Genomic DNA, 71,725 nt, shown 5'->3' on the forward strand with positions numbered 1-71,725 from the left:
CTCGTCATCTGCATCAAAATCTACGGTACCAAAGACGGTACAGCAGGTAAGTAATAATCTAAACAACCCACAAGATAAAATACACTAAGCAACAACAATATGCATGAACATGATACCATATGCATGAGATCCGAAAATCTACATTTTCCACGCACACCAAAATTACATTTTGAACTAAAACATTTCCAATCCAATAAAATATTTGTCATTTTCTCAAAAAATGACCCATTAACCAAACCATCAGAGCACTGTAGAAGGGAATTGCAGGCGGAACTCCACCACCATCCCTACAGTACCTTTGACTCAAACTGTTCAATCAATTCATTTCAAACATACCCAAAATCATTTATCACATAAAAATTCAGTTTCCATTTCCAATACATGATCATGCATGCAACTATGCGAAAACTTAATTTTCATTTTTCAAACACGAACATGCATGCACTATGCAATGTATGACACGAAACCAATATCCAATACCCAACAAATTCCAACATCAACCAATTACACAAATATCTCCATCCTCCAATCCAACCAACTCTCAACTCCTCGGACTCAGTCCAGCACAACCAATCAAATTATAGAATATTTGTTAATTGTAAAATATATTTAAATATCAAAAAGTAGGTTAGAAAATACTTACAGCACTATAAAATAACTTTCAGAGGATCAATGAGTTGCAAAAGGTAACAGCAAAGCAACATCACAGTGCAAAATGCATTGTAGTCATGGGTCACAAAATACTCAAATCTGAACGAGATCAAACGAAAACTAGGATAGGGCTTAGGGGTGTTGGTGAAGCTAATGGAAGTGGTGGTTGGCCGTGGGTGGCGGCACAAACTGCGGTTGAAGGCCAAAAAGTTGAGAATGGAAAGTGGGTTGGTTGAGCTTCACCAGTGACGGATCGGAGCTAGGGTTGGGTGGGTTAAGTCAACAAGAGGCTGGTGATGAAGTGGTGAAGAAGTGGTGGCCGATGGTGGAACAACGACGGCGTAGGGAGAATTTTAGGTTGTGACTTGGTGGTACGCGTGGGGGTTAACAGTGGCACAGTTGGGGTTGAGAATGTAGGGGGAAGGTTGCAGGCCTGTGAGGAACGGTGAGATGCATGGTGGTGGGCTGGGATAGATGAAAGAAACGGTGTGGAGGGGGAGGGCTAGGTCACGCGGGCTGGGGGGGAAGCAAGGGAGGAAAAGAAGAAAAAGAGAGAGGAGAAAAGGAAAAGAGAAGAAAAAGAAAAAAAGAAAGGAAAAATGAAGGAAAAGAAATGAGTTACAGTCTTTTCCAACTCAAGATCTCAAATAGATTTTAAAATGGCAAGTTAAATATAATAATTTAAACATAGTGACTAAATAAAATAAAATAATAAAACCCAATAATAAACTACTTTAAAATAAAAAGCACAATAAAATAAATAAAAGTCAAATAAAAATACTACAACTCAATATTAATAAAATAAAATAGTTAAAGCCCAATAATAAATAATTTAAAATAAATAGTATTTTAAATGCAAAACAATAATTAATATTAAGAAAACACAAAAAAATAAATTTCACAACTTAAAAATAATCATAAAATAAATCCAGCGATAAATTCGATAATTTAAAACAAAAGAATTAATATTTTAAATCAATTAAAATAATTTTTCAATAAAAATATACTAAAATACGGGGTATCACATCTGTCTTGTAATTCTTTAGTTATTTGTTTGGATGTTTTAGTTTTTTTTATGCCTGAGTTTGGGTCTTATCGTGCATTTGTAACCCTTAAATGTTGGGTTGTAACCACGGTTTTTCTCCGCTACAAATGAGAACAGTCAATAAAATTGAAGTACAATCATCTTCTTAAAAAATAATAATAATAAATAAATAAATAAATAAAAACCGTCTCGCTATAAGCTTCTGTGGAGCCAGCAGGATTCCTTGAGAGGGCGTGATACGTCACTTGAATCAATGTCTTGAGGACCAAGTCTACACAAACTGATCCCTGGATTCCATTTCACTCCCATTTTTGTAAATTAGCTTTGCCTCGGAAGTAAGGAACGAGGCCATGCTCAGATGTGAACACTGCTAATCATATTGTCAAAGGGGTTTGTTAAATGTAACATTAATCATTTAACGATTCCTTTTGACAATATGACATACCGCAGTACTAAAAATAACCTCCTCCTGGAATCAACCACTTTGGCCACTTTTTCTCTTACCCCAGACGACCTACCCACCTCCAAGGACAAAAGGAGGGGGAGTCAAGGGGGCACACATGCTTTTACCTACTCTGTGTATTTTATGCCAATAAATTAAGGAAATTGCTTGACATGCTTAGCCGACTTTAGAAATTTCCCTGCCACTCAATTTCTTGGAAAGGTCAGTACGTATTGATGTAGCTCCACAGATATACAATTCGACTTTCCAGTATTTTCTTCAGGCAAAAGCTTTCAATTGTCTTGTGCTATTCAAAAGCTTATTGGATTTCTGGAAATAGCATCAATAATTTGACCGTCTATGTGTATGCATTATGCACGAAACCTTCATCCCTAAGCAGTCAGATTAAACATTACACATCATCAACTAACTAATTTTGCGAACTTGCTTATATAATTTGGCGGAGTTTTCGTCCACTCGAGCATGCATGAATGACTGGCTAAAAAATTCAAAGCAGGATCCGGATCCATTGTCAAAGTACCAGGATATCCACCCGCATGATTATTATTGCTTGGGTTCCCTTAACTAGTTCAAAAATATCATTTAACAATGAAACATTCAAGGCACCAAATGGCATTCAGTGAAAATGCTGCAGAATGGATGGTGAGGATATAATCCAAGGCTTCTCAAGTACATTCATTCACCGAAGCACTTAATCATGCTTAATTAGTGCTATTATACTAATTCAATCGTAAAACAGAGCTCAAGCTCATAAAAATAACTATAAAAATGAAAAGTTTCTTCGACATAAAAATTGCGAGCTCAACAATGTCCTCAACAGGACAACGTATGTACACCAGGGAAAGACCATTTACATACGTTGTAATTGAAAATCAATAGAGGCCCAAAAACTTCCACCAAAATCCTCCAACTACTCCCCAGATGGAGGCATTCGTAAGAGCCATTATGAAGCCCATTATGAATACATCGGGAAGGTCAGCGTAACCAGCTGTTGAAGAACAATAAAAATCTAATTAGACATCACACTGCAATAGATTTTAAAAGGACAAGAGAAATAATAATATTCAAATACAGAAGAATGAAAGAATATTGACATCTTCAAATAATTTATGATCATCAATCATAGCAATAATCAGAACAAAAATAAATGGAACAAGATCATTTATTTCACAAAGGTATCAAGCACAGTGAATGGTTTCACACGCTCATCACAATATTTCATTTTCAAATGAAGTGGAACAAGATCAAGGGCTATAAAAATAAATGGAGACTTCAACTCTCCCTGTCATTCTGGTTAATTGACATATACTAATTATTAGATGATAACTTGCATTAAACAGCACAAAGGCCTACTAGTCTACTACATACCCAAAGACCCACAAAGAGACTGAAAGAAGCATTGTACCAACCATCGCCCACTCATTTCTGGTGACAGGGCCCATGTGCTCCAAAAAGTTTATAATTTGTATGGTATGCATTTTGTCCTCTGTAGACAAAAGATCATATGATTCTTTTTTACTCATTAAGTTGTCTGTTTCATCGCTGATGGTCACATGGCCTCGTGCATTTGAGCTTCCATAGCTATGGTATACGTTAGTTTTATTTTTTAGAATGAATTGTGGTGGTTATGCTTTTCTGTTCATGTTCTCTTCATTTTTCTCCTGTCATGTTTCCCTGGTGATCAATTATGACCTTCCAAACAATCGTGAGATATACATTCATCGCATTGGTCGTTCTGGGTCGTTTTGGAAGAAAGGTACTATTATTATTGTTGTGTTGTGGATAAGCTTATATATTGATGCTGTTGCATGGCCTTTGTTTAAGAAGTTGATTTTATATAAATATATATATATATATATATATAAATATATGTATTGCTTTTCTGCTGCATGAAAGATTTCAATACACATCTTGTTGTCTCTAAGGTGCAAAACCCAACTCAGTAACAACATATTATTTGTGACTGCAAAATCATACAAATAGTTAAGATCATATTGATCAATTATGCAGAGGTAAAACAGAGCTCAAGCTAAATAAAAAAGAGAAAAAAAAAATGCAAATAATCTTTCTTAGTTAAAATATTTTTCATAAAAAATAACAGCAGTTTGGTGAACAATAATAATAATAATATGAACATAAAGCCTGTTCCTTTCCTTTTCCTCCAGTTCTCTTAAATAACTAACTCGCTTTATTGGTTTTCTACTACAATCTTGAAAGTCGATGATTTGTCGTACTTGCCTTCTTTCTGCACAAATTGATATTCGCATGAAGTGAACAAAGGCAATCCTGTCAATCTATCGAAGAAAACTCGGCTGCCTTCTTTCTTTTTCGCGGCCTCGGAAGCATCCATCCGGACATGTAGCAACAGATGACAGTAAGAACAAAACCACTTGCAGCTCCGACTCCAAACTGCCAGCCAAAGATTGTCATCTCTTTCTCTCTCGAAGAATGAATCGGAGTTTGTTCAGATTCACAAGTACAGCCCACACGACACAGCCCGTTGTTTTCGTCAAAGCTTCTATCTGGGAATGTATCGAACTGACCTCCTTTTGGGACTTCCCCACACAGCTGATTATATGATATATCAAAATTCGACAGAAAGCTGAGTTTTAATAGAGAATGAGGTATTTCTCCTGACAGTTTATTATGAGACAAATCCAAAATCTCCAAGTTTCTCATTGTTGATAAACTCCCTGGAATAGTTCCCGATAGATTATTCTCTTTCAGCATCAAAACATGCAACTCCTTCAGATCTCCAAAACATGGGCAGATTGGTCCCTCGAGCATGTTGTTGCTTAGGTCTAAAGTTGGTCGAAAGCTAGAAATCTGCTTATAGCCCAACCTTTGCCCACCTTGTCCACGAGTGTAGTAGTAAAGCTGAAAGGCTCTTGAGAAAGGCTCTTCTTCTAATGAGATGTTCCCGCTTCTGAGGCTCTTTAATTGTGTCAAGATCATTGGTATCTCCCCATTGAGAGAGTTATCTGACAAATCCAAGTAAAACAGGGACTCAAACTTTCCAAACCAGGATGGAATGCTTCCACCCAAACGATTCCACGATAAATCCAAGAGCTGCAACTTAGTGCAACTTCTCAACCATTGTGGGATTGAACCTCTAAGATTACATTTGGCAAGAACTAGACCCCTGAGGTTCTGGAATTGTAGATTCCAACTATCAGCCACTTCTTCGTCATAAAAGTTCAACGTAAGGAGCAGCGTACTTAGGTTCTTGCAGTGTTGCAGAATCTCAAGAGCTGAGGATATATTTTCAAGACTGTTGTTTGAGAGAGAGAGATATGCTAGAGCGTCAAGATTCTTGAAATTATTGGGAAGTTTACCATGTAGGTTGTTATGGGCAAGATTAAGAGCAGCCAATCTACGGCAGAAGGATAGACCATCAGGAATTGGACCGTGGAACAGATTAGAACCAAGATTGAGGAAGACCAGATTTTTCATTGCAGAACAATTGAGATTGATTGGACCACTTAGAGAGTTGTTGTTCAAGATGAGCATTTGAAGTGACGGCGAGTTCACAACAGAAATAGGCAAACGACCCATGAATTTATTTGAGGAGGCTGAGAACTGCTCAAGTCTTGTAAGGCTCCCAAAAGCATCTGGAAGAATTCCAGAAAACAAATTAGAGGAAATATCCAGTTTCTCAAGGTTGGAAAGGTTAGCAACTCCATTCTTCAGCGGCCCGGAGAAACTATTATCCTGAATATGCAGTTCACAAAGATTCTGCAGCTGGAAGACACCATCAGGCAAACTTCCTGATAAATAATTCCCATGAAAGGAGAGATGATGAAGAGAGGTACAATTTGCCAAATCTTTTGGAATTCCCCCAGTAAAATGGTTGTCAGAGAAGTTAAGCACTCGAATAGAAGAAGATGATGCACACATGCCTCCGTTGATAGGACCAACAAATTCATTAGAGCTTATGTCTATGATCTCTAAGTTTTGCAGTCTAAACAAATCATCAGGAAGTGAACCGCTTAGAAGATTATCAGAGAGGTTTAGAAATCTCAACTGATCAAGGTCTGCCAAGGATTCACAGATCTTCCCCGTGAGTTTTCTGCTAACAAGTTCCAAGCCAACTACCCTTCTGCCAGAACCAGTGGAACTATCACAAGTGACACCAGTCCAATTGCAGCAATCAGGAGAGACCACGCTGTTCCACCCAACAACCACCGATCCTAAGCAATTGGATAAACCAGTCAATGCTTTAAGGTCATTTGAATTGCATGCCAGGCTACTAGAGCTTGAGATCGAAACCTCGAAACGGAAGGCCAATAAAAAGAAGGACAGAAAGAAACGTCGGAAGCACATTGTATGCGAGTACAAAAGGAATATTTGGAGAGAGGAGAGGGGGGGAGTTAATCTAGAAGAGGATTTGAAAGCCCATTTTTCTTTTCTTCCTTTTTGGTCCAGTTCATCTCTTATCTTTCTTAGAATCCCATGAGCCATTAATGCTTCTTCAACTGGATTTCAGATGAAAATGACATGGAAGGGACCAGCAATAGGCGTAATGATTTACAATTACTTTACCTGCCGTGTAGATAGTAAATTGGGACGAAATGGATTGAAATAAAAAATAAAATTTGAATGATATATTATTTTTTAATATTATTATTATTTTAAAATTTTAAAAATTAAATTATTTATTATATTTTATGTAAAAATTTAATAAAATTATAATAATAAAATAAAATGAAACATTTTTATATCCGAGCGTATCTTACTTAATTGCGACTCGATTTTCAACAGTTTCAATATTTTTTACGTAGTCGCTCCTGATAGATAACATGCATTTGTGGAGCCAGCCAGGGGATACCGATTGGCAACTGATCCTGCCCGATATATACGGATGTAGTAGCACGAGAAAGCCGGCGTCAAGAGAGTTGAAAAAGCGACATAATTGAAAAAGCTTGGCAAAAAGTAGTCACCGTTTCTGTGTTCAGAGGAGCTCTGACCCTTCCCTTCTTTCAGGCCGTTTGATGGTCTAAATGGCAGTTTTAAATATTTTAAATTAAATAATTTTATCTCATTTTATATAATTATTATAATTTTTTTTAATATTTATATAAAATATAATAAATAATTTAATTTTTTTAAATTTTAAAATAAAATTTATATTAAAAATTTATATTATAAAAATATTTTATTTAACTTTTAACAAAATATTTCATCTCATTTGAACTGTGTAACTAATGAGAAGTCATCTTATTTAATTATTATAATTTTTTTAAAATTTTAAATAAAATATAATAAATAATATAATTTTTTTAAAATTTTAAAATAAAAATTATATTAAAAAATTATATTAGAATAATATTTTATTAAATTTTTAACTCTATTTATTTTAATAAAATATATTATTCTAACAAGATATTAAGGAGAGATTTAGATAGTAAATTGAGTTTAGATAAGATAAGAGTTAAAATAAAATAAAATATTATTAGAATATAAATTTTTTAATATTATTTTAGAAAAATTGAATTATTTTTTATATTTTATTTAAAAAATTAAAAATAATTATAATAATTAGATTAAAAAATTAAAAATTATTATGTTTAAATATTAAAATAAGATAAAATAACTTGAAAGAATTTAATATCCAAACCGACTTACCTACCGCTTTTGACAACATGATATACTGCGGTACTAAAATAATCCACTTTGCTCAGTTTTTCTCTACAACCGGTCCCCCGACTACCTACGAAGGAGTTGGGAGTCAAGCGGCCACACATGCTTTTACCTACTATCTGTATTTTTCAAGGAAAAAGTTAAAGGCAGGTGATTTCGTGTACCCCTGCACACGAAATCCACGTGGCTGCCAGCGGGTTAAATAAAACGGTAGTTATAGAATGCGCTAAATGAAGGAATTATGTTAAAAAGAAAGAAATAATATTTATAATTATAATTATGTACGTATCTAACAGTTTTTTTAAAAAAATTAAATTAATATAAAATTTATATAAAAAATTAATTTTTTAATCATAAATTTTATTATTTTTTAAAACGATTGTATGATATTTACACACCCTATAACTACACGTAAATTAAAAAAAAAACGGTGCGTACCAAACAAAATGGACTCCTAGGGGTGCAAAACGGTGCGTCTGGCAGTGCTTTCCGCTTCTCTTCGCTGTGCGAAATCGAACTGAACAATGAACATTCGCAGCTCCTCCTCTGGACTCCCAGACATGCGAAACGGTGCGTACGTCTAATTTATTGGACAGGGCGGTACGTATTATCTGAAGGAAAAAACTTTCAACTGTTTTTTTATTACTGGAAATAGCATCAAGTTGTCAAGATACCAGGATCGGATCCATTGTCAAGATACCAGGATATCCACTTGTGCATGCATACTACATGAATGACTGGCTGAAAAACTCAAAGCAGGATCGGATCCATTGTCAAGATACCAGGACATCCAGCCCCAAGATTATTGCTTGGGTTCCCTTAACTGGTTCAAAAATATCATTTGACAATGAAACATTCAAGCCACCAATTGGCATTCAGCGAAAATGCTGTAGAATGGGAGAGGATATATTCCAAGTCTTCTCAAGTACTATTCATTCACTGAAATTAAATAAAATATTATTATTATTGTTATGAGATTTGAAAAGGTTAAATTGAAACTTGAAAAAGTTAAATTATTTATTATATTTTGTATAAAAATTTAAAAAAATTGTAATAATAAGATGAGATGTTTAAAACAGAGCTCAAGCTCATAAAAATAACTACTAAAAATGAAAAGTTTCTTCGACATAAAAAGTGGGAGCTCAACAATGTCCTCAACAGGACAACATACACCAGATTTACTTATGTTGTAACTGAAAATCAATAGAGGCCCAAAAACTTCCACCAAAATCCTCCAACTACTACCCAGATGGCGGCATTTGTAAGAGCCATTATGAAGCCCATTTTGAATACGTCGGGAAGGTCAACGTAACCAGCTGTTCAAGAACAATAAAAATCTAATTAGACATCACACTGCAATAGATTTTAAAAGGACAAGAGAAATAATAATATTCAAATAAAGAAGAATGAAAGAATATTGACATCTTCAAATGATTTATGATCATCAATCATGGCAATAATCACAACAAAAACCTTCTATTTTCCATCACTAACGAACCGAATAGCAGAAAGTAAAACCCTCCAAAAGAAATGGTGGAAATGAGAAACGGAAACTATAGATCAGAACCATAAGTGAAATGAAATAAGACTAACCCTCGTCTAAAAGCAAGGATAAATGAATAATTTACACATGACTGTATAAAAGAGTCGCACCTCCATAGTATACAGCAGCCTGACCGCTGCTATAATGTGTTATAGCACCGAAAAGATTAGTGTTGTAAGCCAAAGCCAGAGCTGCCAACATGCCAGGAACCCCCGCTGCCAAGTGCATTGCAAGGAATGCAGAGTATAAAGCTCCAACATGACCTGTTTGACTTGCAAAGAGGTAGTGGATCAAGAAGTAAGATGCCTGAAGAATGCCAAATGCCGCTGACCAACTTAGAGAGAGAGACTGGAGGGACTTGGCCACACTATCAGACATCCAGGCGACGATACCAAGGTTTGTCAATTGTCCAGCCATACCCACTAGAACCGCAAACCAAGCCAAGGTATCCCATGCTGATTTTTCACTTAAGCAATCCTCCCAATTCAGGACTCCCAGCAAAAGGAGTATCGATAAGCCTATCATTGCACCTACAACACTTGCTATACCAAGAGCCTCTCTACAGACCAACAAAATAGTCGTTATTCAGAAGCCTAACAGGACAAAACAGATTTGAATAGAAACCACAACTTGCAAACATAATGAGTTGCGAACTGTGATCTAAAAAATATATTATATATAGCACATTCTATATATACACTAAGAAATAGAATGATTATTATTGGGAATATGATCACATTCAAACAAAAGCTCCAAAAATGGATCAAATATAGAACATATTTCCGTGCAGCATTAGGGAAATTGGTCGACACATTCCAAAAGATACTAGAGATTATTACTCATGTGATCAGAGGGCACTGTCATGTTGATTTAAGACAACCCACATTTCAACCTTTCACTTCTGATATTCTGAAACCAAACCATGGGAATCCCCAAATCGTTAAACAAAAATGTGCAGAATACGTAGCATATTTTTTTACTGCTATCGCTTGGAACTTTCTGAAAGGTATCAAGCACAGTGAATGGTTGCACACGCTCATCACAATATTTCATTTTCAAATGAAGTGGAACAGGATCAAGGGCTATAAAAATAAATGGAGACTTCAACTCTCCCTGTCATTCTGGTTAATTGATATATATTACTTATTAGATGATAACTTGCATTAAACAGCACAAAGGCCTACTACATACCCAAAGACCCACAAAGAGACTGCAAGAAGCATTGTACCAACCATCGCCCACTCATTTCTGGTGACAGGGCCCATGTGTTCCAGTTTCCTTGCAGCCATGGCAGGGGCATCTGGTGTATCTTTGGCTTCAGGAGGATATAGCTTGTATAAGATTAATGGAGTAGCTAGGAGACAGACAAGTGCTGGCAAACTAGCAGCCTTCAACCAAGAAATCCAGGGGCTTGTAATGACCACCCCTAGCTCCTCGGCTAATTTGAGGCAGAGCAGGTTTTGAGCTGCAGCAGTTAGGAAAAGAGCACTAGAGTTACAAGCAGACTGTCACACACACGTGAGTAATGCATTAGTCACCGAGTTGTCACATGATAACAAAACTACCATGAAGATGGAACGATACACATTCAAAAATCATAACGGAACAGAGCATAATATGCCTAAATGCTGAAAAAAAGAATTGCAGAAATCTTCCAATGCACCTCCATCTGTCCCAGGAAGACAGAGTAATTAAAAAATAGAGGTATCCGGTAAAGAGGAAATCTCATAATCAACCTTCTATAATGACATATATAAATATGAACATGCCTAAATGTTCCTTTATTCTCCAATTGATCTATTATCTAAAAAGCGTTTTCAAATATGAAAATAAATATTATCTATAGTAGCACTAAAATCATCATTTTTTTAGGCAATACAAAATAAATATTATCAATTTGAATGAACGTCATCTGATGAATACATGATATCACTAATAATGCAAACAAATGCGGGAATTTGTGTTTTCTATCTTCCAATATCGGTATCGATTAAGCAGCAGTAAAAAACAAAAAACGTACTACATTTATTGTGATCATTATCTATACAGTAACAGTATCCGTTCAACCTGAAATTGGGACTGAATGAGATAAGACCCGAGCTTTCTTGCCGAGGGATCCCCCGGTTTGCTCCCGGCTGAAAGCGACAATGACTTGATTATCGGCAAGAACACGCCACCAGCCCTCGCGGTGGTGCTCGGCATTGCCGGCGCGATAAGCACCTCGCTAATCGTCAAGCCGTATGACAACCCCAGGGTACTTTTCCCCAACCACTTGACGAAATAGGTGGCGATCCTATCCCCCAACCCGGTCTTCACGAAACCGCGGGCGAAGAAGAAGGAGATGACAATCAGCCAGATGACCTCGTTGGTGAACGCGGCGAAGGCGCTGGAGAAGGTCAGCGTTTTGGTGACGATGGAGGAGGTGAGGCCGAGGAAAGCCCAAGCGCCGACGGGCAATGGGCTCAAGACGAGGCCGGCGACGGTGGAGAGGAAGATGGAGAGTAATTGCCAGGCCTGGGGAGTGACTTGTGGGGGTTTGGGGACGAGAAAGCGGACAATGAGGCCAATAGAGATTGAGATTATGAACGGGATGGGTTTGGCACCTTGAGGAGGAGGAGGCGGAGATGGGTTTGTGGTTTTGGAGGAAGAGGAGGCGTGAATTGGTGATAGACGTGATTTAAGGAGGGAAGGCTTTGGGATAGGGGGAAAGGAAGAGGAGGAGAAGGTGGAGAAGGAGGAGGAGGAGGAATATCGGAGGGTAGGAAGGAAAGGTGGGGATTTGGAGATGGGGCGGGAGCGGTGGAGGAGGAACGAAGTGCGGGAGGGGAGAGAGAAGGAGGTGGAGATAGAATGCAGTGCGAAGCTCTCCATTTGTTTAGCCAAAAAGCAGAGAGCTTTGGTAGTGGCTGCGGGATGGGGGTGGAGAAGAGTGCACTGCAGAGCAGATTTGAGACACAGAGAGAGAGAGAGAGAACTTCCGAAAGGAGAGGTGGAAGACAACAGTATTACTGTTAGATACAATCAGTGTGCGTGCAGGTTTTGTGCGGAGGGAAATCAAATCTATGGGAGGACTGAAGACATATACAACAGTTAAAAAGAACAGAAACAGCAGAAACTTCCGTTTTATAAGGTGTTGTATTGGCTGTATATGAAACTGAAGGGTCAATAACATCTGAATTTGATAGGGGAATGGTATCTGTGTTTGGTTGGCCATGGTATATTTGGACTGACGTCAGCTATTTTGTGGGTGCCAACTCCCAAACCAAATCATAAAATTAAATAGATAAATGAGAAATTTCTTATATTCCTTTATATATATATATATGCTTGTTATATTATACCTATTAATATTATATATATATTATATGATTTTAACAAACTCATTCTATTTTTATTTTATTATAATGAATTGTCATTATTCATCAACTCTGAAATCTTTCTTTAAAAAATAACCTATGATTTTAATAGTTATAACAAAAATAATAATAATGCTACATACTATATTCTCTTTCCACTTTTATCACATTATTGAAAATACGACAATTTAATCACTTTCAAATAATCTTTTATATCAAAAAATAAAAAGTTGATAAAAAATATTATCTTATAATAGTAAAATGAAAGTGGGATCAGAATATGTCATTTAGAATTTGTTATTATTACAAGTGTCAAATTTTATATAGAGTTTTGTTGTATATAATCACTTTTATGTATTTTTTATGCATTTTATTAATGTAATTAGTTAAATCAGTTATTTTATATTAAAAAAAATGATATAGCTATTTATATTAGTGAAGCATAAATTTTTTATTTTATATAATGAGAAGAATACATAGCCCTATTCATAATATATACCTATGTGTATTACATACGTATATATAGCAAAAAAACTTTTTCAAAATGTGGCGCATCAACAAGTGATATTGAAATAACAAGTTTTAAAATAAAGATTAGCCGGGATAGGCGGAGGCAGGGAGGGATCCCTTTCAATGGCTAGAAAGGCCGATGAAGAGGTGGTCAAAGTGGAGGAAGTAGCGCCTTGGAGTCGCAATTTTTAAAGCCATAGATCTGACCCAAACCCAAAAGAATTAAGAAAGAGTGGGGCCATTTTCTCTGATTTCCACGCCCCTCTCATTTTTTAACTCCAGCCAAAATCACTACACCCACCGGTCACACAACCTATCTCTGTCACCCGCATGCTTCCTATTGGATGTCAATGTTTTGCAACAACTACGTGTTAAATTCTAACTACTAGTCCTGACCAATAAAATTTTAAAGAAATAATATTTACAGTCGTAATTATGCAAGCGCCGCGTAGTCTTTTTAAAAAAATTAAATTAATATAGAATTTACATAAAAAAAAAAATCATAACTTTTTAATCGAAAATTTTACTATTTTTCAAAGTAATTATACAACATCTACCCACTTCATGACTGTACGTAACCTTATTCATAATTTTAATACTATATTTCCATTTCTTTTAAAGTTATATCTGATATTTTGAAATGTTTATTGAGACTTGTGCCTGTTGGGGTTAAATCAGTACAAATGTTTTTTTGTTTATCCAAATCAAAATCAGTACAAATGTTAAGCCTACTAAAAGTTATCCTTTCATCGTATATTTTGTTTTTTTAATAGTAAAATTATCTTATCTTATTGACAATAAAAATATACTAATTACGAGTCAACAATTTTAAAGAGTTATATTATGTACACTCATTTTTATATATTTTTTATTTGATTAAAATAATTATTATATATTAAAAATAATATAACTAATCACATTTATAAAATATACAAAATATATAAATAAAAATAACTCTATAAAAAATTTATATTAAGAAAATGGTAATGATATCCTTCCAACTGGTTAACAACCAGTTTACAAGTAAGGTAATATAATTTTATCACTTTATCATTAATAAAAATATTTTTTATTATTATTATATTTTACATATTTTTTAAACATTTTTAACCATTAAAAAAAATTTTAAAATATATATAATTTTATTAAGAATCACTTCTTTAATTACAAAATCATAAAATAAATTTACATAATTTATTATCAATTCTTCTACAGGCAGTCGGGGAGCTGCAAACGAGATGCAGTCGGCTGACGTCAGCCGTTAAAAAAAAAAAAATGGCAGAAAAGTTCAAATGCGGGAAACTGTGATCACCAAAAGATTTTGGTTGGCGTGTTCTACAAGCTTCAAGCTTGGGCAAGCGAAAATGGAAGTCTGAGCAGGTTTCGGCTTGGATTTGCAGCTTGTTCGGGGCGTATTCTTCATGCATTCGGGGCGTCTCCTTCATGCTGCCGATTCGGGTCTCCTTCATCCAGCTGATTCCGAACCTTTTGGTTCATGCAGCTGATTCTGAGCAGGTTTTTGTTTTGTACAAAAGTGGCCTGAATTTTTTTTGGGTTTCATCTGGTTTAAAATGTTGAAAGAAGCACGCACCACAAGGGACTGAACCCAAGCGCCAGAGCCGTGGAATAAGTACGACCTCGAAGATTCAAGAGCAAGGATTGATCACCATCTCTTTTCCTTCGGCATTGTCGTTTGTAAAAAGAAACTTGGTAATCCCTTCGTGCTTCTTCTGCGTGTGGGTCTTCTGTAGCGTGTGTATATTTTTGATTTAGATTAATGGGAGAGATATGAATCTGTATGGGATGTGGGTCTTCGTGCTTCATACGCACGCCTGTCAAAACACTGAAAACTCAAATTTTAGCATTTTTATAATTTTGTTGGATCTGTGCATCTTACTCCCATTGTTACTGAGATTGCATTCGGACAGCCCAAGGTGGGTTATAGTCCATGCTAAAAGACCTCTTTTTGAAGCGGTGTGAAAAAGCTGGAAGTTGCCTTCAGGTTTAAACGTGTTTAGCTTTGTTAAGAAGTTGGAAGTTACCCTAAGCTTCAAATGTTTGAAGCTCTGTTCGTTAAAAACCTGGAAGTTTGCTTGAGCTTCAAACGTTTGAAGCATTGTTAAAAACCTGGAAGTTGCCGTAAGCTTCAAACGTTTGAAGCTTTGTGGAAAACCTTTAAGTTGCCTTAAGCTCTGTATCAAGCTTTGTTAAAAACCGAAGTTGCCTTAAGGTCTGTTTGATTTATTGTTAAAAAATTTTTATGATTTGCGTTAAGCTCTGTTTGATGGAGCGGGAGTCTCGAGTCTCCATTTGGTTGAGGTGTCCGTGATCGTGAAATAGAGGATGCATGCATGCAGACACAGACCTGTGAAGCTATAATCTCTACATTTTGTGTAATGCCAACAAAATCTCTGTGTCTAAACATTTATTTTTTACTAACAGATAATATGATGAGATTATAGCACTATGCTTGGTCTCAGTTGAAAGGCAAAGATATTATGATGAGAAATTGACCACGCATCATATGTTTATTTGTTTTGCGAATTGTTTTGGTTTATAGTCCTTCAAATATAGTTGTTATTATCTTTATAATAATAATAATAACAGTCTTTCAAATATATTTGTACTAAAGTTTTTAATAATAATAATAACAATTCTTCAAATATATTTGTTATTATTTTTATAATAATAACAATTCTTCAAATATATTATAATAATAACAGTCCTTCTAAACTAATAATATTATTTCAATGAGAACATTATAGGTGGTGGTGTTGGGCCAGAGTATGCTTTTGAATGCTTTGTTTTATCTCTTCATAAAGTTCAAATGCTTTTGAATGCATTTGTTTTATCTTTTTGTTGATGGGGCATATTCCTTGAATTACAAGAGGTTATTTGCTTATTTCCATGAAATGGTTGAATTATATGTTATTATTTCTCCAAGTTATTTGTTTTTTTGCTCCTTGATTAATATGAACTGGAAGACATATCTATGATACACTTTAGCGGAAATCTGCTTATTACACTTTATCCAAGTTATTTGCTTTTGATTTGCTCCTTGACTTTAAAGACTTTCTTGTATTGACTTTTCAGTGATCAGAATTTTTATTTGATAGCATGGGAATAGGGGATGAAAACCCATCTCTCTCAACACCATTCAGTGTAGATCCCTTGACCAAGGTATGTTATATGATTTTTATAGAATTTGTTACGTCAATAGCATGGTTGCTAATTGGGTACCGGTCTTTTTATGTTAGGCCATCCCAACCACTGCTCCAAACTTTCCAATTTACATGCACGGTTACTATGGAGCCCCACCTGCATGGTCACCGGCTATTATGCCATATCCAAATGCACACCAACTTCAAGCCAACATTCAGATGGTGATGATCGAAGTTTGTTCCCCCCCCCCCCCCCTCCTTTTAATAAATTTTAATTGCTTTTGTTTTCAACAGAATGATGGTTACCCTTTTCAGCATGGGTTGGGTCGTCCGAATCCTCTCATGGCTACAAGTTCCGGATCGGCCGAAAAATTTGGTAAAGGGGATACACCTAGTGAAAGTGCAGCGCCCTGTTTGTCATCTAGAGTTCAGTCTCAAGGTGAAGAGGATATGCCAGATTCATGGGAAACAAGCGATGGCAATGCCGGGTCACCCCAGGTAGACGAGCTGGGATGTGGTGATATGATTGAGGAGCCAAGAACAGGGATGGAGTTTAATTCTTTAGAGGAATTAAATGGCTATTATAAGTTATATGCTAAAAGATGTGGATTTGGATCCATGACACAAAGGAGTGAGAGGGATGACAAAGGGAGTGTCAGATATGTCACTCTTGGTTGTGCTCGTGGGGGAAAGGCTCGGAATAAAACGACGAACATGGGCAAACCACGGCCTACAGCTAAGACTGACTATAAGGCAAGGATTAATGCCTTAAAAGTTGATGAAAAGATGAAGTTGACCACAGTTAATAATACACACAATCACGGACTGAGCCCACAGAAATCGCGCTTCTTCCGTTGTAATCGTGAAGTAAGTGAGGTTGTAAAAAGAGTGCTAGATACTAATGACCTGGCTGGCATCCGAATGAACAAGAGCTTCGGGTCTCTTGTTGTTGGCGCGGGAGGGTTTGAGAACCTGCCATTTTCGGAAAAAGATTGTCGCAACTACATAGATAAGGCAAGACATCTGCGACTTGGATCAGGTGGTGCTGGAGCGCTACGAGACTATTTCTCTCGGATGCAGTACAAGAATCCCGGATTCTTTTACTTGATGGATTTAGATGATGATGGGAGGTTAAGGAATGTATTCTGGGCAGATCCACGCAGTAGGGCAGCATATCAAGATTTTGGTGATGTGGTAACATTTGACACTACGTACTTGACGAATAGGTACGGGATGCCCTTCGCACCATTTGTTGGTGTAAATCATCATGGACAGTCGATTCTATTGGGGGCAGGGTTAATTTCCAGTGAGGACACAGACACTTTTATTTGGTTATTCCAGACTTGGCTGCAGTGTATGGATGGATTAGCCCCGCCAGCTATTATTACTGAGCAGGACAGAGCAATGAAGAATGCAATCGCTGTTGTATTTCCAAAAACTCGGCATAGATTTTGCTTGTGGCATATACTTAAGAAAGTCCCTGAGAAGCTAGGCTCTCATTGTGCCTACAAAAGTGGCCTGAAAAGTCAGCTAATGAAATGTGTGTATGACACTCAAAATATTGAAGAATTTGAGAAATCCTGGGAGCAGTTAATTAGCACATACACGTTGCAAGAGAATGGCTGGTTGTAAAGTTTGTACTCTGAGCGCACGTATTGGGTACCGGTCTTCCTGAAGGAGTATTTTTGGGCTGGCATGAGTACCACACAACGGAGCGAGAGCATGAATGCATTTTTCGACGGGTATGTTCATGCGAAGACAAACTTGAAGGAGTTCGTCGACCAATATGACAATGTATTGAGAAAGAAAATCGAGAATGAAATCAGCGCGGACTTCCACTCCTTTAGCGTTACAATTCCATGCATATCTAGATCTCCTATAGAGAAGAGATTCCAAGAGTTGTACACGAATGCCAAATTTAGAGAAGTTCAGCAACAAGTTATGGGTGTGCTTGATATGAATCCATATCTACTTAGACGGGATGGTGTGAAGAAGACATATCTGGTAGAAGATGAAGTTCGTGTTGAGGAGTTCTGTAAAAATATTACATATTATGTGGACTTTAATGAGGAAAACTGCGAAGTTAAGTGTTCGTGTGGGTTATTTCAGATGAGGGGGATACTATGTAGGCATGTCTTGTCCATATTCAAATGTAATGGGATAAAATCTTTACCAGCGAGGTACATTTTAGATCGATGGAGGAAAGACATCAAACGGAGATACACTTTAATCCACAGTGCATATGACTCAGGGCATCAGCGAGAAGATACTAACAGATATTCAACTTTATTGAATATTTGTTATCAAATGATTACTCGTGCAGCGGGTTCAAAAGAGCATACTGAAGATGCGACAAAAAAGTTAAATGCAATGATTGAGTTATATGGCGACAACCAAGAACCCCCTTCAATGACCAAAATAGGGGAGGAGACAACCATCATTGGTAGTTCGAAGCAAGTTCTCAGTCCACAAGTTGTGCGAGGAAAAGGCAGACCCCCATCCCTGAGGAGAGCATCCAGGATGGAGCAACACATCCGGAAAGGAAAAGCGAAGACGAAGAAAGCAAATTTATTGGGCAAACGTAAAGAGGTATGAATTCTGAAATATAAAAATTATTTTTAATATTCAGTTATTATTTGAATTGATTTATTTATGCAAATAATGTGACTAGATCGATTTTTCTCTTGTTTTGTGTATATCAGAGAGATGGAGGATATACGCCAGCCTAGGACACATGTAGGAATTTATTTGGGCCAGCAGAGATAGATGGAAACATGCAGGTATACATACATATCTTTCTTAAGTAAAAAGGAGGAGTTTTACATATTAACATTAACCACTAATGGGTCAATTTATTTGGAGACTATTTGCCATACTTTTGTGTTTACATTTTGTACTAGACTATTCGAGTCAGCTCAACCTTTGACATTAGCGGAAATCAAAATATGGCTGGGAGTCAAGAAAGTGTAATATTTCTAAACTTTTGATATTTTATACGTTATGTTGATGTTAGCCTAAATATTTTATATTGTCATATTTAACAGGTACTGTTTGGGTTGGATGGATCACAACCTGTACTAGAAGGATTGGATGGATCAGAAGTGCAGAAATGATATGGTGGTTAATTGAAGGAGTTTGTAATGATTTTGGTGGAAATCTGTACAAATTTTGTATTAATTGGGGGTTGTAGTTAATTTTGTGGAAAGAATTGTATTGGTGGTTATATCCATTTCTACATTAATTGGTGGTAAGTGGATTATTTTGTGTAAAGATTCTCAGGGGGCTGGAACAAACTTTGTACAGATTTGGTAGAAAGTTAAAGACATATCCTGTGGAATTGGTGGTTGCAGGAATTTTGTGTAAATAACTAATTGGTGAAAAAAGTTTTGAAATGCCTTAAGTGTTCGACTAGTCTTGGTAGGATTTATGGGAAGTTGGTGGAGAATTTATTGGTTCTTTCTTTTTATTTGTGGTTATAAACTTTGTACAGGACAGGTGGACTCTTGTTTATGTATAGATATTGTGCCCTTTTCAGGTGGTGAAAGCTGTTGTAATTTGATTATGGACAGATGGTTATCGGATGAAAGTTTTCGTAATTTGAAGTAGGACAGGTCTCTTGTTGTTATGTAAATGCACGTAGGTGGACTCTTACTCGCTTCGGGTCTTACAGGGATCGAGCATATATATGCAACCAGTTTGAAAGGGTAGTCAATGCACATGTTCAGGAGACGCACGAGGACTTGATAGGAAACAGGAGGATTTTTTTAATTGTTTATAAAAACTGGTTTCAACACTTAAACCACATCCCGGGACATTACACTTGAAACTGCAGCGCCTGGGCCACTTAAACAAATAATAACAATTCAGTCCCTATAAATTAAAGGAACTAATAAAGAAATTAGATATCCAGATATTTACAACACTAGACTATACTTATGGCAATAAATAAAGCCAGTTACAACACTTAAAACAGTTCATAATTAGCACATAAACCACTACCAAGAAAAGAACAAACAGTAGAAACAAGTTCTCTAACTAATTACAACACTAAATTATACAAACAACACAACTAAATAACTTATAACAATTAAACTACAAATTCAACTAACATAAACCACTACCAGGTCAATAAATAACAACAAAAGACAAGTACAAAACCCAATACACCCGGGGTAGTGTGCGTGAACGGCTTAGGACAGATTCTCTCTCGAGTAGCATCAACTCCATTTGTTGGAGCTCCTCATTTCGCTCGGATAGCACCATCTCTCGCTTCTCGATGTCATCCAATATCTTACGGAGCTCATTTTGAATTTTTTCGACATCGCTGACTCTCTTCTCAAGCTCTTCCTCCTTCCTTAACAGTTTATTTTTTCTTTCTTCTAGATCTGCAGTGAATTCATTAAAGTCTGCCCACTTGAAGAATTTACAGTATGGTAATCCCTGATATTTACACACAAATACATAAAAAGAGTTAGAGCTTTGTTAATATGATGGCAATGTAAACTTGGCTGTAGTACAAATTAACTTCTTGTAATTACCTTTGTGTTGTACTTGGGACACCCTAAGAAGGGTCGTCCAGGATTAGCTTTAGTTTTTGAGTATCTCAATATTGCTTCAACCTCACAGAAGCACAAGGGAGGAGGCAAAGTACGTTTGCACCAGGATGAAGAAGACAGTGATGATGTAGTAGAGATTCTAGCATTAACCATAATCACAATGGAAACAAACACATCAAAAGACACACATAAACCATACATCTATGTTGTTTTCCCACTACTTCATCATGCTGAAGAAGTGTAGTAGAAATAAATGGTCAATCAAGCAATACAATTTTAGCAAAGTATCCTTCATGAATTCCCATTTACAACACTTAAATCATCTACACAGTTGAATAATCAAAGACCCAAGTTTACTTGTAATTACAGATTCACACTTAAAGCTTTTTTAGAATAATAGCTGCATATGGATGTCTTTCTACGTTAAATATGACTGTAACAAATATGTTGCTATGTTAAATCACTATTTATCTTAAAAACAATGACAACCAACTAGTATATATATTTGTTTATTTATGTAACTAACAGCCCAAGTACATTATTAGTATATATAGTATATACTATAGTATAGTAGTATATATACTACTATATATATAGTATATAGTATAGTTGTATATATACTACTATAAATAAGAACATTATTAGTTACATAACAATCAAAACAATCAAACCAAACAGCCCAAGTACATTCTTAAAATACCTAAAAAATGTTGATAAGGTTCCTCTGCTAAAACTGATCCTAAGCTCTGTTTTGAACTACTTTATGTCACTTTAGGTGTCCATCGATCCCAAATGTACTTCCTTATTACATTTTCAGTAAAATTGAGGCAAGAAAACAGTAACCATATGCAAATTAAGGAATTAAACAGCCCAAGTACATTCTTAACAGACCTAAAAAACATTGATAAGGTTCCTCTGCTGAAACTGATCCTAAGCATATGTTTTCAACTACCTTATGTAACTTTAGCAGTCCATCCATACTTCCTCATTACATTTTGGGGTCAAATTGATGCAAGAAAACAGTAACCAAGCTGAAGTCAATGTACTTGTCTATAAATAAGAACATTATCTTTCCCGACATAATTAGAGACTAGAAAAGTATAACAATGACAAATTAACAGACTAACAAAATAACGCATGAAAAAAATAGAATACTTGCCTTCCTTCTGGACTGGACAAGGGCGACACTCTTCCTTCTTCCTTGATGGCCATATTCTAGGATTAGAGCTTCGGGCTGAGGAGAAAATGGTTGGGTTAGGGTTACGGATTCGGGTTCAGGGGAAAAGGGCTGGGCTAGGGTTACGGATTCGGGTTGAGGGGAAAAGGGCTGGGCTAGGGTTACGGATTCGGGCTGAGGGGAAAAGGCCTGGGTTAGGGTTACGGATTTGGGTTGAGGGTTAGGGTTACGGAAACGTGTGGGTTAGGGTGGGTTAGGGTTAGGGTTACGGAAACGTGTGGGTTAGGGTGGGTTAGGGTTAGGGTTAGGGAATGGGAAATGGAAGGGATTCGGGGCAGGGAAATCGCATTCTCGAAACAATGGAAATCTGGGGATGAAGGGAAATGGAAGGGGATCTAGGGACAGAAAAACAGAGAGAGATGATCTTCAAATCACAAAGAAGGAGAAGAAAAGAGTCTTCGATGGACAGAAACACTTCAAGGAGGAAGGAATGGGCTTCGGGTCTTCGAGGTTCTTCTAAAATCGAAACATCGGGAAGGAAGGGGACGGACGAATGAAGGGGCTTCGGCTTCGTTGGACTTTCGAAACTTGAGGGAGCTTCAATGGAGAGGGAGCTTCAATGGAAGGGGCTAGCTGGAGAGGGAGCTTCGGGAAAGCAAGGAGACAAAACGATGGAGAGGGAGCTTCAGGTCTTCAGAAGGTAAAAGGTCAGAAAAAAAAGGTGGGAAACGAGCAAAATTAAAACGGCCCCGTTTTCATTAACGCCACCTCAGCACCGTTTGCACGCCGACTGCAGCTCCCCGACTGCAAGTAGACTTTTTTATTTATTATTATTATTTTAAATCCAAGCTGTGAGCTGGTTGTCAACAAGCGACAAGACTATCATTATTCTTAACGATACGGTGAACGATGGTGTGATATTATTGGTTGGGGACAGAGATACGTCACCCACGCACGGCCGACTTTGCATTTCCCATTCAAGTCGCCGTTGTTTCACAATCCTTTCTACCTTTTATCTAAAAATTTCTATTTTTCTTCCTTTCCCTCACAATATATACAAGGGATCCCCCACCCGCCCCCGCCCCCCCAATCTTGTTTTAAGGAGTGGAGAGCTTTAGGATTTGCGCTTTGGGTGGCTTCAGCAAGAAACAATGGCGTTCATCAACATTTCTTCTCCTTCAACGACACCTCTCTCTCGCCTGCAGTAAGTTCTCTTTTCTCTACATTCTTCTTCTAATGCTTTTATTTTGATGTCTTTTTCACCTCTACATATCATGTAAGGATTCTCGGATATGCAAAATCTAAAGGAGAAACAGCAAACATTTATGATAAAGAACAATTCAAACACATAACAGATTGATAATATTTTTTACCCTGCAATTATTTCTTTCCATTTATATGTCCATGTATAAAGAGAAGTTAATACGTACAAAAGCAATAATTACAGAATAAAAAATATTATCATTCTGTTAACTTTGTACGTGTTAGATTCTCTTTATAAATGGACATAGAAAAGCATCGGGATTAGTCGGGTCTTTGTTACCGGATACCTGGTCCCAATAGAAAAAAGGGAACATAGAGCCTCGCGAATATGGTGTGGGGAATTTCATCGAACATGGATTTTTCATATTGATTTCAGCTGTTATATGTGGGAATGAGATGTGATTTTTCTATTTTATTGGTCTGATCCATCTATTTGTGGATTTTCTCTTTTTTAGTTCTAAGGAGAAGCTATAAGTTGTGGCTTGCTTTTGCTTTCTAATCGCCGAGAAAATAGAGGTTGGATGCCCCAAAAAATAAACCTTTCCCTTGTTTATGTGGTTTGGGTAGTGGAAAATACAAACCCTGCAAAGCCACACAATTACTTGGGCTTGGTTGATAAATAACTCAATGATCCAAACTTTGCATCCCGCTTGGCAGCATTATCAGAAACAATTTGTTCAAAAAAAAAAAAAAAAATAGAGGATGGGAATACATATTGGAACATGATAGTTTTTAGTGGTTTCATTTTTCCAAAAGAAAAGGACACAGTGAGCTTCAAGCATCTGAAAAGGTCTGCTTTCAAAAATAATTTTCTTGAAAAATAGGTTCCTGTCCTAGCTAGAATATGGAAGGTATTTGAGTTTGCATATACTAATTCGGTTTGGAAAATGCTCAGATTTCTGAAGCTGTAATTGCATTGCGAACATTCGTCTGTAGAGACACTTCAAGTTTCATGGTCTTTCCTATCTATTGCTCATGCCCTTATCCTTACTGACATGTTGTATATAGGGTATGCAAAAGCTTCAATTCCTTCAATGGATTGCTCAGTGTAAATCTTTCCCTGGCAAAAGGGTATGCATCTGATTTGCCCTTGATCCAGCTGGGTGGCAAATTTTCCTCAAGTATTCAAGGTGTTGGTAAAACTAGAGCTGCATTGATATCTGGAGAAGGTGACCTTCTGTCCTATGCCAATGAGAATAATATTGAAAATGGCACCCTCAATGGTGATCAATCAGTTGGAATTAAGGTACAACCCGATGCTGTTGCATTTGGAACTCTGGCAGCTGATACCGCTCTTGCGGGTGGTGGTTTTCCCATTGATAATGATGAATTTGATTTGGATCGCCCTACAGAAGGTTTTTCTTCCATCCCAGAGGCCATTGAGGACGTCCGCAAAGGAAAGGTGGTTTGTTTCCTGAGTTTTATCTTGTTACAAACCTATTAGCGTTAGACATCTGATTCTTTTGTCTATACTTTAACAGTTATCTTTCCATCACTTATAATTTATGGTGATGCAGATTGTAGTAGTTGTGGACGATGAGGACAGAGAAAATGAAGGAGATTTAATAATGGCTGCACAATTGGCAACTCCTGAGGCCATGGCTTTTATAGTGAAGCATGGAACTGGAATAGTTTGTGTAAGCATGAAAGAGGAAGATCTGGAAAGGTTACAGCTTCCTTTGATGGTGTCCCAGAAGGATAATGATGAGAAACTCTGTACAGCTTTTACAGTGACTGTGGTAAGTAAATTTCCTAGTTGACAATTTTCTATTTGAAATTTGTATTCTACCATTTTCTGTATTTGATATAATTTATGTTTGAAATAAGAGAGACCCTCATCCCATTTGTACTCCTTCAAATTGAGATAGTTTTTTGTTTTTTTATTTAATTGAACCTATGTAACGCGTCATGTAATTGGATGTTTCTTTTTTCATACATTATTTTTTTGGGACTCCGCTATTGTGTTCAGTGGGGCTGGTACTCATGATTTTCTCCCATCCATTTCTAGATCCTAAACTGTAATTAGATGTTCTCTTTTGAATACTTTCTGTGCATTTGGGCTACACATATTTACTTGATTCAATAAAACTTTATTTTACTTACCAAAAAAATGTATCATGTATTCACTATATGTGCTAGTCTAATGTATTAAAATTTACTGGTTAACTATGTATTTGAGGGATGTTGATGATGGAATACCGATACAACCTTTTAAAAGCTTAATCTGCCATCTAAAACTAGTTATTATGATAGTTGGTTGCCATATAACAGATCCAATTGAGTATTCTGCTTTACCGTAGTATAGAATCGTCTTTTTACATGCATAACCCATCCTCTAGCTATAATGGATCTACATAAATGCCTTACATTATTCTTGTAGGATGCCAAACATGGTACAACCACTGGGGTATCAGCTTGTGATAGGGCAACAACAGTATTGGCTCTTGCATCCAGAGATTCAAAAGCTGACGATTTCAACCGCCCTGGCCATATTTTTCCATTGAAATACAGAGATGGCGGTGTCCTGAAAAGAGCTGGGCATACAGAAGCTTCTGTTGATCTTGCCATGCTTGCTGGGTTGGATCCTGTTGGAGTTCTATGCGAGGTTGTGGATGATGATGGTTCCATGGCTAGATTACCAAAGCTTCGTAAATTTGTTGAGCAAGAGAATTTGAAAATCATATCTATTGCTGATTTGATTAGGTAAAAATTTTCCTCTGTTTTGGATATACACTCGTTTTTCGAGTCTTGTGCATGCTTTATTAGGCCTGTTCTCGAGACTTGCCTTTTTATTGGGTTGGTTCATCACATAATTGATTCAACCTCTCTATCAGCTTATCTGGAAAACCATTTTTTTCAGGATCTGTTTTTTTCTTCTTCTCTTAAATCAACTTCTATATTGAGGGGGTTGCTATGCATATTATTTGTAGTTTTGGTGCTCTTTTGTTAGAACATAAAAGAGGCTCCATTCTTACTTATAAAAAAAAAAACATAAAAGAGGCTCCATTCTAATGTGGACAATTTTTGTCAGGTATAGAAGAAAAAGAGATAAATTGGTCGATCGCTCTGCTACTGCCAGGATACCTACAATGTGGGGGCCATTTACATCCTACTGCTATAGATCCATCTTAGATGGGATTGAGCATATTGCAATGGTTAAGGTAAGCAATGCTTGTAGTTTTGATGCTCAAATAAACTGTAATATTTCATTGCAAGCAGAACCTAAATAAAACTGACTGAAGGGCCAATGGTTTGACTAAGTAAAGAAACCTAAATAAAGAAGGCACCCTATGACACCCCATATGATAAGGATAAGGGTTCTTATAAAAAAAAATTTGATAAGGGTGGGTGGTATATGGGATCTTACGTTGCCTAGGAAGGAGAAGTTATTTCTCTTTATAAGGTTCTAATGGAGCTCCAATTGGATCAATGACTAGTCCTTTTGGAGTATAAGCCATGTGATTTGGGTCTTCCAATTGGGGCGTTACACACCTTGAAGGCTATAATATTCAGATTCTTTTGGTATTAGATTGTCCATATTTTACCATGCTTTGACTCAATCTGTTATTTATGTACATGAATGCGTGTTTGAGCACACATACACAGCCATAATAGGGAGAGCTGCTACTAGCATGGTGACTGAACCTTAAAGATAAATTTGATTGATTTTTCAGATGTAGGGATCTTTTGGCCAATATTAGTTTTAATATGATTTTTAACCATGCTACTGTGTTGATAGGGTGACATTGGGGATGGACAGGATATTCTTGTGAGAGTACATTCAGAATGTCTCACAGGAGATATTTTTGGATCGGCGAGATGCGACTGTGGAAACCAGCTGGCACTTGCCATGCAGCAAATTGAGGCTGCTGGCAGGGGTGTACTGGTGTACCTCCGTGGACATGAAGGCAGGGGAATTGGTTTGGGCCACAAGCTTCGTGCTTATAATCTCCAGGATGATGGGCGTGATACCGTGGAAGCCAATGAGGAGTTAGGATTGCCTGTTGACTCCCGAGAATATGGCATTGGTGCACAGGTACTCTAATGTAGGATTTCTATCGTGCAGGTTTTTACAACACTTTGATTAGTGTTTTACAAAGAATATGAGTTGTTTAATCATAGACTTTGAAATGCTCCATGAGGAAGTGTTTAATCACAAACTAGGTTATTAGTGAAATTTAGAAACTCCTTTAAAAATTAAACATAACTTTGGAAAGTAATTCTCTACATTAATTTAATAATTTTTATTGATGAACTAAGGCTCCTTAAATAGAGCTTACTCGGACTATTAGCAAAATAATATCAAGTGAGCTCCAAAACATTGGACTCCTGCGTGACAGAATTAGTGCACTTTATTAAAATGGACTCAAGACTGCGTCTATAGAGTTCTAAGGTGGCTTAAAGCAAGGGAAATCAACTCAAGTGCCAGTAGAACTCTTCCTCTGCCATGATCAGCATTCTCTTTTGGATGAGTTGCTGCTTGTCTCTTGTTGAACTGCTGTCATTCAAGTCCTATCAAGCCATTCTGAAAACCGTAACAGAGAGTTGCATTCGTGTATCAAGTTTTTAAGGACAGTCAAATTTCATATCTGCTTTATTTAAATACTCAACTGGAATATAACTTGGATAGTAGATACCTTTGACAGCTAATTTGGATGAACAAAGTCCTAAACATTGTTCATTTTACAGCAGTTCCAACCTGAAATACAACACATTTGACAAAAATGTATTGTCTTTGTGACTGCAGATTCTGAGGGATTTAGGTGTTCGGACAATGAAGCTGATGACAAACAACCCTGCTAAGTATGTTGGGCTCAAGGGTTATGGTTTGGAGATTGTGGGCAGGGTCCCATTATTAACTCTGATTACGAAGGAGAACAGGAGATATTTGGAGACCAAGCGTGCTAAAATGGGCCATGTCTATGGGTTAGAATTTAACGGCCATTCAAGTAGTCTCATCGGTGGGAATGGTACACCGGGTGTCAGTGTTGCATCTGATGCTGTTTCTGACGAAGCATAAGTTAGGCTGCCTGCCCTATGATCGTCCATACTTCATGGCATCAAAAATGGGGATTTTAGACACATAATTCAATTCTGAGATACCGGTATTTCTGACTCCAGCGAAGGTAGTAATCTCGATCACATGGATTAATGGGATTCAGTTCATATATCGTTTTGTTTTGTCGATTGAACCTGAATCCAAAACGTTGTTAAATGCTTTAGCCAAAAGCCCTCGCAAAAACTGTGGCAAAGTGTTTTGTGATGTCATTCATTCTTTTAATTCTGAACAAGGAAATTAATCCCATTTTTCATGGAAGTTAGTTTCTGTTTGATGGCATTACGAGTTCCTGAATTATGGCTTCCTAAAGAGGTCACAGCTATGGTCACGAACCTTGTACTTCATTTGTCGAAATGAGAATTGATGCATTTAGCTAGAGCTATCAACTTATTCTTGCTGGTACCATAGGTTTGTATTCAAAGCTATCAATCTCCCTGTGTCTCTGTCTGATTGTCTCTGGTTTATTGCTTTTTCTTTCTTTTCTTTCCTTGTGGACCTAAGGCAGAGGAGCCCTTTTGAAACTGTTACCAAACAAACGGCTCCACCACGTGAAGATTGTCAAGAAAGCCAACCTATATACATGCAATACATGTAACCTTCCAATTTTCGACCGTCACCCGCTTGACAACATAAACAATATAAATACAAATTATTTTACAAACAAAATAAGTTTTTCTTTTTCTTTTGTTCTTTAATGAACTTCGAGATTGATACGCCTGATTTGTGTTTGTAGATGAGTTGAGATAAAAATTAAAAATTAAATAAAATATTATTATAATATTATTTTTTAATATTATTTTTATTTTGAGATTTAAAAAAATTAAATTGTTTATTTTATTTTGTATGAAAATTTAATAAAGTTATAATTATAAGATGAAATAAAATGAGTTGAGAAAAGTTATGAAAATAAACAAGACTTTAAATTATGTTTGGATATTGAGATGATCTTAAATAATTTATGAATAGTAATGAGAAAGTAATAAAAAATAATTAAAAAAAAAATAGTGAACGGCAATAAAGTAGCCTGAAACCATTTCACTTACTAAACATAGCCTTAGCCTGAGATGGTCGATCCACTCCAAGTACTATCAGATGGTAGGTCATCTATGAACCAATAAGTCATCAACCCAATGCGTGTAATTCTGAATCTCAATCAAAATAACTGACTAAACTGAGTGTTGCTATTGAAACTTGCAGACCTTATAACTAAGTACTGTTATTCCAAAGCTTCTGCACAATATATAATTTAATTTAATTTAAAAAATAAATTTTAAAATTTAAATTTTATCATTTAAATAATACGGAACGTGATCTACACATATTTAGGAATAAAATAACTACATAAAAAGAAGTAAGAAAAATTTAATTGTAAGTGATTATGCGTACCAATACGTATACCAATCTAATGTGATTAGACAGAAAATAGACCTTATTAAAAATAGTATCACTTTAAATTTTAAATATGAAGTCATCAGTATTAATACATAAATTAGTACATAAGATGACTTTTACACAACAAAACTCTATAAAATATATCTAAGCTTGCTGAAATAAAAATCTCTCTCGTTCTCAACATTGAAAAGCTTTTTGACTTGATAATATAAAATATCGGAATAAAAATTCCGAAAACTCAAATATGGAAGGTCATTAAAAATTCCAGAGGACTGTACCTTCGTGGCAAAGTATCCAACCGTGTTTTTTAAAATTTCCATCTGAGTTGTCTAGACTTTACTCGGTATATCATCACGAGATCCCAGCTGTATCATGAAGCAATCCACACCGCCTAATTTATGTAGCGTATTTTGATGAAAAAGCTTCCCTCGCTCGTTATAAATACCGGCACCTTTCCATGATCTTCACAGCATCACAATTCCTTAACTCTCTCTCTCTCTCTCTCTCTCTCTCTCTCTCTCTCTGCTTTGTGAAGTGTAAAACAGAAACTTCTATAATGGCTCAGTCAAGCATGGTCATTTTGATGCTACTAGCCGTAATGTTGCTGGCCTCCACCACAGCACAATCTCCGGCGGCTTCTCCTGTGCAGTCTCCTGAGAAATATACACCGGCCTCATCTCCCGTGGTGAGTCCACCAGTTTCTGCACCTTCTCCTCAAGCAGCTGCGCCCTCTCCCACCACCGCGAACTCTCCGTCTTCGCCGCCTCCTGCATCATCCGAAACTCCGGCAAGCCCTCCCTCATCGATCTTGGCTCCGCCTTCCGAAGCACCTGGCCCTGCGGAGAGCGGTGCCGTTTCCAACTGTTTCGCACTCACCGGGTTTGTGGTTATCGCCGTGTCCGCTGGGGTTTTGTTGATCTAGAGGATTCGAATGCTCGGAGTATTTTACCTCGAGTTCATGGATTCTTTAATTATTTGTCTGTGAAAAAATTACTTTATTATTTGTTTCGGCCATTAATATAAGTCTTCTTAATTCTTTCTGGAATTTTTTTTATCAGTTGATCTATTCTTTTCATTAATTCTTAATTACTTGAAATTGTAGCGACCACAACGGCATCATGCCAGTGTGTCTATTCGTAAATCCACCAAAAAGCAGAGGAAGATTTGGATACGAATTATATTGGCAATAAAAATAACATCTTACCATACTCGAAAATATGCATAATCTTCTGGCAATTATTCCAAAATTAATGAGAATCTACTGAAAATTTTGTAAATCTAGATCACTTTACGGTAGGATGTTGTACTCGGCATGTGAGCAGATTTTCGAATCTGAATTGGCTTGTCGTTGGCAGTAACCTACGCGATTTAAAAAATAAATAAATTAAATTTGTTTGTCTGGAGTTGGTTAACAAGGTTGAATTCAGAGGTTTGGGACACTGCCTAAATGCGGTCGTCGACTTGGAGCACTGGAAAACAATATTTCGTATATTTTGATGTACCGTTTCGTGATTAATTATATATATGTGTAGATATATATGTAAATTAATAATTAATAAAAAAAATATATGTATATGTAAGTTAATTAATTATGCGTGTATATATATAAACTAATAATTAATAAAAGAAATATATATATATATATGTAAATGTATATTATACATGTATTCATTATTTGTGTGTGATTATATATATATTTATATATAGAAGAACTGAAGATTTTTAAAATGAATAAATATTGATTTTTTTTAAATATAGATATTATATTATTGTATCAAATATAATATTAAGAAAATCATACTCCCATTTTATTTTTATTCTATTAAGTAAGACTTGACACATTCATTATTATTGAATGATAAAGAAGTATGATCATTTAATAGTAATAAATGGGATGAAAGTAAGATGGTAATAAGGTGTATAAAATTTTTCTATTTGAAATTTATACAAATTTTATCAAAATTTAAGAAAATTACAAAATTATTATTAGAACAGTATGAAACGAAATGTAGTTTAAAAAATAAAAATATTTAGTATATCTGAGTCTTACATTAAAACAAAAAATCCCGACCCATACATAAGATTGGAGTTTACTTTGTACGAGTAGATTTGAAAAGCCTTAACTTGAAGAAGTTTTCTGACATTAAAAAAAAAAAAAAACAAATAGATGGAACGAAATTCAAAATTATGATTTGTGTTCTATTGATTTGGAAAAAATAAATAAAATAAAAGTAAGGATTAAAGTGGTACCAATTATACGAGCCCACGTGAATTGCCAACTCTACCTTAGTGGTGGAGCACACCCTTATAAATCCCCAACATATATCTCGAATGCCAGCAAACTCGAAATGTTAATTTATCGATCTTAATTTTATTATTTGGGAAAATAAATGTTAGATCTAAAAATTGACGCGTACTCTTATATCACTAAACTCGTATGAAGATGTACAGTAATTAAAAACGACAGCACTTTAAGCATTGCTTTTTATATATATATATATATATCCAAAAATGCGAAAAACACATGTTTGTGTGCACAGACACTTCGTATTAACGTTAAGTATTTTCACTTCCACGCGACTCTCTCTGTCACGATTCTTTATATATCCTCCCCGTTTCGTTTCTCTGCTACTCGATCGTAAACTCTTATTCACAACTCTCTCTCTCTCTCTCTCTCTCTCTCTCTCTCTCTCGCCAATGGCGCAAGCAAGCTTTGCGGTTCTGATTTTGGCCTTGATTGCGGGCTCCACATTGGCTTTGTCTCCCGATTCCACCCCAGCATGGTCTCCAGCGTATCCACCCAGTACTGCAAGTACTCCACCACCGTCGTCATCGATTCCTACTGCTCTAACACCGTCTCCAAAAGCGGAACCTCCGGCGTCGTCTCCATTGGCCCATTCTCCATCTCCGAAGGCCGCTCCTCTTCCGCCTTCGCCACCGCCCCGTGATTCGTCTCTTTCTCCTTCTCCTTCTCCTTCTCTTTCTCTTTCTCCTTCCTACTCCCCTTCTCTTCCTTCACCGTCTACTACTCCGTTGCCGGCGAGTCCTCCCACATCGATCGCATCTCCACCGTCTGAAGCGCCTTCCCCTGCACAAAGCGGCGCTGTCTCGAACAGATTGGCAGTCTCTGGTTCCCTGGCCGTCGCTCTCCTCGCCGCCGCTCTTGTTGTTTAACTGTTAAGGCTGTTATCTTTCTCTGAATGCCCTGTTGTGCTGGTTTATTTTACATCTATTAGTATTTATTTAGCCTTCTCTCTCTCGTCTCCTTTTCTCTATCTCTCTGTCTGCCCGTCTTTTGAGGATGCTTAGTTACCGTGACTATGTTTTGTTTTGTATGATTTCATATCTCAGAATGTATTACTACGTTCTATCATCAGCTTATTCATGTTGTTAATCTACGATCGTTTTCTGTCTCTTGAAATATTGTAACTTCCAGTTTTATTTTGTGACGAATTTTGAGTGATACGGATTCAATCTCATGTGGGTTCATGTACCAGATCTTGAGGGTAGAATTTTTTGTCAAAATGATCGAAATGACACTTGAATAGACCAAGTACATTGAGATTTGGAAAAAAAAAAAAAAGGAAAGATGAAATAAATAAAGAAAGCAGCTATATATGGGAGACAGTCTCATTGTTTTTTGTACGTCCTGATTCTGTTGATTGTTGAATGATACGAGTCTCTGAAAAAAGAAGGCATTGAGCTGGGAAATGGATGGAATAAAACAGGACCGAAGGCACATCATTGTTAAGTTGCTTTAGTTTTCTTTTCTTTTCTTTTTCGGTTTTCCAAAGGAAGAAGACCTTGCTTTAGTTGGTCCTTGTACCCAATATTTGGGAGATCCATATGTAAATACTTATAAAGAGCTTAGCTGTGACGTATATATTATTTTTTTCTGGTTTGGCCAACAAAGTTAAAGGCTGGCCTGTTTAGGTCAATGAAATTTCTTGGAATAGGGAGTGCATGGCCTTGGATGAACATATATGCATGGCCTCCTCGAGGAATCCCTAAAGGAAGTCCCTCACATTTGCCGATAATTCTAAACTTTACTAGGGTCTTGATTGACAACAAACTCTCGATGGAGAGACGAAAGAACGCCAGCTCTTCCAAAAGATAAAAGATAGAATTTTTTATCTACCATCCTCGTAATCACCATTATCTTATGTGACATTCAATTATTGGGTGATTAAAAAGAGATGATAAACAGTTTTCCAATCACGTTAGAGAATGGTAGAAAGCTAATAATACAAATATATTCTTAATACAAAAGTAAATGCACATAAAATTTTTAATATAAATTATCTAAAAGATATAAGCTGTGTAATCACACTGATAAATCATCCAGACTTACATATTTTAAAAGAGCTAGTTTGGTTATACTAACTAGGTGTAATTTGGATATATATAGTGAGATGAGATTAGATGGTTTTAAATGAAAGTTGAATAAAAAATTATTAAAAAAATATTTTTTAATATTATTATTATTTTGAGATTTGAAAAAGTTAAATTATTTATTATATTTTATGTAAAAATTTAAAAAAATTATATTAATGAGATAAGATAAGATGAGATGAAATTGTTTGTGTATCAAAACTAAGCCTTAGAATCCTTGTCAATCCCATAAATGGCAAGAAATCTAAGTACTGAATCCGAGATATAACAATATTATCTCATTTTTTAAGGAAAAGTACTCAATATATCTAATACATATTGGAAAGGTACGTACTAGTCAATATTAGAATTGAATGGCCTTACAAATATTATAATTTGCAACAATTTTTTCCTCTCATATGATATTAGAAATCCTGTATCATCCCATTAACTACGCTAATGTCAACTTAAGAATGAGAGGCTTTTTCCTCTTTACAAGGAATCTCGGGTGGCCAAAAGCCCTCTCATATCAAGATGTCTTGAATCCCACCAAAGGATACGCACGATCGAACATGCCACCATATCCCCTTGGTGTGGATGCATGCCGGCAAGCAATGCACGATTCTTGGGGTTCCCAATTCGAAATGCTCAACAGTCTGCGTACGTCGCTCAACCCAAAACTCCAACCGAGGACAACCGTTGGCTTGAAATAATTTCCCGATAACCAATCGAGAAACTCCAAGGATCATGGGAATTATGACCGATAATTGATATCGATATCGATCCCTATCATCTGGATTAGCCCAAGCTCAATCACATTCAAGTTTACATGCCTTGCCTTTAGTCACGAACTTATAAATGCATTGCATCACAATAAAAGGGCCATATCAATCAGGCCTACAATAAAAGGCCCATAATTGCATTGCATCACAATCAATCCGGGTCTGAGATGGACCCGGACGAACACCTCAAAAATTCTCTTCTAGATGTAGCAAGAACAAAAGCTCAAAGAAAATAAAGTCAAACGACTTGTATTTCTGTGCTTTAAACGTTTCAAAATAGAATGAATCATTATATCCAACCTAGCTTGGAGTATTTCCATATTGCATTACTACTTCCCTTGAGATCCTTGCTTTGCAATCTCATCAATCATGGGTTCAACCAGTAGTGCCTCCAGGTCTTCTTTCAATGAATCAACCTATGTTTTGATCCAAAATCGATCAATATTATCTAGTACATGATTTTCCCAACTATATATATATATATATATATATAAGATGTGCCAGCCGTTCAACACATTCTCATTAAAAAAAATAAAGCAAATTTGGGTTACCTTGTGAATGAAATCTTTTGTTAGATGAGCATCATGGGCAGCCTCTTTTGAAACAAGTTCCACAAACAAAGCTGCTTCCTTGAGTTTACCATTCTCGGGAAGTTTGTCTGCCACCTCTGCTGATATCTTCTCTGCCACAGTTGCGACCTTTTCTACTACCTCTGCCACGCTTTCAACCTCTTCAACCACCATTTCGGTCTCTCCTAAACGTACAAATTTTACATTTCCATTAAAGAACGAACTTTTCAACAATATTTCGAGTAAATTAATGACCAAGTTCCTTAAATACCTCCAATCCTTAGTAGTTTCCTCCAATCCTGTTTCCATGTTGGTATCGATAAAGTTGCTCCGTATCCAAAAACCCATTTTATCCTGTGAGGTTAATTGGGTAATTAACTCATCAATAGTCTTTTCGTACATAAAGTCATTGGACGTTGTTTTTGCAGAACTCATATATCTTTGTTTTCCAGTGAAAAATCGAATCGCAGAGGGAATACATACCAACGAGGGAATATGAGCTTTGGAGAAGCTGGTGCTGGTGGTTGAACCTTGCCCTTGTCATGTTTATGTTGACTTTTGGCTTCTTAGTTTAGTCTCACACCGGTGGCTCCTTAGTTTAAGTACATCAGTTGAAAATTTATCTAGTAACTTTTGATTTTAGTTAAATTCTTCTATTAGTATTTTGTAAAAGGGAAAGATGTGTAAAGTTTAAGTTTTACTAGTGAGGTAGCTTTATAGGTGTAGTGAGGAGAAAGATTGTGTGATTGTAATAATTTTTCCTATAGTGAATTTTTTTCTCTGGGTCTAGTGGTTTTTATCTTGTTTTGGAGTTTCAACGTAAATTTCTTGTATTGTTATTATTTCTCTATTTTTTTTGTTATTCTTGCAAAGGGTAGATTCTAGGGGGTGAATTTGGGAGGTCCAAATTCCTAACAATTGGTATCAGAGCTACTAGGTTCTTTTTGTGGGGTAGAATTTTGGTATAGTAGTGTGGATATGTACAGTCTAAGGAGGTTCTGTCTAGGAGATTGAAAATTTTAATTGTGTCCATTGAGACCCTCCAATTTTTCCTGAGAATTGACTTAGTGAGATACTATTCATTTCTGCAGTAAAATTCATCAAAGCAATGTCAAGGAATAGGCCTTCAAATCTTGTCAAATTTAAAGTGGAGAAATTTGATGAGAGAATCAATTTTGACTTGTGGCAAGTACAAGTCAATGATGTCTTGATTCAATCAGGATTACACAAGGCATTGAAGGGCAGACCAATACATGAAGTCAGCCCTGGTACTAATGTGACTGATGAAATGAGTAGATCTAAAATGAGCGATGAAGATTGGGAGGATCTGGATTTGAGAACAACAAGTGCGATACGTCTGTGCCTGGCTAAAAATATTCTTGCAAATGTGCATGGAATATCTACGGCAAAGGAACTCTGGGAAAAACTTGAAGCGTTGTATCAGATGAAGGGCGTCTCAAATCGTGTGAACCTGAAGAAGCAGTTTCATACACTACGGATGAGTGAAGGTACATCTATTTCAGATCATTTAAGCATTTTCAATGGCATTGTCGCTGAGCTAGAAGCTATTGGAATTAAAATTGATGATGAAGATCAAGCCTTGAGACTCATCTGGTCTCTTCCACCTTCCTATGAGTATATGAAACCTATTTTGAAACATGGGAAGGAGAAAATAATTTTTTCAGAGGTTACCAGTAAAATCTTTTTTGAAGAAAAAAGACTAAGTAGTGGAAGTAATGTTTCACTTGAGAACTTAGTAATGGTAACAGCTGGAAATGGAAAAATAAAGAACTCCATGAAGAAGAAAGTAGTCTGCTGGGAGTGTGGACAATATGGGCACATCAAGAAAAATTGTCCAAGAGCTGGAGCAGGTTCGGCAAGTAGCTTCAAGTCAGTAAATAGAGATACTGGAAATGATGCTAATGTTGTGTTTCTCTCCATGGAAGATTTTGATCTTTAAAAAGAGACATGTACATCCTCATGGCATGCCGCTAATTCTCAAAGTTGTCATGATAGAGGATGTGTTAATGTTAGCGGGTCCACAAGTTTGCACACAGGCATTGGTTTGACATTGATACAGGGTGTGTGGTGGAAATTCATGTCGATGGCTGATGAACTTTCAGGAAAGCCAAATGTGAAAGTTACACCATAATTTTTCAGTAAGGTTGTTTTTCGACATGGGCCGAAGTGAAATGTTTGGAATTGGTTTATTCTGAGTGGATATGATTTTATAGTGAAGTATGGTAGTGGAAACTATGAAGATCTTCATCAAGGTGGAACTTGGCTGTGGGACTAGTCAAACTCGCAAGGTGGAGATTGTTGACTTTTGGCTCCTTAGTTTAGTCCCACACCGGTGGGAAATAACAAAAGAGCAAATCCTTAAGATTATAAATAAGAGACTTAACCTCTTAGTTTAAGTGCACCAGTTGAAAGCTTATTTAATAACTTTTGACTTTAGTTAAATTCCTCTATTAGCCTTTTGTAAAAATAGAAGATGTGTAAAGTTAAAGTTTTACTAGTGGGGTAGTTTTGTGAGTGTGGTGAGGAGAAAAATTATATGATTGTAACAATTTTTTACATAGTAAATTTTCTTCTCAGGGTCTGGTGGTTTTTCTCCTGTTTTAGAGTTTCCACGTAAATTTATTGTGTTGTTATTATTTCTCTATTTTTTTTATTATTCCTGCAAATGGTAGATTCTAAGGGGTTGAATTTGGGAGGTCCAAATTCCTAACAGTTTAACCCCAGAATCGAGTAAGAATGTCTTATTTTAGTCCTAATTAATTTGCATTTATGAAAAACAAAGCCATTTGGAGGGCGAGATCGAGCTTAATTTATAATGATGATCAAATAGGATAATTACGTACGTATTGTCATGGAGTTTTTTCCACGTTTGGCCGTTTAGTGCTGAACAAGTACCGCGACCCAGCTGCTCTGTTCATCAAGTAGCCATTTCCAAGCTTATGATCCATAGCAAAATCCGGATGGTGTAGCAGCTGAGATGTATAGCTGGAGAAAGACGTCCTCTCATGACGACCAAGTAGTTCGAGAATACTACTTCGCGACTTGCAGGAAACCAAGGAACAGCCAGCTCTAAGCATATTGATCAACGATTTGATTTCCTCTTTATCAAGTACGACACCGAAAATATATGACAGAGATTCAAGCAAGATGGAGTTTCATGAATTAGTCGGAAAAATTAATGCATATTATATATTTGCACAGCATCTTTCATTTGGTGCCCATGCAGGATCGATGAAGCTTCGATCTACTTTTCCTATATATATATATGGCGTTTACGTGTGGGAGTGCTTGCAATTAAAGACTAAGGAAAAGTTGCTACAAAAGAATATTCAAGCACGCTAAGCGTTTCTGCATATATCTGATCTGGCCGCTCCAAGATAAGGGCTTTTATTTGTATTCCTTGCACGTTAAAACTTCGGACTCTGGATTTCGAGGCTTCAAAGACCTCTTTTTCCTTTGCTTTAGGGAATCGTGTTGCTTGCCAGTACGTGCCGCAGAGAGAGGGAGTTTAGACTTGGGCTGCGGCTAAATTCGGCTCAAAACTAGCCCAAAATATTTTATTGAACGGCCCAAGAAAAATTGTTGTTCACAATCGTTAGTCTAGGACTCGGCCTGATCTGGGTTTGGGTTGAAAATTCTTTATCTTTTGTTGTGGAATGGATGAGGCCCATCTTAAGAAAAAGGAGCACTTTTTTGTTCTTTACAGCCTCCATATTGCCCTTCTTTTTTTTAATCTTTTCCTGGATCATTATGTTTCCCACTTGCATTAGTGATATATTTTCCCACCTCTGTCTAATTTCAATTCAATTCATTTTATTTTTGAATAATATTAAATATTATAAAATAAAGTAACAAAGTCTTCATTTGAGGCTGATGCCAATAAATAAAGTCGAAGCCCGCCGCCAAAGAAGGCAAATGAAACAACAAAGTCAAAGCAGTAATGGGATGATGGATCAAAACAAAGGGAAGGAGTACGACAAACCCACCTAATCCTCCAAATTCAAAGATCACAAACGAAGCCATCTGGATTCTACCTCCCCCCGTCTCTCTCTCAAGAACCATTTCCTATCTCTTTGTTCAACATCCATCAACCTAACCTTCCTGTCTCCCTCTCCCCATCTACCTCATGGTTTTGCCTTGATGTTTTCTTTGTTCGCAAATCCAAATCCTTCTCTGTTCTCTCTGAGATGGGGTTACAGCATAGAAAGCTGATAGAATATGCGATCAATTTAACCGTGTCACAGTGGTGTCAAGCACCATGTAGCGCAGAAAATGTTGGAAAAATTTGTCCACAGATATGTTTAGATTTGCGTGTCTGCCCTGATAGCTGCCTATACTCTATCTCATCTCTGTTCCCTCCTCCGCCAGGTACCCCCTCAGCTTTAGAAGATCAGTCATACAAACCCCACCATAAATTCTCTCCCTTTTTGATCGCCACGATCACACTTCTCGCCGCCGCTTTTCTGTTTGTTTGCTGCTATGCTATCTATTCAAGGTGCTATTTAGGTAGACGGGACTCAAGGAGGAGGCCGCAGCCACAAACTGTGGAGACCCTGCCGGATGAGTTTCTTGATGAAGAAGATGGACCTGTGCTTGACCACCCCATCTGGTACATCCGTACCGTCGGTCTTCAACCATCGATTATCGGTTCGATCGCTGTCTGTAAGTATAAGAGAGGTGAAGGGCTTGTTGAAGGAGCAGAGTGCTCTGTTTGTTTGAACGAGTTTGAAGAAGATGAGACTCTTAGACTTTTGCCCAAGTGCAGTCATGCTTTTCATGTTCCCTGTATTGATACTTGGCTTAGATCACACACCAATTGCCCCATGTGTCGTGCACCCATAGTCAAGAACACAGTCCAGACGCCACCACCGGAGTCTAATGTAAATGTAAATAATTCCAGCTCAGGGGAAGAAACCCCGGTCGGAATTTCCCAAAGTGGCGGTGCATCCGATGGAGAAATAGATGATGAGGTTCGTGAGTTAAGGATTGATATAGATGATGAGGGAGAATTAGCTGCTGTGAATGATGGGAAACTTTCTGAGAGTTCAAATCAAGATGTAAACGACATCCAACCGATGAGAAGATCGGTTTCTTTGGACTCTTTGTCAGCTTCAAAGATCCGTTTTGCTGTTGCAAATCGTGTTCCACTGGATTCCCATGGGAATTCGCGTAACCAAGGGATAAAAGTGAACGAATCCAACAAAAAAATCGTTCCGAGGAGGCTCGAGGGTAATCGAAATTCATTGAAGTTATTGGGTAGTTCTTCAAAAGGGAGAGCGCTGCCAAATAAGCCCGTTTCTATGAAGAGATCGTTTTCCTGGAATGGGAAATTCTTGCTATTCAACTATAGCCAGAACCGAGACTCAGTTATCCGAAGCTTTTGATATGCGTGTGTGTAATATGGGGGGTGTCAGGTGAGTTGTGGGAAAAACTCATTTCGTTGAAGCTCTCAACAAGCTGAGAGATTGCAGAATTTTCGTTTTCGTACATCAAACAAAGAAGAGAAAAAAGTCAAAGCTCATGAGATCCTAAATTCTCAGTGAAAATATGATATTGGGATTGATCCAAAATGGATTCGTCTCAGCAAATATGTTCAGTCTGTATTTATCGTGTTTCCAGGCTTCAAAGGAAGCCCCAACAATTGTAATTTATTTCCAGTTTTGCTATGCCTGAATAATTTTGAGAGTGTTATGTGGTTTTGTGTAAACTTGTGCGATTCACTGGCATATAAATATATGCCATCTTGCCATAAATGATGCGTTCTGCTGCTATTTTAAGATGTTTCTGCAGATCGAACACGTTGATCTAAAGAGATGAGTACAACATGATCAGGATTGTCTTATCGTTCTGGGCTTTTGCCTTGCCCAATAATTCAAGCCTCTGAATTAGCTCTTTGAGGTCTTGATGGTGTGCGGGGGTATATTCGTGAATGTCCCTATAGTCCTCGTGTGGATGCGATCTCTTTCTAGTCTTCAGTATTCGGTCAAAAAATTATTTATTTATGTGGATTTCTATTTCTAATAAGACGTTTCCTTTGAAGTCTGTGGCTGTTAAATGTACGATTCATACCGTCCAAGTTCCAACTACCTCCGATCATGCATTTTAGTCTGTGAAGCCAAATATATATAAATGCTATTCGTCCGATACATGATTTTAAAATCAATCCCTTAAAAAAATTCACTTAAAATAAGATAAAAGTGAACATGATCGCTTATAAACTTGAAAATCATGGAAGATTTTTAGACGAGCGAGAATTAATGGTAGCTTGAAATTTATATAGACGAGTAATTAATTAAGGTCCTTAATTATTAATTAACATTATATACAAGTAATATGGGCAAATATCAAACAAGGAGAGTATCCTAAAAAAAGTTCTGTCACTCGTCTCCGTTTCTCTCTATCTGCTCTCGTTCCCCCTCGCCAGCTATAAGAGCATCCTCGAGGGGTTGGAGTGACAACATTAAAAAGAACTCCAGCTCAACCTCGACTCAGCACACTGAGCTGCAGAGCTCCACCTCAGATGAACACAAGGATGTCAAGTCACCATTGCTGCAAGAACCCTCTAGAAACTCCTCTCTTTAATTCTTTTTGGAATATTCTTGTGTATTTTCTGTTCTGGTGTATTTTCTATTTTGTACTATAGGCATCTTTCTATTATGAGCACTACCATACAGCTAGCTATAAGTTGACAGCACACCATGTGTTTATTACGATGCCTCTATAATACTTGCTCTATAAATAGAGCACTGTGTAATACTCAGTTTCTATGTCTAATGAAATTATCAATTCCTATATTCTTACATGGCATCAGAGCCACTCTGGACAAACGTCTCCAATGGAGGAAAACACTTCTTGTGACGCCCCCAAATTCCGTTTGGGATTGGACGGACATTTGAAGCGTCGAGACATGCAACACAAGGTTACCTGCCCCCGTTCATGACATATAAGATGCAATAATCCTAACATGCATCTAACATTATGCAATATTCGCAGCGGATAATTTTTTTCTTTAGCAATACTATGCACCAAATTAAAATATCCCAAATACTTAAAAACATACTTCATATATAAAGATACATTGAATAACTAAGATCACAGAACTATTCCAAAATAGTTATGATCTAAAAGTACTGGAGATGCAACTCCATCGTACAAGTAGTAATTTAACTACTATATTAACCTTAACGACGCACCGTCGTTCAGTCGACTGTACCTAGTTGGTCAGCTCCTGATCTTCTTTCAGGTCCTGTAACAAGATCTACCATTCAGGGGGAATGGTAGTTGGGACTACCACAGTGAGATTTGATTACAAATCTCAGCAAGTTAACAAAAAACTTCCATACAGACTAATGATGCATGGATGACAGTAAAAGCATAAATGCATAATCAAATTCATAAGTAATTAAAGCATAACATAGTGTACAACATAACATAATTGACATAGCTTAAATTGAATCATGAAGTGAACTTGACTTAGCATGAACTTGCTCTGAAACTTGAATTAACATGAAAAATACATACTCCACAGTTGTTGTGGCCCCATGTATTCTACGTGTAAATACATACTTCACAGTTGTTGTGGCCCCATGTATTCTACACAAACTTGACTTAACATGAAAAATACATACTCCACAGTTGTTGTGGTCCCATGTATTTTACGCATCACATTTGTAGTTAAATACATACTCCACAGTTGTTGTGGCCCCATGTATTCTACACAACTTGACTTAACATTTAAAAATACATACTCCACAATTATTGTGGCCCCATGTATTTTACGCATCACATTTGTAGTTAAATACATACTCCACAGTTGTTATGGCCCCATGTATTCTACACAAACTTGACTTAACATGAAAAATACATACTCCACAGTTGTTGTGGCCCCATGTATTTTACGCATCACATTTGTAGTTAAATACATACTCCACAGTTGTTGTGGCCCCATGTATTCTACACAACTTGACTTAACATTTAAAAATACATACTCCACAGTTGTTGTGGCCCCATGTATTTTACGCATCACATTTGTAGTTAAATACATACTCCACAATTGTTGTGGCCCCATGTATTCTACACAAACTTGACTTAACATGAAAAATGCATACTCCACAGTTGTTGTGACTCCATGTATTCTACGTGTAAATACATACTCCACAGTTGTTGTGGCCTCATGTATTCTACACAAACTTGACTTAACATGAAAAATACATACTCCACAGTTGTTGTGGCCCCATGTATTCTACACAAACTTAATATGAAACGTGACTGGAATACGAAAGGATTGAAGCCCTAACGTAACATAACGTGATTTGAACATAACTTGAAATACATGACCAACTTGAGATAGAAACATTTCGTAACATGGCATAACATATAACAGACAACATATTTAACATGACATACTTGTAATGTACAGTAATACATGACAGAATATATTATGTAACAGATAAAAATTGATGACAGAATAAATTCTGTATAATAGACAATTACGTGATAACTTGGCATGGCATGACATATTTGATAACATACATACATACACTGTAGTTCCTTTACTTAGCACACATACACAGTAGACTGCTAGTAAGTTAAAAGCTAACTTACCTTGATCTCCGCGTTTCTTATAAAACTTCAAGTGCGATCACGAGGAACTGTAATTAGTGATTCTAAAAGTTAGAACTAAATCACTAAATATTTGAAATATGGAAAATACTAACTTAAAGAGTAAAATTTTCATTTTACTCTCTACATGTGGGAAAATGACCGTTTTACCCATAACTTAAGGATTTTGCATACTAACTCCAAAAGTTTCTAAAATTTACATTCCTAATGTAAATCTTGTCCTAAACTTAAATATCAACTCAGAAAAATTTAAAACAAAACACAACTATGAAGAACACACTATGGTCGAAACATGCATAGGCCATTTCCCTTTATTTTTGTTGCAATTCCTTCCAACTTCAAAACTCATGCTTAAACCAAAATTTTGCAACAAACATCTTCCAATCCTAAGTTCAAAACCATACTTAAAACATCCATTTAGAAAAAACTAATAATCAACACCAAACTTTTTTGTAAAAAGATCCAAGCACTTGAATCACAAGTTTTGACCTTAAATCAAAACATCTCCAAGAATTTCAAAAATCAAATCTTACTTCTAACATATTCATAATATCATCCTAACATCAACCATGCTTTAAATCATCAAACTAAAGTCACCAAAATCACAAAATAACATTTGGAGTTTTTGGTTTTACACTTAGTCCAAAAACAGAAACTTTTTCCTCAACTAGTTTTGATAAATCTCTTGATCTATGACTTATAAATATATGATCTTCAAACCAAACCATTATATGGTTTAAAAAGATGTCCTAAAACATATACAAGCTTCTAATTCAAGATCACATGGTTAGAAATTAACCAAAACATAAATTTAGCCAAGAATATCCACACTTTGGCTTATTTGAATATTTATTTGCATAAAATTTCATATCTTTGAACTAACATCAAATATCTCCAAAATAATAATATAACATGTATATAAGATGTTTAGGATCCTCCAATAAAATTATCAAAGTCATTAGAATAGGTTTAGACCACCAAAGAGTTAAACTTTCTCAAAACAGAAACTGTTTTCCTCTTCCAGTTTCTAAGTTTCTAAATCTAAGAAAATATTTCATCAAAACCTTTAATCATGCAAAAATCCTCAACCAATAGTCATATATACATGTTAACAATACTCCATAAAAATTTCGGACCAATATCTATCCATTAGCTTGGTCAAAAACTCCAAACTATAACATACTCTCCAGATTCACGCCCAGAATGACCTTTCTATGGTTAAAAATACTTTTGACCGACCAAATGACCATGGAATGATACGAAAAATACATCTACGGAAACTAGACTCAAAGAGGAACAACTTATATGAAGGAGACTTTATGATAAAACACTTACAAAAGCTTCGAAATGGGTGTGCAAAAGAACTCCTAAAAGCTGTCCGAGAGAGAGTGTTTGGTATTCTTTCAATGGAAAGCATAAATGAAGTAATTTCGTGGGGAGGGATGGCTAGAGATATTTGTGGATAAGACATGGAAGAGATGAGGCTGGACTTGAGAGTTGAGTGTAGTTTTCTTCTACCCAAAAAAAATCTATAAATGATTATCTTATAATATTCTATCCAATAATATCTAAAAAAAACATCAACTTAAGATATTTTTATCTAATAATATCTATCAACTCAAAATATTTTTACCCAATAATATTCACGAAATTTACCTCAAGATATTTCTTTTTATCCAATAATATCTACAGTTTTGAATAGACGTTTTGTCCGAAAATATGAAAAAATGTTATTGCGCCATAAGACTTTAAATAATCCTCCGAGTCTAATGGCACAAACCATAATACATTTTGACACTTCTAACTATCTCCAATAATCAAAAATACACTTATGATATCATAGTAAATAATAACACTAACTATATAGTTAGACAAAAACCTATACGATTAATGGATTCGTGAAAACTTATGAGGTTTTCACGAGGTTCCTAAAGTTAATAGAAATTTCACAATTGAATTTCTAGCGGGCTGTTACAATCTCCCCTCCTAAAAAAAAGATTTCGTCCTCGAAATCGAATTAAATAAGAAGTAGCAATTTAATGAGGAGGTGTTGCTTACCAACCTATTGTCTATCCCGTATATATATATATATATGCCTTTGAGATTATGTCATTCTTTAACTCTCTTACTTTAATCAACAATTAGATTATACTTCTTTGCACAAGGTTGGCCAAGTTGTAACGACATACTCTCCAAACCTAAAACTTTAAGTAAACAATCTTCCGAAACTCTTCTTTAGAAAGACATAGGCGATATACTTTAAGTGTTCTTGTAAATATCATAGTTAGTAGAGAATTCATCAAAATTAAACCGTTAACCTCTCTCTCTCTCTCTCTCTCTCTCTCTCTCTCTCTCTTTTTAACAAAATCGGTGGCACTCTGTTTTAGACCAGACAACTCTGATCCGCGTGATTTTTATAGGTCTTCTGTAGTTGTCAGGCGCCGCTTAGCTATGACACTACTTTGTTCTTATCTCTTGTACAGAAATGCTTCACGAGAGATGATTCATCAAAATTTTCTCTATAAAAGGATTACTCAGTTCATCTTCTTTCTCATCTCATCTTCTTCACTTTTCTGAAATTAGTCTGCATTCTTACTCTGCAATCTCTTTCTGCTTACTCACTTTGCAATGGCTCAGCAATCTTCTCATTGCCAAAACATGAGGTATTCTGCACCTCGTTCCCCAGTTATTTCTGCTTCTTCCGTAGGTGCTATTATGCAATCAAATAATGATCTGACTAATAAGTCAGAAAATGAACTTATCTACGAGCTTGTGAGTCTCGGTACTCGATACTCATCAGCCATTGTCGCATATTCTCAGCGACTGCAATCCAGGACTGGTGGGGTTGACAAACTCCACGAGAGTATTTCTATCCTTCAGAGGCTTCTTATGGAATCCAACATGAAGATAGAAGCAGTAAAGCGAGAGAACAGAGATTTAAAATCTTTGCTTAACTCTTCTTTTCGAGTGGCTACTCCTTTAAATAGGAGAGGCATGCAGATTTTTGAAGAGCAAGAACGTTTAAAGATTGAGGCAAAGAGTCTCAAATTTCTGTAATTTTGCTTTATGATAATGAAATAATACTTCACAAATATTCATATTTGTGTTTCTATCTTCTGGTATATGTTTTATGTACTCCATTTTATTTCTTTCCGGGATTTTCATATATATGACATGATCCAATGACTCATATAAATATGCATTTAATCATGCATATCCAAACTCTCAATAATCTTCAAGTTAATAAAAACCTCAAGGAGTTCTACTGGTCTAGGACTAACTTACTTCTTTATAATCGCAATAATCAGTCATCTTCCTAGGTGGTACTTTGATAACTGACCAGTTAATAACTTAAACTTGAAACTTTCTCTCTTATGATTGTCATAACTCTTCTATCCATCATAAGTTATCAATTATTCTAACTCTAAATGATTTGTTCCTAATGTTCACATAAATCCTCAAGACCAAGTTTTTACTCTCCATATAATAGTCTTCAAAAGAAGATCGATCTATGTATCCATAAAGATAGTGCTTTGCCAGAAATCATTTACTGGCGGCGTGGTAATACTATTATCATAAATGAATCCTACTAAGGCTAAAGCTTCTCCTAATCAAATTACTCTTCCAAACACAATTTATATCGTATTTTTAGAATCGAAACAATTCTCCAAATATGTGGAATACCATTCATCAATCCTACATATCCTTTCTCATATTACTAAAATGTATTCTATATCTACATTGGTATGAACAATAATACTTCTATTGAAAATTTTTTTTTTTTACTCTTACCACTAGAGTAACAATTCAACTTCCAAGCTGAATTCTCAAGCACCACAATTAATAAAAACAATGACTCCTTTGAATCAAACAATGTACAATTTACCAACCCCAATAACTTGACCTACTCCAAAATAACAATAATGCAATACTACCATCAATTGCAATCAGATCAACCTTAACTATGTTTAACCACACATAGGTCCTAGTAAAATACCAGTGATGATACCAACTCCTGTAGTTCCTGGAGCGCCAGCATCTACATCTCTCTGAGTGACAGCATATACTCTAATGGTTATGTGCACTTGTCGTAGTTGTGGATGTCTAAACACGTTGGTCAGCAAACTTACCACCTCAGCTAATCCTTCATCCATCGGGGAATTCTGATCCTCTTGATTGTTATCTCCCTTAGGATTCCGAGGTATTCTACCACGAGTTATATGTCCCTTCTTGAAACACATGGGTATATGTATTAAAACCACATACTACATTTCATTCCTTTAAGAAATTCAAGCCTAATGACGACTAAAATTTCAAGCCTAATATTTGGTGCATTTCCTAAGGACATGTGGATTTACTGCCCAGAGACGTATTGCTCTGATACCACCCTGTGACGCCCCCAAATTCCGTTTGGGATTGGACGGACATTTGAAGCGTCGAGACATGCAACACAAGGTTACCTGCCCCCGTTCATGACATATAAGATGCAATAATCCTAACATGCATCTAACATTATGCAATATTCGCAGCGGATAATTTTTTTCTTTAGCAATACTATGCACCAAATTAAAATATCCCAAATACTTAAAAACATACTTCATATATAAAGATACATTGAATAACTAAGATCACAGAACTATTCCAAAATAGTTATGATCTAAAAGTACTGGAGATGCAACTCCATCGTACAAGTAGTAATTTAACTACTATATTAACCTTAACGACGCACCGTCGTTCAGTCGACTGTACCTAGTTGGTCAGCTCCTGATCTTCTTTCAGGTCCTGTAACAAGATCTACCATTCAGGGGGAATGGTAGTTGGGACTACCACAGTGAGATTTGATTACAAATCTCAGCAAGTTAACAAAAAACTTCCATACAGACTAATGATGCATGGATGACAGTAAAAGCATAAATGCATAATCAAATTCATAAGTAATTAAAGCATAACATAGTGTACAACATAACATAATTGACATAGCTTAAATTGAATCATGAAGTGAACTTGACTTAGCATGAACTTGCTCTGAAACTTGAATTAACATGAAAAATACATACTCCACAGTTGTTGTGGCCCCATGTATTCTACGTGTAAATACATACTCCACAGTTGTTGTGGCCCCATGTATTCTACACAAACTTGACTTAACATGAAAAATACATACTCCACAGTTGTTGTGGTCCCATGTATTTTACGCATCACATTTGTAGTTAAATACATACTCCACAGTTGTTGTGGCCCCATGTATTCTACACAACTTGACTTAACATTTAAAAATACATACTCCACAATTATTGTGGCCCCATGTATTTTACGCATCACATTTGTAGTTAAATACATACTCCACAGTTGTTATGGCCCCATGTATTCTACACAAACTTGACTTAACATGAAAAATACATACTCCACAGTTGTTGTGGCCCCATGTATTTTACGCATCACATTTGTAGTTAAATACATACTCCACAGTTGTTGTGGCCCCATGTATTCTACACAACTTGACTTAACATTTAAAAATACATACTCCACAGTTGTTGTGGCCCCATGTATTTTACGCATCACATTTGTAGTTAAATACATACTCCACAATTGTTGTGGCCCCATGTATTCTACACAAACTTGACTTAACATGAAAAATGCATACTCCACAGTTGTTGTGACTCCATGTATTCTACGTGTAAATACATACTCCACAGTTGTTGTGGCCTCATGTATTCTACACAAACTTGACTTAACATGAAAAATACATACTCCACAGTTGTTGTGGCCCCATGTATTCTACACAAACTTAATATGAAACGTGACTGGAATACGAAAGGATTGAAGCCCTAACGTAACATAACGTGATTTGAACATAACTTGAAATACATGACCAACTTGAGATAGAAACATTTCGTAACATGGCATAACATATAACAGACAACATATTTAACATGACATACTTGTAATGTACAGTAATACATGACAGAATATATTATGTAACAGATAAAAATTGATGACAGAATAAATTCTGTATAATAGACAATTACGTGATAACTTGGCATGACATGACATATTTGATAACATACATACATACACTGTAGTTCCTTTACTTAGCACACATACACAGTAGACTGCTAGTAAGTTAAAAGCTAACTTACCTTGATCTCCGCGTTTCTTATAAAACTTCAAGTGCGATCACGAGGAACTGTAATTAGTGATTCTAAAAGTTAGAACTAAATCACTAAATATTTGAAATATGGAAAATACTAACTTAAAGAGTAAAATTTTCATTTTACTCTCTACATGTGGGAAAATGACCGTTTTACCCATAACTTAAGGATTTTGCATACTAACTCCAAAAGTTTCTAAAATTTACATTCCTAATGTAAATCTTGTCCTAAACTTAAATATCAACTCAGAAAAATTTAAAACAAAACACAACTATGAAGAACACACTATGGTCGAAACATGCATAGGCCATTTCCCTTTATTTTTGTTGCAATTCCTTCCAACTTCAAAACTCATGCTTAAACCAAAATTTTGCAACAAACATCTTCCAATCCTAAGTTCAAAACCATACTTAAAACATCCATTTAGAAAAAACTAATAATCAACACCAAACTTTTTTGTAAAAAGATCCAAGCACTTGAATCACAAGTTTTGACCTTAAATCAAAACATCTCCAAGAATTTCAAAAATCAAATCTTACTTCTAACATATTCATAATATCATCCTAACATCAACCATGCTTTAAATCATCAAACTAAAGTCACCAAAATCACAAAATAACATTTGGAGTTTTTGGTTTTACACTTAGTCCAAAAACAGAAACTTTTTCCTCAACTAGTTTTGATAAATCTCTTGATCTATGACTTATAAATATATGATCTTCAAACCAAACCATTATATGGTTTAAAAAGATGTCCTAAAACATATACAAGCTTCTAATTCAAGATCACATGGTTAGAAATTAACCAAAACATAAATTTAGCCAAGAATATCCACACTTTGGCTTATTTGAATATTTATTTGCATAAAATTTCATATCTTTGAACTAACATCAAATATCTCCAAAATAATAATATAACATGTATATAAGATGTTTAGGATCCTCCAATAAAATTATCAAAGTCATTAGAATAGGTTTAGACCACCAAAGAGTTAAACTTTCTCAAAACAGAAACTGTTTTCCTCTTCCAGTTTCTAAGTTTCTAAATCTAAGAAAATATTTCATCAAAACCTTTAATCATGCAAAAATCCTCAACCAATAGTCATATATACATGTTAACAATACTCCATAAAAATTTCGGACCAATATCTATCCATTAGCTTGGTCAAAAACTCCAAACTATAACATACTCTCCAGATTCACGCCCAGAATGACCTTTCTATGGTTAAAAATACTTTTGACCGACCAAATGACCATGGAATGATACGAAAAATACATCTACGGAAACTAGACTCAAAGAGGAACAACTTATATGAAGGAGACTTTATGATAAAACACTTACAAAAGCTTCGAAATGGGTGTGCAAAAGAACTCCTAAAAGCTGTCCGAGAGAGAGTGTTTGGTATTCTTTCAATGGAAAGCATAAATGAAGTAATTTCGTGGGGAGGGATGGCTAGAGATATTTGTGGATAAGACATGGAAGAGATGAGGCTGGACTTGAGAGTTGAGTGTAGTTTTCTTCTACCCAAAAAAAATCTATAAATGATTATCTTATAATATTCTATCCAATAATATCTAAAAAAAACATCAACTTAAGATATTTTTATCTAATAATATCTATCAACTCAAAATATTTTTACCCAATAATATTCACGAAATTTACCTCAAGATATTTCTTTTTATCCAATAATATCTACAGTTTTGAATAGACGTTTTGTCCGAAAATATGAAAAAATGTTATTGCGCCATAAGACTTTAAATAATCCTCCGAGTCTAATGGCACAAACCATAATACATTTTGACACTTCTAACTATCTCCAATAATCAAAAATACACTTATGATATCATAGTAAATAATAACACTAACTATATAGTTAGACAAAAACCTATACGATTAATGGATTCGTGAAAACTTATGAGGTTTTCACGAGGTTCCTAAAGTTAATAGAAATTTCACAATTGAATTTCTAGCGGGCTGTTACACTTCTCCCCCGAAAAACACAAACCCACCCACCCCTTCTCTTCTTCCCCATCTTTCTCATTTAGTTTCTGTCAAGCTAACCAATGAGAATTTTCTGTTATGGAAAACTTAGATGGTTCCCTACCTCAAAGGCCAACAACTCTTTCACTACGTCGATGGGTCGAGTACTCCTCCTCCTCGTTTCCTGCCCAATACCACCACCCTAAATCCTGACTACCTCACCTGGACCCAAACAGACCAGCTAATCCTCAGCGCCCTAATTTCATCTCTTTCGGATAATCTCATCGCACAAGTGGTTGGAAAAACCACTGCTCGTGATGTCTGGTTAGCTCTAGAAACTCTTTTTGCTTCTCAATCTCATTCCCGAATTATTCAGCTCCGTTACTAGCTTGCCACAGTCTCCAAAGGCTCTACCTCTGTCACTGAGTATTTCCGAAAAGTAAAACATCTTTCCGATACCATGAGTGCAGCTGGAATTACTCTTTCATCTGATGAATTTGTTTCCTACTTATTAGCAGGACTTAACAGTGACTATGATGCCTTAGTCACTTCTATTACAGCTCGCCTTGAGCCTCTTTCCTCTGAAGAACTTTACCATCTCTTACTCATGAAAGTCGTTTGTCCCACTCTAATCATCTTCCGAGCTCAACAAATTTTTCAGTCAATTTTACCTCCAGTTCTTCTTCACGTGGTCATGGCTTCCACCGAGGCAATACTCGTAGTGGCTTCCGAGGTCGTGGCTGAGGCCGTAACAACTCTTTCTCTCCTTTACCATCCTCATCAAACTCTTTAACCCAGCTCCTCCTTCCGGACCCATCATCACTAGATCTCATACCAACTCTCTTTGTCCTCGAAAATTCACCGACGGTATAGTGCTTTGGCCCCCTCCCTGTAGCTATCTTACTGTCACTAGCTCCATTCCAGAAAATCCCACTTGCTATACCGAGGCTATTAAACACCAACCTTGGCGAAAAGCCATGTCTGATGAATTCCAAGCTCTTTTGCAGACGAACACTTGGACTCTGGTTCCATCATCTGGCGTCACAAATTTAATTGGTTGCAAATGGGTATTCCGTACCAAGAAGCTTTCGGATGGCTCTGTTGAACGCTATAAGGCACGTTTGGTAGCCAATGGTTTTCATCAACAGGAAGGTATTGATTTTTTTGAAACTTTTAGTCCAGTTATTAAAGCTACTACCATCTGAACAATTCTTTCGATTGTTGTTTCTGAAAACTGGCCTATTAGACAATTAGACATTAGTAATGTCTTCCTTCATGGGGATTTGCAAGAACAAGTGTACATGTCCCAACCAATCGGCTTCATAAATCCCGATTACCCTCATCATGTATGTTGCTTGAACAAGGCCATCTATAGCCTCAAACAAGCACCACGTGCATGGTTCTCTAAGTTGAGCTCACGTCTCATTGAAATTGGCTTTACACCATCTGTTTCTGACCCCTCTCTCTTCATTTACAGTAATAATTCTGTTGTCATTTTTATTTTAGTGTACGTCGATGACATAATTCTTACTGGTTCCAGTTCGGATGCCATCACCTCTGTCCTCACCTCTCTCAACACATCCTTCCCAGTCAAAGACTTGGGTTCTCTTAGATTTTTTCTTGGTCTAGAAATAACTCCCATGACCACTGGCATTCATTTATCTCAGACAAAATACGTGTGTGACCTGTTGCAAAGAACCAAAATGGACTTGGCCAAACCAGTCAAATCTCCCATGGCAGCTTCCACTCATCTCTCCATCACTGATGGCCCAGCTTTTTCTAATCCTACACTCTATAGAAGCACTGTTGGAAGCCTCCAATATCTGTCCCTTACATGACTTGATGTTGCCTTTGTTGTAAGCAAAGTTTGCCAATTCATGCATAATCCAAAACTTCCTCACTGGCAAGCTGTAAAAAGAATACTCAGGTATCTCAAACACACAGCAACCTATGGCTTGCACATTCGGCCCTCTCCCTCTTACAATCTTCATGCCTTTTCTGATGCGGATTGGGCGGGTTGCCCAGATGAGCGTTGCTGCACTAGAGGCTACTGTGTGTTCCTTGGCTCAAATATTGTCTCTTGGGGCTCCAAGAAGCAGCAAACAATTGCTAGATCAAGCACAGAAGCCGAATACAAGGCTCTTGCCAACACCATAGCTGGATTACTCTGGTTGCAGTCTCTTCTTAAAGAACTTGGTTTGTTTCTCTCACACTCACCCACACTATGGTGTGACAATTTGGGAGCCACGTATCTTTCAGCTAATCCAGTCCTCCATTCAAGAACCAAGCACATGGAAATTGATTTCCATTTTGTACGTGACAGAGTTGCCTCTAAGACATTACATGTTGCCTTCATCTCATCCCGTGATCAAATAGCCGATATATTCACCAAACCTCTGCTCTTTTCTCGGTTTCTCACACTAAGAACAAGTCTCACCATGGTTCCACTGCTGGACTCGCGAGAGGGTGACAACATTAAAAAGAACTCCAGCTCAACCTCGACTCAGCACACTGAGCTGCAGAGCTCCACCTCAGATGAACACAAGGATGTCGAGTCACCATTGCTGCAAGAACCCTCTGGAAACTCCTCTCTTTAATTCTCTTTGGAATATTCTTGTGTATTTTCTGTTCTGTACTAGAGGCATCTTTCTGTTATGAGCACTACCATACAGCTAACTGTAAGTTGACAGCACACCATGTGTTTGTTACGATGCCTCTATAATACTTGCTCTATAAATAGAGCACTGTGTAATACTCAGTTTCTATGTCTAATGAAATTATCAATTCCTATATTCTTACATGGAGCTTAGTCTCCTCCCCCCTTTAGTTTGTCCAACCACTATTTCTAAGGTTTTTTCCATTTTGTCTTTTAGTTTTCCAGCAATAGTACCTAGATGTTCCAATCTGTTGTTCCATCTTCAACCACCACGCACCTTTTCATCAAATTCCCCAATCACCGATCTGTCGGACGATGAAAGAAATTTGTCCAAATGAATGGAGCATGTGGCTCATGCGTGGCTTACTGTGCGTGTGGGCCTCACGTGCCACCGCGCCTATGGGAGTCGCCACGCGGGAGCACCTTCGGGGCTAATGACTTCAGATCTTTTAGATCTACGTGCTTCTTTATTAGTTTGTGTGGCACATGCCACCACCATCGGTGGTGGTCCTTTGCGGATGTATCGGGTCATTTTCGGATTGCTATTCTTTTATGTTCTTGCTTTCTCTAACTAGCAATCAAGATGACTTGATCGTGATAGTCTCTTACAGTTGGACCAAATTAGCAAAATGCAATGCACCCCTCTCGACTACAACTTTTAGTCGTAGGTTTATAGTTTGTTTATCAGGTTATGTTAAAACTGCTTTTAAGTGGCTTTTCCTATGGGAATGGGTTAGAGTAAATCTTTTGCCATGATAACTCATTTTGTTGTTATTATTTTTAGTGTTATTTTTGCTTATTTTGATATGATTGTTAGGACTCCTACTTCAATAAATCTTGTATCATTGTAACTACTTAATTTATCTATAAAATACTTTACTTGTACCAAAAATATCAGCTCAATACGGCCATCAAACAAAACGCATTGGATCAAGTGGCCGATTCATTAAATGCACACATGCATTGGACCCAAGTCGTCTACTTGGAAGACAGGTCTTCCTTTTCACTTTATATCAGCATCCTGCATCTGGCACTCATTTTCCCACAATATCTATCAATCATGTCTATCCATTTCCAGCACTTTATTTTTATAGAATTTTCCGCCACGAGGGTAATCTCAACCATTATCTTCTGTTCAATTTTCCAGGATGACATGCGTCAAGAAACTAGCCGAATCACCTGGCCTCACTTCTATTCCTTCGTTTTACACTTACACCACAAATCCCAAATTAGATGAAGCAGTTTCAGAGGACCCAGAAGACTCGATCCCCGTCATTGACTTCTCTTTACTCACCTCAGGCACTCCCCAACAACGGTCCCAAGCTATTCAAGAGCTTGGCAAGGCCTGCAAGGACTGGGGCTTCTTCCTGGTAAAATATTATTAATCAAGTTTTAACAAATTCTTTTCTTTACCAGTGTAGATATATCGTATATATATCATGTAGTTCGTGCATGCGTGCTCATGAGTTTGAAAACTTGTCTCAGCTGATCAATCATGGCGTACCGGAGAAGCAAATGGAAGCAGTGATAGAGTATATTAGAGGGTTTTTCGATCTGACAGAGGAGGAAAAGAGAGAATTCGAGGGGAAGAACTTGTTGGACCCGATCAGGTGCGGAACCAGCTTCAATACATCATTGGAGAATGTTTTCTTCTGGAGGGATTTTCTCAAAATCCTTATAAATCCTGATGATCATGAGTTTCAGTTCCCCAACAAACCTGCTGGATTCAGGTATCTTTATATATGGCTTAGCAATTAGCTACTGCACTTAATTCTTCATTACCGATAATACAATACTATAGTACTCTCTGATGATCTAGATCTTCAAAGGTGGATCATAAAGTTTCTGTGATCACTTCGGCGGCCTGAAAATTTTCATCTAGAAGATGAAACTGTTTACCATATATGCATGATGTAATTCAAGAACATGAAACCAGCAAATAATAATCCAAAATATGCTAAGAAATTAGAATCGGTCGTCCAGAGAAAATTAGAACTTAGCAGTCTGAACAGATGGATCCTTTGTCTTCTTTCATGATTTGTCAATTTGAAACATTTGTCTACACGTCCAAAGTACTGAGCATGCAATAATATTAGACGACTCATGTTCAGAATGGCCAATTCAAATTGGCTACTCATTGCTATCATGACTACAGGACAACCTCAAGTTGATACCCGTGATGTTGAGCTGATGGAGAATTTGAGAGAGTATTAATTGCTACTCGGTATCATTAGGATCGGCTGATCATGCGATACAAAATTAACAATGATGTTACCATATATTAGTTGACATGATCCGAATGATACGATTCATGACAAAATATATATATTTTCTCAAGTAAAAGGAATTCTAATATTATTTAATTGGATCTGCGCGTGCTCTTAGATTTATAAATTCGTTGCTGTTGTTGTTGCAGGGAGGCTTCATTGGATTACTGTAAAAGAATACGAGAAGTGGCACGGGAATTACTCAAAGCAATATCAGTGAGCTTGGGATTGGAGCCCTGCTACATCGAAAAGGCCACCAATCTAGAATCGGGTTTACAAGTCTTCATTGCAAACCTCTACCCTCCGTGTCCACAGCCAGAACTTGCAATGGGTTTGCCCCCACATTCGGACCACGGCCTCTTGACTCTCGTCATGCAGAATGGAATTGGTGGACTCCAAACACTGCACAATGGGAATTGGGTCAATGTCAATGCCATTCCCAACTCCTTTCTAGTCAATACTGCCGATCAACTTGAGGTGCAAACCTCGAACAATTAATATTTCTGCATGTCTTAATTTTAAATCCATAATCCTATATAGTAGTTTTAAGTGATTTTTTTTTTTTTTTAATATCGATGATTTGAAGAGCTTTCCTACTCATAAGCCCACATACCACACACTACACTTTTTTTTATTTATTTTTTATTTTTTATTTTTATTCTTCTTAAACTAATTGAAATTCTTCTATATACTCATTATCTATATACCAAACATCTAGTAAAAGAAAAAAAATTTTAAAAAAAAAGTGTGGTATGTGATGTGTGGACTTATGTTTAGAATTTTCCTTTTCTTAATCATTGAATACTATCATATATATATATATATATATATATTCTTTGTACACAATGATATTTTAGTTCTGTATTAGATTTTGAGTAATGGGAAGTACAAGAGTAACGTCCATCGAGCAGTGGTGAACAACAAAGCTACGAGGATGTCACTAGCCATTGCGAACGGGCCTTCATTGGAGACGATGATCAGGCCAGCACCTGAGTTGGAAAGCAAGGAGCAGGCAGCAGCATACATTGGGATGAAATACAAAGACTACATGGAACTTCAACAAGGCAACCAACTTGATGGGAAATCCTGCTTGGATCGTGTTCGAGCTTTCAATTAATTAATGAATCTTGTCGTACGTACTGTAATAATTAGTTAATCATCAAGACGCTAGCTGTTCACGATGATCGATTCTCAAGTATTTATGCTTTCAAATGCTTTCGAATAATGCTTGTGTATTTAGTTATTGGATCTTATCGATCGGATCAAGCACTTATAAACCCGAAAATCATGGATGATTTCATCATGATGAGCGATAAATATTAATGGAAGCTTCATGTTTCCAGGCTTCAAAGGCCGGAAGCCCCAACAATTGTAATTTATTTCCAGTTTTGCTATGCCAGAATAATTTTGACAGTGTCCTGTGGTTTTGTGTAAACTTATGCGATGTTGCGCTTTTGATCTGTCTAAAAATTACACAAGACGATAGAGAGATAATATTTAAGTGGTTCAGCAACTTGCCTACATTCACTGAAGCGGAAACTCAGTATTTTCAATATGTTTGTATAAAATTATAAACACTCATAAACAAGCTTTATATCTCTCAAATGGCCCTCTGTTCTGGGATTTCCTAGAACTCAAATTTCGCTCTCAACCCTCTGCTTGATCTCTCATCGTAGTGAAGATGATTTTAATGTTCAGCAAATGACTTCTTTTTATAGGAGAAGTCATGGGAGAAACTCTCACACTTCTTGACCAAGATGGAGGTTTCTTTCGGTGCACAAATATTGATCAATATTTACTGCTAGAAACTTTCGGTGGCTGGTTTGGCTGGCTACATATTCAAATGGCATTTCACACTTAGGAAGTTTTCAACATGCGATTCACTGGCATATATTTAAATATGCCATCTTGCTATAAATGATGCGTTCTGCTGCTATTTTAAGATGAATAAGAATCCAGGTCTGCAGACCGAACACGTTGATCACTAAAAAGAGGTAAGTACAGAGTACCACATGATCAGGATTCTCGTATCGTTCTGGGCTTTTGCCTCGCCCAATAAACAATTCAAGCCTCTGAATTAGCTCTTTGAGGTCTTGATGGTGTGTGGGAGTATATTCGTGAATGTCCCTAGAGGGTGTGGATGCGACCTCTTTCTTGTCTTCAGTATTCAGTCAAAAAATTCTTTATTTATGTGGATTCTATTTCTAATAAGACGCTTCCTTTGAAGTTTGTGGCTGTTAAATATGGAAAAATATAGTTACAAACACAATTGTGCACTAATCTGTGTACCAATATGATGTGATTGGTCAAAAAGTAGATTTTATTAAAAACAGTGTTAATTTAAATTTTAAGTATGAATGAATCAGTATTGGTACACAGATTAGTACGCGACTGTGCTTGTATATAGCAAAACTCGTTAAATATATGGTCCAAAATACGCCAAGAAATTAGAATCGGAGGTCCAGAGAAAACGACCCTAAAATTGCACGTGAATTAACTAACGGAATAGATAGCCTAGGCCCTAGTACTTTACGTTCCTTTCAGTTCTACCTGATTATAAAGTCTAACGTACGTATGTATGACGGCATTAATTATGTGTTGAAAATTGTTTTATGCTTTGTTATTTTTTCTTATTGAAATTACCCACGTATCCTTATATATTAACAAAAAGACATACTAATTTATTTAATAAATTGATTAATAGCCAATTATGCAATTATTTAATAAATTAATAAGCAATAATATGCGTAAAGTAAATAAAATGTATAACACCAAAAGTTGATAACAGATGGAAATCCTTCAAAAATTGATAACAGATGGAAATCCTTTAAAGAGTTCTTTAAAGGTAAAATCCTACAAAACAACCAGCTAAAAAAAATCAATTTTATTATTTAAAAAATAATTACAACCAGCTAAGGTAGAGGAATTGACATTCTTACTTGACCAGACATGTTTGAATGTACTGTAGTAGTATCTAAAACCTCTGATGATCTTTAAACATTGATTTTTTTACTAGAACTCTAGTGGCTCAATCACAATTACGCTATCTCAATCTTGGATCAATGATCACATTCTTTGAGAGAAATAATATAAAAATTCTCCAAGGAATATTCTCAACAGAATATGTACTAGAAAGTGCTCTAAAAAAAATTCAAAATTGAATCTCTACAGATCCTAACCAGTAGGATTCCCTAAGTTACGGGTGTAAAAAAAATTAGTGAACCAGTAAACTCGACCGGACCAAACCAGTGAGATTGGTCCAATTCTGAGTTTGGTTCAAACAGGTACCAGTTTTATTTTTCTTAAAACCGATCAAAATTGGTCCGATTTCGATTTTTCTTTTTCTAAAACCGGACCGGTTTATATATATATTTTTTAATTTTTTCTATTGTATATAATTTTTATATATAATTATATATAAAATAGTTTTGTACTATATAATAAATTACTAATTAATATATTATTAAATTTTAAAATCTTATATCATTTTGTTTATTGTATTAATGATAATATATCACTATAGTCTATAATACAATTATAATATATAGTATAATATACTACAATATATTATCACTTTAATATTATATTATATAATATATAATATAATACATTAAAACCGGAAAATGGACTGGACCGGACCGAAAACTAGTAAAATCGGAGTATTGGTTTAAGAGGATAACTAGTGCGAAATCGATTTTGAAAAATGTAAAATCGGTGCATACCGGTTCGGTCATAAATTTTGTCCAAAACCAGATTGGACCGGTTACACCCCTACCCTAAATAAACAATATTAAAAAAGTTTGAATTGCAATAGGATTATGTTGATATAGCGACTTATTGTGACAGACTCTTCTAACGGAATGCTGACACCTAGCATTGAATCTTCTCAGTAATAGCAGTTTCTCATTCAAACTCTCCTCTAGATAATTACAGAATCCTTAGAACTAGATTTTCACACCCATGACTTATCTAAACTCAAAATAGCTATAGATAAAGTCAAAATATTTTACATTAATCCAAATTACAAAACCAAAAATAATATGAAGTCTATCATCTTAGTCACCTAGGCTTATTAAAACTTATCAACTTAGTCACCTAGTTCAGACCAAACTCTTGCATCTATAATCTCCCCCTTTGGTAAATTGGTGACGGACTCTTGCATCTATAATCTCCCACTTTGGCAAATTAGAAACAAAATAAATTTTGATGAATGTAATATAGATCCGCCAAAACCCAACGAGCAAATCAAGAAACCTAATAGAAATTTCAAGCAAATAATCAAAAAATAATAATACTGACATAAAACAGTGACTAAGATTAATACTATCAAAATTCATAAGATATAAAATCTAATTCAAAGTCTAAGCATGTTCTAGTCCAACATCAAAATTATGTCTTGCAAAAATAAACTTAAAAATGAATCTAAAGTAATTTTTACAAACCAGAATTTAGTTCTCCCCCTCAATATTAAACTATCTTAAACAGAATAACAACAAAATTCATTCAACTCCCCCTCAACAAATTCATTTCAGCAGCAAATTCATTCAACCCCCCTCAAAAGATATTCAACTTCTCATGAATCTGCTTCTCTCTTCACTCTCTATTCTTGTCACTAATCTGACAAGGGTCACTACTTTTCTATGTCGAAGTCCATGACATTCTCCAACAATTGCTGCATTTCCAATAATAGCTACACCAACTTGTCATCTGTGAATCTCATCTACGAAAGTCAATGACACTGTCATAATCAAAATGAATGAGATCCAAACCTATGTGTGCCGTGTAAAAGACAAGATGATTTTCCTTGATTTGACATGGCCAAAACGCCCTCTGATCTCAACTTAGCTATACATTTAGATAGAACTCATGTATGAATATGAATGCATGTGAAACAATTTACAAAATGTTTGAGAAAATTTGATTGAGATAAAAAATCAAATACTTGGTGGGCAACCCATGACAATTGAAATGCATAATGTCGTAACCCACCAAAATCCATTCTAAATACATTGACAAGTTAGACCCACTTCAGAGACTACACTTCTTCACATCCCAAACATAAAAAATTCCAAACCTCAAATCAAAAATCAAAACAAATATCAACACTCCCAAAATACATGTGCGCTGAGTCCTAAAATGAGAGTGGAAGAGGATATAGATGTGAAATACACTTACCGTGACTTGGAATCAAAGAATCGAGAAGATTTGTACAAATTCGAAAGGAAGTAGTGAAGTAGCATTCGGCTAAGGCACGTAGAGCGTGAGATAGACATGGGGTGTAAAGATGTGAGTGTGATTTGAGAAAGTATTAGGGGAGAAGGTTAGTGTCTATGACTTAAGTCACTAAGTGACTTGTTGTGCCTAAGTGCATCACAATTCCAAAGCATTGTGTCACTCACACAGCCAAAAAGAAAATGCACTTTCTTATTTACAACAATCACAATGGTTGCTCACACCTCATAAATTCATCAATAACAAAGTATGTAAGTGTATGAGTGAAAATACTTACTTCAAGGAATCTTATATATATGTATATATATATTTCCATCCCTCTTATTTATTTATTTCCATAGATACTCCCAAGAGATTCATGTATTTCACCTTAAAAGTCGAACTTTATGTTAGGGCCTAGATATTTGAAAGAGTATCTTCTCCAAACACAAGATTGTGATATGCCCATTTTTATTGCTCATCTTTTTCCGTAATGTTTAGAACAACTATTTTTTTTCTATAAGGACTTAAGGGACAGATCCGTATAGGGTATTCGTCTTCTTCCGTAATGAATAAATACTGACTTTTTCCATATATATGGATCAAACATTTATGTTTGGCAAGGGGAGATCTCTTGTTTTTAGTTCGAGGTTCAACTAGTATTGATCAATTTAAGACATAGACTCCCCCTTTGTTGAGCACCTCTAAACAATTATGGAACATAATAATAAAGAATATGAAAGTAAGTTCCTCACAATGTATATATAATAATTTGACTTTATCAAGATGAACCATAAGGTTAACATACACAAAGTTGACTGCACAAAATAGAGATATGTTTCAGCTTAAGGAATGGACTGTGCGAAAACCCAAGTGCTCAAGACTTGGCACACCAAGTTTGGACTTTCCTCAACTGAAAAAAATGAAACTGAGAAACAAACCAAAAAAATGGAAGACAACTAAACCAAACCAAATGAAAAAAGATGCCAACAAATAAAAGAATGTAAAATGCATGTCCTTAACTAATGATATGTAAAGAATACAAAAACATGTAAGTAGTTCTATCAATTAATGTGACACAGTATTTTCTTTAACCACTCACTTTGTTTTAAATTTTGAGTCTATCTTTACATAATCATAACTTTTTGTGGTCTTAACCGTGTTGCAAGACAAAATTTAGACTACTCACATACATTGGCGCTTATGAAGTCTATCATCTTAGTCACTTAGTCCAAGCCAAATCTTGCATCTACAATTTTCCCATTTGGTGGATAGGTGACGAACTCCTGCATCTACACTTAAAAATAAAAAGAATAATGCATGGAAAATAATGTTTAGAAAAAATATATATTTATAAATCAGTTTATGAAAAAACAATATATTTATAAATATATTTATAATGCATGGAGAATAATGCTCCAGTACTTCAAGGAATGGATTGTGTGAGAATCCAAGTGCTCAAAACTTAATTGGATTGTGTGAGAATCCAAGTGATCAAAACTTAATTTGCATATTAAGTATGGACTTTCCTCATGAACTGATTAAAAAAAAAAACTGAGATACAAACTAGAAAAATAGAAGATAACCAAACCAAACCAAAAGAGATGCAAACAAATAAAAATATGTGAAATACATGTCCAAATTAATGATTAAAGAAAAAATAATAATAAAAATTAACTTGCATTTGCATTTATCGGTCGATTTCTTGGATTGAATTCTCGGTCCTTGCAGCACGGTCCTAAACAAAATGCATTCAAGTGGCCGACTGATTTAAATTATGCAGTACTCAATTGGACCCCAAGTCGGCCTCTACGAAGACAGGTCTTTCTTTTTACTTTATGTCAGCATCCATCCAGCACTCATTTTGCCACATCTGATCGTCTAACCATTTCCTACTCAATTTTCCAATCATCCTCGATCTCAAGTCTCAAACCATTTTCTATCAATTTCCCATGACGACATGCAAGAAACTAGCCGAATCACCTGGCCTCACATCTATTCCTTCCCTTTACACTCACACCACAAATCCCAAAGATATTCAAGCAGTTTCAGAAGACCCGGAAGACCCAATCCCGGTCATTGATTTCTCATTTCTCACCTCAGGCACTCCTCATCAACGGTCTCAAGCCATCCAAGAGCTTGGCAAGGCCTGCAAGGACTGGGGCTTCTTCCTGGTAAAATATCAATCAATTTTTAACTATTTCTTTTCTTTACCAGTACTGGAGATACATGTGTACGTAGTTGGCGCCACTACAACATATGGCACTTTTCCCGGCGATCTATAATCGCCGAGAAAAGTGAAAAAATCTCCGCCAAAAATATATACCGGCGATTTAAAAATTGCTGCATATTCGCTGGTAATATTCAGCCATTTCCTATATACTGCGGTGGACAGTAAAAATCGCCGCTAAAACTAAAGGATTTCCCAGCGATTTTTTAATCGCTGGCAAAAGAATTTAAAAAGAAAATCATTTGCCAGCGATTAGAAAATCGCTGCCAAATCCTTTGCCAGCGATTTTTGAATCGCTGCCAAAGGAATTTAAAAACAGAAAGTCATTTTCCAGCGATTAGAAAATCGCTACCAAATCGTTTACCAGCGATTTTTTAATCGCTGGCAAAGGACGTTCGATTATTTAATTCCTTTGTCCTTTGCCAGGGATTTTATAATCGCTGGGAAATCCTTTGTCAGCAATTTTTTATTCACTGGCAATTGACTTTCGGTTATTAAATTATTTTGACAGCGATTCAAAAATCGCTGGCAAAGGATTTCCCAGCGATTTTCTAATCGCTGGAAAATCCTTTCGGTTGTGAAATTCCTTTGGCAGCGATTAAAAAATCGCTGGCAAAGGATTTCCCAGCGATTAGATTGAGCGTCGCCATTAAATAACCTTTTCAATTTTATCAGCCTATTCCCCACGAAAAAAGGGTCTTTTCCGGCGACTTTTAATCGCCGCAAATAGTATTTTAAAAAATAAAAAAAAAAAATTATAATACAGGTGAACCTATATGGCTGTCATAGCCTAAAACACACAACATCCTTATCATACAATTAAATCAACCTATTATATCTTATAAATTCATCAAAATCTATATTCATTCCAGTTGAAACAACATGATGCTTATGCTATATAAAAAGCTGCAGCTAGAGTAAGCCAATTGAGACAACTACTTTACGGTTAATAATCTACCTGGAATGTTGTTGATGGTCTAACACACCCACTGCTCTCTTGGTCCCCCAGTTAATGGGCAGTTTTACAAAAACCTGCAAAAAATGACTTTTTATCATGGTAAATATAAGGGTGGCAGCATGATTACCTTAGTCAACACATTCCTTCTATTATTCAAAATTCCTTGCTGCACTATTCCAGGAGTTCCAGGAATGCTAAGTGTTGGTTCTTTGTAAGCAGGAACCTACGCAAAAATGCCAAAGCATTAGAATCTCAATGAGACATAACACTAAGATCAGTTCTAAGATGCAAATATCCAAAAGAAACAAATTTAAGAATTAAAAAGCTAAAATAGAACTCAAGAATACTGATCTACAAGGACTCAACAACAAGGTAAGACATGCAATAACATCAACAAAAAGAAGCATTACTCGCAGGGGTAGATCCCTCTAAGGAAACCCTTGCCCGTGAAAAGGATAGGTTTCCAGCTAAGAAAGAACCACCTCTTTCAAAGACCTTTTGAGGATTACATCCCTCAGCAGGCCATCTATTGATGGAAGAATCTGTTGTTGCAACCCAGATAGTATCGTCATGTAAAGCCAATTGCAGAATGGGGTGCTCCCCTGTGCAGAGCAAAAGACTCTCTCTTGTTGCCAAGTCTATCAAGTATAAATGAGGGTATAACTTGTGTCGGGCATCAAAAAGATGAGCATCAAATATAAATACCGAAAGACATTCAAGAATAGAAAGAAAATACAGTATAATTATAATTAGTTAATTTACACAAGAAAACTATACTCACAGAAAGGTCTCTCCCACCGCTATAAACATGACTAAATGTTGGAGTAGTGGCAAGTGCCCAAACAGAATCTGTATGCACAGCTTTGGAATGCACACATCGCTGCTGACCAAGATCCCAAATTCTATAAAGAAAGGTGGTATAGTTAATTGACTACAACCAAAGCAGAGGTGCTAATACTCATACACATACCTGTTTGTATAATTACATACATGTTTGTATGCTTACATGCAATGCATGATTATTTTACAGTAGAAGATAGGTGCCAGAAATCTACCTGATCATAGAGTCAGAAGATCCTAATAAAGACAGCCTGCAACAATTAAGTTTACCAAAACAATCACTAATTTGCAAGAAGAAAATAGTAGGAAATACAGTTTGTATACATGCTGTATAGATGAAACATCCAATCAGGATGTATTAACATAGAAAAATTAGTCTAAGCATCGTTGAATACTCGTGTTTGTGAGTTCTATAAAAGAGAATTTGCGTGGAAGTATTGTTGCAGTTTGGCTGATTGAAAAGTGTATATATAGGTTTACGCTGAAAACTTGGCAACTGATATGAGCCCCAACTAAAATATTTTAGCCTAAACCTGCACAAGCATAGTATCTAAAACTTTTATCAAAACCATTTTTTGATAAGTGAACTCTTACCAAAACAATTTTACTATATAATTCACAATAAAACTGCCTACCAATCAAACATACCTTCCAGTAGCTGTTATTAAGCAAAACCCTAATGTTATCCGTATGACCTCGTAATTTCATAGGCTTTGAACCAGTTCTTGGGTCCCAAACACGAACAACCTAGAGAAAATAAGAAAGTTTGATAAACCACATTTAAATAATGATAAAAGTTATGAGAGCCAATTCAACATCTGCACATAGATTTTTTATTTTTATTTTTTTGGTAAGTAAAAGTAATAACCAATAGGCGTGGCCCAAGTACATTGACTAACTATATCTAATACCAATCAGCAATGCATGTAGTTTGCAATAAAAAACAACAATGGGTACTTTATGCATTGAATAACAAAATGTCCTTAGATTTGTCGGATATGCATTGAATAGCATGCAGTTGAGCAGAGTGTGTAGCCTTAATACACACTCAACACATGAAATGGGTAGTTTTACAAAAACAAAAATAAAACAAATCTGATGCACTCAGAGTTGGAGCAATATTCTCATGCTCTTAAACATCATAACAGTGATGTTTATAAAAAAAATTTATAAACAGAGATACATCATAACAGTGACTTATTTATTAAAAATAAATAAAAACATCATAACAATCACATCTCATGAGACAGAATAAGAACAGACCATCATTAACAAACCTGTAAGAACCTTATGCTGTGAATCAAGCTTGACTGTAACATCAGAATGACATAAAGCTAAAACACAGCATAGATATCCCTTTAGAGGACCTACACAGATTCTCAAGGTTTGATCAATAGCGAACATTGCATATTTATAATCCCGATTGTGACGCCCCCAAATTCCGTTTGGGATAGGATGGACATTTGAAGCGTCGAGACATGCAACACAAGGTTACCTGCCCCCGTTCATGACATATAAGATGCAATGTTCCTAACATGCATCTAACATTATGCAATATTCGCAGCGGATAATTTTTTTCTTTAGCAATACTATGCACCAAATTGAAAATATCCCAAACGCTTAAAACATACTTCATACATAAAGACCCATTGAGTAGATCACAACACTAGTCCAAAATGGTTATGATCCAAAAAATACTAAAGATGCAACTCCATTGTACAAGTAGTAATTTACGTTAACTACTATATTAACATTGACGTCGCACCATCGCTTAGTCAACTGTGTCTAGTTGATCAGCTCCTGATTCTCCTTCAGGTCCTGTAACAAGATCTACCATTCGGGAGGAATGGTAGTTGGGACTACCAAAGTAAGATTTGATTACAAATTTCAGTAAGTTAACAAAAAAACTTCCACACAAGCTAATGATGCATGAATGACAGTAAAAGCATAAATGCATAATCAAATTCATAAGTAATTAAAGTATAACTTGGCGTACAACATAGCATAATTGACATAACTTAAATTGAAACATGAACTGAACTTGACTTGACATGAACTTGATCTGAAACTTGACTTAACATGAAAAATACATACTCCACAGTTGTTGTGGCCCCATGTATTCTACGTGTAAATACATACTCCACAGTTGTTGTTGCCCCATGTATTCTACAAAAACTTGACTTAACATGAAAAATACATACTCCACAGTTGTTGTGGCCCCATGTATTCTACGTGTAAATACATACTCCACAGTTGTTGTGGCCCCATGTATTCTACACAAACTTGACTTAACATGAAAAATACATACTCTACAGTTGTTGTGGCCCCATGTATTCTACGTGTAAATACATACTCCACAGTTGTTGTGGCCCCATGTATTCTACACAAACTTGACTTAACATGAAAAATACATACTCCACAGTTGTTGTGGCCCCATGTATTCTACGTGTAAATACATACTCCACAGTTGTTGTGGCTCCATGTATTCTACGGAAACTTATTCTTTAACTGCTTAAATACATACTCCATGGTTGTTGTGGCCCCATGTATTCTACGTGACACAATTGCTGTGTCTCACGTAGTGTATGCGTCACAATTGCTGTGACCCCATACATAAGTAATCAAGATGAAACGTGACTGGAATACGAAATGACTGAAGCCCTGATGTAACATAACGTGACTTGAATATAACTTGAAATACATGAGCAACTTGAGATAGAAATATTTCGTAACATTACATAACATATAATAGACAACATATTTAACATGACATATTTGTAACAGTGAATATTACATGACTTGACATACATGTAATAGATGGCATACTTAGCATGACGTACTTGTAAGGTACAGTAATACATGACAGAATATATTATGTAACAGATAAAAATTGACGACAGAATAAATTCTGTATAATAGACAATTACGTGATAACTTGACATGGCATGACATATATGATAACATACATACATACACTGTAGTTCCTTTACTTAGCACACATACACAGTAGACTGCTAGTAAGTTAAAAGCTAACTTACCTCGATCTCCGCGTTTCTTATAAAACTTCAAGTGCGACCACGAGGAACTGTAATTAGTGATTCTAAAAGTTAGAACTAAATCACTAAATATTTGAAATATGGAAAATACTAACTTAAAGAGTAAAATTTTCATTTTACTCTCTACATGTGGAAAAATGACCGTTTTACCCATAACTTAAGGGTTTTGCATACTAACTCCAAAAGTTTCTAAAATTTACATTCCTCATGTAAATTTTGTCCTAAACTTAAATATCAACTCAGAAAAATTTAAAACAAAACACAACTATGAAGAACACACTATGGTCGAAACATCCATAGGCCATTTCCTTTTATTTTTGTTGCAATTCCTTCCAACTTCAAAACTCATGCTTAAACCAAAATTTTGCAACAAACATCTTCCAATCCTAAGTTCAAAACCATACTTAAAACATCCATTTAGAAAAAGCTAATAATCAACACCAAACTCTTTTGTAAAAAGATCCAAGCACTTGAATCAAAAGTTTTGACCTTAAATCAAAACATCTTCAAGAATTTCAAAAATCAAATCTTACTTCTAACATATTCATAATATCATCCTAACATCAACCATGCTTTAAATCATCAAACTAAAGTCACCAAAATCACAAAATAACATTTGGAGTTTTTGGTTTTACACTTAGTCCAAAAACAGAAACTTTTTCCTCAACTAGTTTTGATAAATTTCTTGATCTATGACTTATAAATATATGATCTTCAAACCAAACCATTACATGGTTTAAAAAGATATCCTAAAACATATACAAGCTTCTAATTCAAGATCACATGGTTAGAAATTAACCAAAACATAAATTTAGCCAAGAATATCCACACTTTGGCTTATCTGAATATCTCTTTGCATAAAATTTCATATCTTTGAAACTAACATCAAATATCTTCAAAATAATAATATAAGATGTTTAAGATCCTCCAATAAAATTATCAAAGTCATTAGAATAGGTTTAGACCACCAAAGAGTTAAACTTTCTCAAAACAGAAACTGTTTTTCCTCTTCCAGTTTCTAAGTTTTTAAATCTAAGAACATCTTTCATCAAAACCTTTAATCATGCAAAAATCCTCAACCAATAGTCATATATACATGTTAAAAATACTCCATAAAAATTTCGGACCAATATCTATCCATTAACTTGGTCAAAAACTCCAAACTATAACATATTCTCCAGTTTACCTTCCAGAATGACCTTTCTATAGTTTATACAATATTTGACTGACCAAATTATTTTCAAATGGGGCAAATAAGATATCCATGTAAACTAGACTCAAAAAGGAACAACTTATATGAAGGAGACTTTATGATAAAATACTTACAACAGCTTCGAAATTGGCGTGAAAAATACCTCCTAAAAGCTGTCCGAGAGAGAGTGTTTGATATTCTTTCAATGGAAAGTGTAAATGAAGATAATTTCATGGAGAGAGGTGGCTGGAGATAATTATGGATGAGATATGGAAGAGATGAGGCTGGAGTTGAGAGTTGAGTGTAGTTTTCTCCTACCCAAAATATCTATAAAAGATTATCTCATAATATTCTATCCAATAGTATCTATAAAAAATCAATTTAAGATATTTTTATCTAATAATATCTATAAAAATCAACTCAAAATATTTTTACCCAATAATATTCATGAAAATTACCTCAAGATATTTCTTTTTATCCAATAATATCTACAGTTTTGAACAAACGTTTTGTCCGAAAATATGAAAAAATGTTATTGCGCCATAAGACTTTAAATAACCCTCCGAGTCTAATGGCACAAACCATAATACATTTTGACACTTCTAACTATCTCCAATAATCAAAAACACACTTTTGATACCATAGTAAATAATAACACTAACTATATAGTTAGACAAAAACCTATACGATTAATGGATTCGTGAAAACTTATGGGGTTTTCACGAGATTCCTAAAGTTAATAGAAATTTCACAATTGAATTTCTAGCGGGCTGTTACACCGATTGACTGCATAGAAAATATTTATTAATTGCCAAGGCAGAAAACGTTGGTATCTATAGCTCAGAGCTTAAAAAACTGAACACCAAGACATACATTCATAGGATTGTTTAGTAACAGGACTAGAGAGTTGAACGCAATTCTCAGGAAACTAGATAACTTGTGGAGCAGGCTCCACTATCTCTGAACTCAAGGGACTATACCATCCCTAGGACTTAAGCTATT

At 35.9% G+C, this 71,725-nt stretch overlaps 9 protein-coding genes and 1 long non-coding RNA gene across 10 annotated transcripts in view; 7 read left to right on the top strand and 3 right to left on the bottom strand.

Annotated features, from left to right (window-relative positions):
* Positions 1–4,085: 4,085 nt before the first annotated feature.
* Positions 4,086–6,617, bottom strand: LOC122312457 (phytosulfokine receptor 1-like). The gene has a single exon (XM_043127066.1). It carries the CDS (start codon positions 6,480–6,482, stop codon positions 4,449–4,451), a length of 2,034 nt encoding a protein of 677 aa, XP_042983000.1. The 5' UTR covers positions 6,483–6,617; the 3' UTR covers positions 4,086–4,448.
* Positions 6,618–8,868: 2,251 nt separating this feature from the next.
* LOC122314081 (dicarboxylate transporter 2.1, chloroplastic-like) lies at positions 8,869–12,480 on the bottom strand. The gene is made up of 4 exons (XM_043129489.1): positions 11,410–12,480; positions 10,534–10,847; positions 9,453–9,901; positions 8,869–9,115 (listed from the first exon to the last, which is right to left on the bottom strand). Exons 1-4 carry the CDS (start codon positions 12,211–12,213, stop codon positions 9,000–9,002), a joined length of 1,683 nt encoding a protein of 560 aa, XP_042985423.1. The 5' UTR covers positions 12,214–12,480; the 3' UTR covers positions 8,869–8,999.
* A 3,845-nt stretch (positions 12,481–16,325) lies between these two features.
* Positions 16,326–19,482, top strand: LOC122312811 (protein FAR1-RELATED SEQUENCE 5-like). Its single transcript, XM_043127461.1, has 5 exons — positions 16,326–16,388; positions 16,466–16,603; positions 16,685–17,913; positions 18,004–18,958; positions 19,414–19,482. The coding sequence occupies exons 1-5, from the start codon at positions 16,326–16,328 to the stop codon at positions 19,480–19,482; spliced, it is 2,454 nt and encodes an 817-aa protein (XP_042983395.1).
* A 3,665-nt stretch (positions 19,483–23,147) lies between these two features.
* On the top strand, positions 23,148–28,814 carry LOC122314007 (bifunctional riboflavin biosynthesis protein RIBA 1, chloroplastic-like). The gene is made up of 7 exons (XM_043129373.1): positions 23,148–23,306; positions 24,374–24,767; positions 24,883–25,104; positions 25,746–26,068; positions 26,397–26,526; positions 27,105–27,401; positions 28,113–28,814. Exons 1-7 carry the CDS (start codon positions 23,254–23,256, stop codon positions 28,383–28,385), a joined length of 1,692 nt encoding a protein of 563 aa, XP_042985307.1. The 5' UTR covers positions 23,148–23,253; the 3' UTR covers positions 28,386–28,814.
* Positions 28,815–30,277: 1,463 nt separating this feature from the next.
* LOC122312467 (classical arabinogalactan protein 1-like) lies at positions 30,278–30,861 on the top strand. The gene has a single exon (XM_043127080.1). It carries the CDS (start codon positions 30,373–30,375, stop codon positions 30,736–30,738), a length of 366 nt encoding a protein of 121 aa, XP_042983014.1. The 5' UTR covers positions 30,278–30,372; the 3' UTR covers positions 30,739–30,861.
* Positions 30,862–32,513: 1,652 nt separating this feature from the next.
* Positions 32,514–32,990, top strand: LOC122312812 (pectinesterase inhibitor 10-like). Its single transcript, XM_043127462.1, has one exon. It carries the CDS (start codon positions 32,514–32,516, stop codon positions 32,988–32,990), a length of 477 nt encoding a protein of 158 aa, XP_042983396.1.
* Positions 32,991–35,026: 2,036 nt separating this feature from the next.
* LOC122314333 lies at positions 35,027–37,162 on the bottom strand. The gene is made up of 4 exons (XR_006243686.1): positions 36,022–37,162; positions 35,810–35,892; positions 35,521–35,723; positions 35,027–35,385 (listed from the first exon to the last, which is right to left on the bottom strand). It is a non-coding gene; the product is annotated as an uncharacterized LOC122314333 (long non-coding RNA).
* A 2,320-nt stretch (positions 37,163–39,482) lies between these two features.
* LOC122314249 (RING-H2 finger protein ATL52-like) lies at positions 39,483–41,266 on the top strand. The gene has a single exon (XM_043129727.1). The coding sequence runs from the start codon at positions 39,747–39,749 to the stop codon at positions 40,941–40,943; it is 1,197 nt and encodes a 398-aa protein (XP_042985661.1). The 5' UTR covers positions 39,483–39,746; the 3' UTR covers positions 40,944–41,266.
* Positions 41,267–56,032: 14,766 nt separating this feature from the next.
* On the top strand, positions 56,033–58,649 carry LOC122314503 (2-oxoglutarate-dependent dioxygenase 19-like). Its single transcript, XM_043130134.1, has 4 exons — positions 56,033–56,339; positions 56,455–56,699; positions 57,386–57,713; positions 58,105–58,649. Exons 1-4 carry the CDS (start codon positions 56,118–56,120, stop codon positions 58,351–58,353), a joined length of 1,044 nt encoding a protein of 347 aa, XP_042986068.1. The 5' UTR covers positions 56,033–56,117; the 3' UTR covers positions 58,354–58,649.
* Positions 58,650–64,399: 5,750 nt separating this feature from the next.
* The window catches only part of LOC122314504 (2-oxoglutarate-dependent dioxygenase 19-like), a 14,066-nt gene continuing 6,740 nt past the window's right edge, over positions 64,400–71,725 (top strand). Inside the window, exon 1 of the mRNA XM_043130135.1 lies at positions 64,400–64,621. Coding sequence (XP_042986069.1) covers positions 64,400–64,621 — 222 coding nt within the window. The remainder of the gene's footprint in view (positions 64,622–71,725) is intronic.

Source organism: Carya illinoinensis, chromosome 6 (genome assembly GCF_018687715.1).
Source record: "Carya illinoinensis cultivar Pawnee chromosome 6, C.illinoinensisPawnee_v1, whole genome shotgun sequence".
NCBI classification, from domain to species: Eukaryota; Viridiplantae; Streptophyta; class Magnoliopsida; order Fagales; family Juglandaceae; genus Carya; species Carya illinoinensis.

Excerpts from the sequence above, each read along its gene's own strand:
- LOC122312812 (XM_043127462.1), top strand. The coding sequence starts at position 32,514 with ATGGCGCAAGCAAGCTTTGCGGTTCTGATTTTGGCCTTGATTGCGGGC.
- LOC122312457 (XM_043127066.1), bottom strand. The coding sequence starts at position 6,482 with ATGTGCTTCCGACGTTTCTTTCTGTCCTTCTTTTTATTGGCCTTCCGT.
- LOC122314081 (XM_043129489.1), bottom strand. The coding sequence starts at position 12,213 with ATGGAGAGCTTCGCACTGCATTCTATCTCCACCTCCTTCTCTCTCCCC. Across the intron at positions 10,848-11,409 it reads TCATTCAGTCCCAATTTCAG|TCTGCTTGTAACTCTAGTGC; the intron begins GTTGAACGGATA and ends TGTGTGTGACAG. Across the intron at positions 9,116-9,452 it reads GGCTGCTGTATACTATGGAG|CTGGTTACGTTGACCTTCCC; the intron begins GTGCGACTCTTT and ends GTTCTTGAACAG.
- LOC122314249 (XM_043129727.1), top strand. The coding sequence starts at position 39,747 with ATGGGGTTACAGCATAGAAAGCTGATAGAATATGCGATCAATTTAACC.
- LOC122314503 (XM_043130134.1), top strand. The coding sequence starts at position 56,118 with ATGACATGCGTCAAGAAACTAGCCGAATCACCTGGCCTCACTTCTATT. Across the intron at positions 56,700-57,385 it reads AACAAACCTGCTGGATTCAG|GGAGGCTTCATTGGATTACT; the intron begins GTATCTTTATAT and ends TTGTTGTTGCAG. Across the intron at positions 57,714-58,104 it reads ATACTGCCGATCAACTTGAG|ATTTTGAGTAATGGGAAGTA; the intron begins GTGCAAACCTCG and ends GTTCTGTATTAG.
- LOC122312467 (XM_043127080.1), top strand. The coding sequence starts at position 30,373 with ATGGCTCAGTCAAGCATGGTCATTTTGATGCTACTAGCCGTAATGTTG.
- LOC122312811 (XM_043127461.1), top strand. The coding sequence starts at position 16,326 with ATGGGAATAGGGGATGAAAACCCATCTCTCTCAACACCATTCAGTGTA. Across the intron at positions 16,389-16,465 it reads GTGTAGATCCCTTGACCAAG|GCCATCCCAACCACTGCTCC; the intron begins GTATGTTATATG and ends TTTTTATGTTAG. Across the intron at positions 18,959-19,413 it reads TATTGGGCAAACGTAAAGAG|GTACTGTTTGGGTTGGATGG; the intron begins GTATGAATTCTG and ends CATATTTAACAG.
- LOC122314007 (XM_043129373.1), top strand. The coding sequence starts at position 23,254 with ATGGCGTTCATCAACATTTCTTCTCCTTCAACGACACCTCTCTCTCGC. Across the intron at positions 23,307-24,373 it reads ACACCTCTCTCTCGCCTGCA|GGTATGCAAAAGCTTCAATT; the intron begins GTAAGTTCTCTT and ends TGTTGTATATAG. Across the intron at positions 26,527-27,104 it reads AGCATATTGCAATGGTTAAG|GGTGACATTGGGGATGGACA; the intron begins GTAAGCAATGCT and ends CTGTGTTGATAG.